Source organism: Lactuca sativa, chromosome 6, assembly GCF_002870075.4.
Source record: "Lactuca sativa cultivar Salinas chromosome 6, Lsat_Salinas_v11, whole genome shotgun sequence".
Taxonomy (NCBI): domain Eukaryota; kingdom Viridiplantae; phylum Streptophyta; class Magnoliopsida; order Asterales; family Asteraceae; genus Lactuca; species Lactuca sativa.
The window spans coordinates 116,285,160-116,357,248 of record NC_056628.2 but is presented as its reverse complement, the minus strand read 5'-3'; the positions used below and the strand labels follow the sequence as shown (position 1 = coordinate 116,357,248).

The window sequence follows — 72,089 nt, the reverse complement described above, 5'->3', positions numbered from 1 at the left end:
ACGTTTCCGCCGTTCCGGTTTGGGGGTGTGACAGATTGGTATCAGAGCAATGTTTATAGTGAACTAAGTATATCGAACCACATAAGATATACAAACTATAAATGCTTAAGGGACTAATATTCTCTGATAAAACATTTTCTTTTGTTTTGTTTTACGCCTAAGCCGCGTTTCGTTTATCTTAAATTATTAGTTCATTCAAGTACAAATACATGCATACAACAAACTTATTTTCATAGTTATAACTATACAAAGAAGTATTTAGACAACTTGGACACTACGATTAAGACTCGATATATGTAATCGGATTTGGGACAAATATAGCTTGATCAACTATATTTGTCCGAGATTGGACCAACATATGTCGAGGATTGCTCGTAGTAAGCAACAAGTCAAAACTTACCAAAAACATCACAAGAATCAAACACTAGAATTTAAATACTATAGGAGTATTTGCTACATAAACTAACTTAACTTACATTTTTAAATCTTACATATTCCAACTTTATTCTTATAACCCTATTCTCGTACAGTCAAATGGCTGGATTTCACCACTCCGGCGACCCCTACTATCCCAACCATGGCAACGGGGGATGGATCGAAGATGATCCCGAGGAGGACGAAGAGCCCATAGAATTGGATGATGACTCCGGTACCGACTCAGAGTCGGAAGTGATCAATCCACCACCCGCACAACCTCCCGTCTTCGTCAGGAACTTTCAAGGACCGACTCCCGTCTGGGGAAGTCACCTCCACCATTGCAGCCAACAACAAAATCTACGCCCTCCCTACGGCATGTGCCGAGACTTCTACGATGTCTGTGGCGGAGGTTCGGCTGATCGGGCACTCCCAGTAATGGTGGGCAAGCTAGTCAATCAGTCCTACCAATCCGGAGTTCAAGCTAGCCGGATTCGGGATGTCAACGTGGAAGTACAGGTTCACACTTCTGACATCTGTAGGCTGGACAGAATTCAGGACAATGCCCAACTCCAAACCGAGGCATTTCAAGCACAAATGATTGCAGCCCTCGCCGAATTGAGGGAACAACAAGCTGCTTTTGATAGGCGTCTAATGGAATCGAAGCAATCGGATGCGGAGTCAAGCTCCAAGGGCAACCTACGTCGCAAGTAGTGCTTGCCAAAATCTCAAATTTTGTTATAAGTTAGGACCTCAGCTAAAAGTTTTTTTTTTAATTTCTTAAGCTTTGTAACCGGAGACCCTTATAGGGGTCAAATTTTCGTGCTCATTGTATCAACTATTATATTAATATAAGCGGCACTATTATTACTACATGGAGCATTTCATTCCATCCTTAAAAAGTTATGGAAAAACAAAATGCTTGTTTCATATTTTCAATCTTGCAAAATAACTTCCATTCTTCTATTTTGGAACTTGTACTATCATCTGTCGTTGTACCATAGAAATCTAGTTCATAAAACACATTCAGTTTCTATACTAAGTAATTCTTATCGTTATCTTTTCAACCTTTAGTTGAAGGATGCCTCGGCGTAGGAACCCAAGGCGAAACAACGGTGGGGAAGCACCTATACCACCACCACCTCCACCTCCTCAATTTGATGCTGTCATGTTCCAAGCAGCAGTCACCGCAGCGGTAGCAGCTGCCATGTCACAGATCAATAACTCGAGTACTACTGGCTCGGGAACTGGCACACACCTATCCAACCATGGCGAGAGTCATGGGCAACCCCGAGAATGCACCTATAAGGACTTTACTAATGCCAAACCCCGGATGTTTTATGGAACTGGTGGTGTGATGGCTCTGAGGCAGTGGATCGAAAGGACAGAAACAGTCTTTGAAATTTGCTCCGTCCCGAACACAGCAAAGTCAATTTTGCAACCTTCACCCTTATTGATAGAGCTTTAGCTTGGTGGAATGGCCACGTTAAGGTACTTACCCTAATAGTGGCAAACTCCATAAGCTGGGAGAGCTTAAAAATCATGCTGATGAGAGAATACTGTCCATGAGGGGAGATTCAAAAACTCGAACACGAGCTCTGGACTCTTGGAATGGTTGGTACCGATATCGCAACTTATACCAACAGATTCTGTGATCTGGCAATCCTCTGTCCAGATATGATTGCTCCTGAGAGCAAGAAAATAGAGAGATACATTTGGGGACTGTCGCCCCAAATTCGGTCAAGCGTGTTAGCTTCGAAACCTGACACTTTTGAAAGTGCCAAGGAACTGGCACAATCTCTTGTTGACTACGGTGGTCATCAGAACTCAACGGTTTCTACACCAGAACCACAAAAGGGAAACAACAATAACAACAATAACAGGAAGAGAGTATGGAATAAAGGGAAGGGTGGGTCTTCCCAAGAATCCACAAAGAAACAACTGGTTTCAGTGAATGTTGACACTGTACCTACTATCGTTCCTACAAATCCCTACCCAACAAAGACTTATGGGGGTAACCTTCCAAAGTGCACCAAATGCACTTACCACCATCATAGACCTTGTCGGGAAATGCAGTGCTCCAACTGCAACAGAAAGGGACACACTGTCCGTTTCTGCAAGGATCCCGCAAAGCCGATCACTCAAGTTCCCAGCGCGGGTGTAGGCCAAACTTGCTACGGTTGTGGCGAGTTGGGCCACTACAGGAGAAACTGCCCAAAGGCAGCAAATACCAGCGGGGTGGGACGAGTTTTGGCTATAGGCCATGATGAAGCCGTAGCTGATCCGACTGTAGTTAGTGGTACGTTCCTTCTAGATAATTCATATGCATGCATATTATTCGATAGTGGAGCAGAGAGAAGCTTCGTGAGTCAAAACTTTATTCACTTACTTAAACCAAAACCTAGCAAGTTAGAAAAATCATTCACTGTAGAGATGGCCAATGGAAAAACGGAAAACACTAACTACATATACATGGACTGTACGTTAACTTTAGACGGTCATTCTTTCCCAATCAACCTCATGCCAGTCCAAATTAAAAGTTTCGACGTCATAGTCGGCATGGATTGGTTAAGTCTTCTTCGCGCTAACATCATGTGCTTTGAGAAAGCAGTTCGTCTTAATCTCCCTAACAACGAAACATCAGTGATTTACGGCGACAAATCAAGTACACACCTTCGCATCATTTCGTGCATCCAAGCTCGAAAGTGTTTACGGAAGGATTGTCGAGCATTCCTAGCACACATCGTCGATACCATTCAGGAACTGAAGGACATCAAAAACATTCCAGAAGTACGCAACTTTCCCGATATCTTTCCAGAAGAACTACCAGCATTACCACCACAACGCCAAGTCGAGTTTAGAATCGACTTAGTTCCAGGGGCTACCCCAGTAGCGAAATTGCCTTATCGCCTAGCACCAGCAGAGATGCAAGAACTTTCCAGTCAAATTAACGAACTCCTTCAAAAAGGATTCATAAGACCAAGTTTCTCACCTTGGGGAGCACCGGTCTTGTTCGTAAAGAAGAAAGACGGATCGTTCCGTATGTGCATTGACTACAGAGAACTAAACAAACTTACTGTCAAAAACCATTATCCTCTACCCCGTATTGACGACCTATTTGATCAACTTCAAGGAGCAAATTACTTCTCAAAGATAGATCTACGATCCGGATATCACCAATTACGAGTACTAGAGGGGGATATTCCCAAGACAGCCTTCCGAACTCGTTATGGACACTACGAATTTGTAGTAATGCCGTTCGGATTAACCAACGCACCAGTAGTATTTATGGACCTAATGAATAGGGTGTGCCATCCTTACTTGGATCAGTTCGTCATCGTCTTTATCGATGATATACTTATCTACTCCCGAAGTAAGGAAGAGCATAGTCAGCACCTACGAAAAGTCTTAGAAACACTGCGATCGGAGAAACTCTATGCGAAGTTCTCTAAATGCGAATTTTGGATTCGAAGAGTTGAATTTTTGGGCCACGTTGTTAGCAAGAAAGGGATACACGTGGACCCCACCAAAATTAAGGCCATTGAGAACTGGTCGGCACCAAAGACACCTACAGAGATTCGTCAATTTCTAGGTCTCGCCGGCTACTATCGCAGATTCATAAAGAACTTCTCTAGCATTGCGAAACCTCTTACTACATTAACCCAGAAAGGCATGGCCTTAGACTGGGAAGTGACACAAGAGAAGGCGTTCCAAACACTGAAACAGGCCTTGTGCACTGCACCAATACTATCCCTCTCCAAGGGGATAGAAGATTTCATAGTGTATTGTGATGCATCAAACCAAGGACTTGGTTGTGTTCTTATGCAGAGAGGGAAGGTTATTGCTTATGTCTCCCGACAGCTTAAGACACACGAAGTGAACTATACGACCCACGATCTTGAGTTAGGAGCAGTGGTATTTGCTCTGAAGATCTGGAGACACTACTTATACGGAACAAAGAGTACTATTTTAACCGATCACAAGAGCCTTCAACACATTTTTGATCAGAAGGAACTCAACATGCGACAACGACGATGGGTCGAGTTACTCAATGATTACGAATGTGAAATTTGTTATCATCCTGGCAAGGACAACGTGGTAGCTGACGCCCTCAGCCAAAAAGAATACACTGGTCGGAGAGTCAAATCTCTGACTATGACTATCCATTCCCACTTATCCACGCAAATTAAGGAGGCTCAACTGGAAGCTTTGCAACCTGAAAATGTGGCGAGTGAATCCCTAAGAGCAATGGAAAAGAATCTAGAAATCAAGGGTGGCGGGGCATATTATCTCATGGACCGAATCTGGACGCCAAAACATGGTGGTTTCAGAGACGTAGTCATGACCGAAGCACACAACACAAGATATTCCGTTCACCCAGGTTCAGATAAAATGTATCTGGATCTTAAGAAACTGTACTGGTGGCCTAACATGAAAGCAGAAATTGCTACCTTCATAAGTAAATGCCTTACTTGCGCTAAAGTTAAGGTCGAGTATCAGAAACCGTCAGGATTACTACAACAACCGGAGATACCAGAATGGAAATGGGAGCGGATTACTATGGACTTCATAACCAAGTTGCCCTAGACAACGGGTGGACTCGATACCATATGGGTCATCGTCGACAGATTGACCAAATCCACGCATTTCCTACCAATCAAGGAGACTGACAAGATGGAAAAGCTTACTAGAACTTACATAAGGGAAATAGTGCGACTGCATGGTGTTCTGAAATCCATTATCTCCGATAGAGATAGTAGATTCACTTCAAGATTCTGGCAGTCACTACAAGTTCCCTGGGGACTAGGCTAGACATGAGTATAGCCTACCACCCACAAACAGACGGGCAAAGTGAGAGAACAATACAAACTTTGGAAGATATGCTGAGAGCCTGTGTGATTGACTTTGGAAAGGCATGGGATATCCATTTACCCCTTGTCGAATTTTCATACAACAATAGTTATCGTACAAGCATAAAGGTTGCTCTGTTTGAAGCCCTCTATGGTCAAAAGTGCAGATCCCCTATGTGCTGGACTGAAGTTGGCGACACCCAGTTAGCTAGAGGACGAGTTCCTGAAAGCACTCTCACCGGTCCGAAAATCATACGGGAAACGATAGAAAAGATCGTTCAAATTCGTGAACGGTTGAAAGCCTCCAGAGACCGACAGAAAAGCTATGCTGACCAAAGGAGGAAACCTTTGGAATTCCAGGTAGGAGACCACGTTTTATTGAAGGTCTCACCGTGGAAGGGTTTAATATGCTTTGGAAAGCATGGGAAACTAAATCCAAGATACATAGGGCCTTTCGAGATTCTTGCTAGAATCGGCCCTGTGGCTTACAAGCTTAATCTACCGTGTGAACTTAGTAACATACATCCAACCTTCCATGTCTTGAACTTGAAAAAGTGTCTGTCCGATGATACTCTTGTTATTCCACTCGACGAGATCGAGATCAATGAGAGCCTCAACTTTGTGGAAGAACCGGTAGAAATCATGGACTGAGAGGTCAAACAAACATAACAAAGTCGCATACCCATCGTGAAGGTTCGCTGGAATGCCAAGCGGGCACCTGAATTCACATGGGAACACGAAGATCAGATGAAACAAAAGTACCCTCATCTTTTTCATATTCACTAGTATCCTTACTACTATTAATTTCGGGACGAAATTCCCTCTAACGGGGGGATGATGTGACAACCCGATATTCCAACTCTATGTAATGACCTAAAAACTCAAGTATTGTAACCACTTTTGTGATAATGAAATTAACTTCGAAAATAAAATGTCCAAAAAGTTTCTATTTAATTACCTACTATGATAGATGTCATTAAACCGTATTCGTACGTAAAAAGAACGCCCAAATCCGACTTCGTATATTGAAGTTATGATTTTTCCAAGTTCGGCTTAGCGACAGACAGCTAAAAACTCGAATCGGAGATCGAACGACTTTTGACCGGAATGACCTAAGAGAGAATCGAAGGTCTCAACAATGGTATTTCAGCGGTAAAAAGTCTGGCAAAAACAGACGTCAGATAAAGAAGTTATGAATTTCTAAAGAAAATTTCTTAAACACGACCTTTTAAAAATAAATAATAAAAATAATTACAAAATTTGCCGACAGAATCTAAACGAAAGTTGTAGACCGTAGTCTCACCTACGCGTGGATATAAAGAACGTCGAAAATGGAGTTCGTATGATGAAGATATGAATTTTAGAAGTTTATTAAATAAATAAAATATAAATTTTATTATTAATCCTTGGTATTATCCGAAGGAAGAGTCAGCAAGCCTATCCGAGTTACGCCCAGCGTACTCAAGGGCTAGGCTTCGGATCGTCCACGTCTCACCCTATGCGAGGCTATGCCCCATCCTATTCGAGTCCAAGGCAGTCGAGGATCTGGTCATGTGTGACGCAACGCCTACGCCCAGCGTACCGAGGCGGTTCCCAGCCCCTATAATAGGGATACGAGGGTTCCGTAGAAAGGGCTCCATTTCTCTTGCGTTCGTGCCTCGTTTTCTGTGCCCGTGCTAACCCGAAGCCCCGGTCACTTTGCTCAAGTCCCAAAGGTCGTTGTGCTCCCGAGATTCCCGAGAATCCCGAGAAAATCCGTTTTCCCAAGAAGAAATTCTGCCCGGTTTTCATCTCGCCTTTCTTCGATCTTTCAAGTGAGTTCATACCCCTTAATTAACCCTTTTAAATATTCTAAATTCTTTTATATGCTTTCAAAGGGGGGAATACAAGTAAAACACACGATTATTATCGTGTGTTATATATAAAGTTTTATTATACACTTTTATTAAATAGAATCATATGTGATTTATAAACTTTATAGGGAACTCTCGTATATAAAATATATTACAATAGCATTCTATCTTTTGAAATGTAAAATGTTGTCATATATTTATAAACTAAACATTTTGCTTAGATTACATGTATACGTGTCTATCTTAGACACTATAAAAATTTATACTTTCATATCTTGTGATTCATTTTCTAGGGATTTCTAAACAAATGAGACACACTTTTAGAAAGCTATAATAGGTATAGTTTTACGAGAATATTGCTAACTTTTACATACTAGAAACATAATTTTCAAGAAGTCACTTTCATATACAAGAACAAACGAACATTTTAACACGTAAATCTGTTTTTATACTAAGATTTGTGAGACATTAACTTCACGTACGTTCGAGTACACATTTCAAGTCTTGTATTATATACCAGAATCCCTTGGAGGGGGAGCATGGTGTTTGTGTATAGATATATACGGGCTTGACAACCCACGCCTTGATTGTTAGCTACAGTCCACCATTTGGGGTGACAAACGTCATAACATTCCAACACCTGAAGAACGTTGTGTATAGGCATTCCGAGTCAATAGTATGGTTATAAAACTCACATGGGGTATTAAAAATGCATTGATTTACAAGGTTTTCAAACATATTGGTTATTTTACACGTACATACATTTTCTAGAAACAAACATTTGTCTTGTTAGAAGGCTACATTTATGTTAGTAGAAAATATGGGATTTTCTAGAAACAAACAAACAAAAACAAAACATTTCATTTTCATACAAACATTGTCATTTAATACTTATGAAACTCACCAGCTTAAATGTTGATCTACTCTTTCAAAACTACTTGTATGTCCCAAGGATTCAGTAATTACAGGTATCAAAACAGCTTTTGAAGAAGGGACGCTGCATCGTCAGTTTAAATTCATATTTTGGCATCATATTGTAATTGGTTTTGAACATGTAATTTTAACAATGTAAACTTTCAATTATATATATGATGGTTGTATTGCTTTCTTTACTATGTATTCATTTGTTATGCTACCACATGAAGTCATCCGCCCCCGAATGTTTCCGTCGTTCCGGTTTGGGGTGTGACATACTGGGGCCGTGAACACTTCTTGTGTGGCCGTGAACTCCTTTCATACAATCACATGTGATTATAACACTTCATTCAAAGTGTTTCCTAGTCCCTAAGGTTGTTTCCGTGCATGCTAGTTTTTTAAAACACTACTTAGATGCCTATATATATGCCATTATATGTCATTTAGGACTCGTTTGTGTCTCAGGAATTCATTCGTGGAACTTCTCATCCTTACGTGAATCTTCAATCTAATCACCCACATAAGGTGAGTTCATACCCCTATAATCAATCTTTTAAATGTTTTAAATGCTTTTAAAGGTGGTGGGGGGATACAAGTTGAACACAATGATAATTGTGTAAATGTTATTTATGATAACCGTCACGTTAAGGGATTTCTTATTCTTTTATAAGTCATCAAAATCATTTCAAAAACTCTTTTTAAGTTGTGTTACTTTATTGTTTATAAAACTCTGTTTTTAAAAGTACGAGCATAACTCAATAGATAATCGAGTCTTTTCTACAAATCAAAGACAGTTCAAAACAAACATACTAGTAAACTATAATAGGTATTGTTTAGGGGTTCAGAACATACTATAACGAGAAACAAAAAGAACATACAATAAAGAGAAACAGAGAGGAACATAAAATAACAAGAACAGAAGGAACACACAATAACAAGAACAAGATAACAATAATGTGAAACCACTACTTCACGGCTTAGCAATATACTTGCTAAGTTGCGTTTTGTAACCAGAGTCTCCAGAAGGGAGAGCATGAGTTTGTTTATAGATCTATAAAGGATTGACACCCCACACGTTGCTGCTAGCTACAATGGGACTTGCAAATCTACGGGTGACAAATGTCACATCAGTTTTGGCGCCAGTAGGTCGTCGTGTTAAACACATGTCATATCAGTATGGTTATAACCACATCACATTTTAACCTTAATTAACAAACTGGTTTTAAGGTAGTAAGTGTTCAGTAGTTACTTTATACAACATTACTGAATACTTTCATTTTTCTCATTACGTTCATATTGTGATCTTCTCACATAAAAGGTAATGCAAACTATTTTCTAGTAAAGATAGTCTTAAACTGGGGAAAACTTACAAAAGGCAAACAGTACTGTCGAGTCTTAGTACATTCAGTAAAAAGGGGCCTATAATGCTAATTTATGATTCCTCGGTAGATACATCAGGGATATATATTAATCGGGTCCGTCAGAAAGTAGGATGTGTACTTTCCGCTTCATTTCCTGTTCCTTGTTTGGTTGTGGGTTTAGAGCAGATTCACCCAGTCTACTATTTAATTGATCTTTTCTATATATATTATGTATACACCAAGTAATCATAAGTAGTACCAGGTATAGGTGAGGTCATAGCATACAAATTCAGTATAATGTTTTCTAGTACAAAAACTGAGCAGAACCAGTGGGGTGAGTCGTTTGAGATGATCGATTGCACTCATGTTTGTATACGCTGGTGGTGAGTAGTGGCGTATCGGGCGGTGGTAGTGAGAGGGTTTTAGGTCTCAACTGTGAAGAACAAAGACGGTGATGTTAATCTACATATGATAGCTCCTTGACTTCTCCTGGACCAATTAAATAAGAAGAACTCCAAAAACAAATCAATGGAACAGTGACGGATGAATGAAAAACACTGAATATTCAAATAGATAGCCCAATATTCGAGAAAGGGGAATTCTCCATGTTCTAGAAGAACATTACAATGATTTTCTGCATACCCTAAATGACTAAAGACAGCATATAAATACCCTTAGCAGAGGACAAAACAAAATGGTCCCCCACTGCAAAAGATAAACGCCTAAAGGTAGTGGCACGATAACAATAACTGACTAATATAAAGTAAAAGACCGAATTACCCTTCTTCCCATCATTTTGAAAACATCACTCAATTGGACTATTCTTCAATTGGGCCTTGCGCCTGTTTCTCTGGTAAACCTTCAGGGGTGGGGAGTTATCATTACCGGCGGCCCAAAGTTTCACCTTGTCCCCAAGGTGAAATTATGGGAATTGCTTGTCCAGCTTCTCAAAATCTTCCCAGGTTGCTTCTTGCTCAGATAAATCTTGCCACTATACCAAGACTTTTGTGCCCTCTAACTTGTCATGGATATTCCCCCTTTTCTCCCGAACTCCTTTGATTAATGCAGGCCGTACCACCAATTCCATTTCAGCATTCAACTGTGGGGGAAGTTGGGTGGGATTGCTTGGGATATCGTAGGCTGAGCGGAGCAGGGAGACATGAAACACTGGGTGTATAGTAGTTGTTGGTGGCAGGACTAGTTTATATGCTACTTTCCCCAATCGTTGAAGGATCTTATAGGGTCCATAAAATCGAGCAGCTAACTTTTCATACCTTCGTCTAGCTAAGCTTTGCTGCCTATAAGGCTTGAGTTTGAGGTAGACCAGGTCCCCTTCCTTAAATTCCACGTTTGCCCTGTTTTTGTTGGCCTGATCCCTCATCTTTTGTTGGTCTCAGATTAAATTCATCCTCAAGTCGTTCAACATTGCATCTTTGTCTTCTAGAAGCTGCTCCAAGGCATCCATAGGGGTATTTTGGCCTTCAAAGCGGATAAGGGGTGGAGGATCCCGACCATAGAGAGCCTTGAAGGGGGTACCCTTCAAGGACGTGTGATAAGTGGTATTATACCAAAATTCTGCCCAAGCTAGCCATTTAGCCCATGTCTTCGGATTACCGGAAGAGAAACATCTTAAGTATGTTTCAAGAAAGTGGTTCACCACCTCTGATTGCCCATTCGTTTGGGGATGGTAGGAGGTGCTCCTTTTTAGCTCCACCCCATGTAGACGAAATAACTCCATCTAGAATTGGCTGAGGAAAATCCTGTCACGATCGCTAATAATTGATAAGGTTAATCCATGAAGTCTCGCCACTTCCTTCATAAATTTATCAGCCACTGTGGCTGCAGTAAACGGGTGTCGGAGGGGAATGAAATGGGCATATTTGCTCAGCCGGTCCACTACGACCCATATGGTGTCCCAACCTTCCGACAAAGGTAGCCCTTCGATGAAATCCATCGTGACTTCATCCCATGTTTGTGCAGGTAGAGTAATGGGTTGTAGCAGCCCTGACGGTAAGGCAGTGCTATACTTCTGTTGCTGAAAAACTGTGCATCGCTTGACATATTCAATGATGTCTGTCACACCCCCGAACCAGACGGCGGAAACGTCCGGGGGCTGTCGTGACTCAATTGAATACCATAACATTGAATATATATGAAACATAACAACATTCGTTACCATTCATCAATACAGTACAACCAGTAGCGTTTACATGTCATACATTGTTTAAACATTACATTCCCAAAAATTAAATTGTTCGGTTCGTACATAAATAAACTGCAAGCGCCACTGAATATGATTTCCTTTGATTCACTGGTTCCCTGAGAATACAAGTATTTTGAAAAACGTCAACATATGAAATGTTGGTGAGTTCATAAGTAGTGTTTGAAATCCAATGTTTGTATTGTTTGAAAAACCACCAGAAAATCCGATATTTTCTGAAAAGAAAAGCTTTGGAAAACGTTTGTGAAGATCCATAGGTATGCTTGTTTGTTTCTATACTTGTAAAAAAAATGTTCATTGAAGTCGTATGCGTTTCAAATCTGTATGTATTGAAAACCCTAGGAAAACCCGATGTTCTCCTAGTTCCTTGAATTACATGAAGTTACATTGAAATCCTTGCATAGCGTATAGTGTCAGTCCCAGGCGACGTTGGAAGGTTCTCGAGCATGATTATTTACTACAAACCCGCATTACACAAACGCCCAGTTTATAGTTATACTAACGATCCCGAAGGCGTCGTCAGTACTAATCACGTTATCCAATCGCCCTGACTAGGTGTAGTCCCACATCCGAAGAGAAAGAGATCACGAAGACCCCGGTAACTCCATTAACCGGTTGGGGATAAAAATGTACGAGGGGTCCCCGACCCGCCTCGCATGAAATGTAGACTTTACTAGCAATACCAAAGGACCCTTGGGGACCAGTAGTATACAAGCCATTGAAAGTCCAGTTACGTTGTGTCGGATCGGTAAAACCCAACACTCCGTAAAAAAAATGTCTTCGGGCCTTAAGATCAGGTCATTGGGCTAGCTAGGCTCAACGAACAAGATTTTACACTTGTGGGGCCCAAAGATGGTGCGTAGATGTCTGTGCACACTCGTATGTATATGTATTACCAAACGTTACTTGTATGAATCGTAGTGTCGTAGTGTTAGTAGTTGTAGATTTCTATTGGCTCGAGACCGAGCCAATTCGTTTAACAACGACTTTTGGTATTGTAATGTATTGTATTTCGTCGATAGTCGTGGTGCCATTATTTGATCAAATTGTATATATTGAATTAGCCTTGAAATATTTCTGTTTTCAGCCCCTCATTGTTTGTAAAATTTACATTTTCAACCCTTTTATTAAATACTTCCCGGTTTGGTCCTTGAACTAATTTTCTTGACATTTTAACACCAAAAATTATTGAAATTAATATTTTTCAGCATATTTTTCATAGAAAATAGTTTAAGTCCCTGAAAATGCAGTTTTCTCGGTTTTAATCCCTTCTTTTCACAACTTTGACAATTTTGGCCCAAATTGGAAAATTTTTGCAACTTTGGTCCTTTTTAAATTTAGAAAGCATTTTAAACCTTTGAAAAGGACTTGGGTCACTTATGGTCCACTGTTTTACAGAAAATCACAGTTTTGGCCCTCCAAAACAGAAAAATTCGCATAATGGGCCTCATTGGGCCGAAAATGTCATTTTTGGCCCATTAAGCTTGAAATTTATGTTTTTAGTCCCCTAAATGAGTATATTTCCAGAAATTGTTTTATGGAAACTGTTTTGGCACACTTCATCCATTAGAATTCGTAATTTGCCATTTTGGACCCTTAATTTTGTATTTTTCACATTTTAGGCCCAAAATTTGTGTTTTTAACCCAAAGAAAATTGTTACTAAACCACTTAGTCATTTTTCTTGAAACACTTTGTATTTAGAAATGTATTTGAAGCTAAAATCATTTAACACAAGATATATCTCGGTTTTGAGGGGTTTTATGGCTAGATCCAACATTATAACACACAAATGCATACATATGAGCATGGAAATCATACAAGGCATACAAACACATATAGATCTACACTTTCACTTGTATTCCCCCCCCCCCCCCCCCACAAAACTCATAAAAACAGAAAATAGGGGGTATGAAGCTCACCTTGGGTGTGGGGGCTCGGTTTTGCAAAGAAAATGGAAGGAAAATGAAGTGTTTTTGGCCTTAGCTCCCTTCCTTGGTAGATCTCGAGTTTGAGATGGTTCTAGGGTGCAAGATCACGATTTTTGCATGGATTAGGAAGAGATTTTTGATAAATAAGGAATACAAGTCATAGATCCAAGCAAAACCTTACCTTAGATGATGATTTTTGTGGAAGAACTTCCTTGAATGCTTCCTAATTTTCGAAATTTTGGATGGAGAAGAGGAAGAAGAGTTCTTGAGTAATCTAGAGAGAATTGAGATATTTTTGTGGTGTGTATGTGTGTATGGCCGAGAGTGAGAGAGAGAAGAGAAGAAGAGGTAATATTTGAGGTGATGTGCATGGAGAAATGAGAATAATGCATGGATATCCTATGGGTAAAGATGAGGTGTCATTTGAAAGTCAACTCTTTCTTGGATTTGGGCCTTGGGCCGAGAATGTGAAGGGAAAAAGGAAAATTTTGGGCTTTTGCCCCTAAGCCCACTATTAGAGTTAATCTTGGGTATGTTTTAAGCTTACAAGAATGTTGTAGGATTTTTATATTTTTATTGGACTAGTTTAGGTTATTCATGGCTCAAAGCTTTCAATTCATTTCATTCTAGGCCCAATATGGCCCAAAATGTTGAAATAAATAAGTGTGGGTCCAATTAGAGCCCAATTAGGGTTCTAAGCCCATGATAGTCTAATTGGAAGCTTATTGGTCCATTTGGATCCAATAGGGGAGTCCTAATCCAAAATGGACTTAACAAGGACTTTTAGGGTCTCCAATTGTTTGATGACTATTTGTAGTACTAGTATAATGCATTTGATTGAAGTTTTTGATTCACATTAACTTGAATGTATAGATTACATGACACAAAATTTCCAGTTGTGACATCATCCCCCCGTTAGAGGGAATTTCGTCCCGAAATTCTGTTTGAAAGCTAGATTTGAGAATGCTAGAATAGGTGAGGGTACTTCTGCTCCATTTGGTCTTCGCGTTCCCACATGAATTCTGGCCCACGCTTCGCGTTCCACCGTACCTTCACGATCGGGATGCGACTTTGCTTAGTACGCTTCACCTCCCTGTTCATGATTTCGATTGGTTCTTCGACGAACAGGAGATTCTCATTGATTTCGATTTCGTCAAGAGGAATGACAAGGGTTTCATCTGATAGGCACTTTTTCAGATTAGAGACGTGAAACACGGGGTGTACACCGTTTAGCTCCGCGGGTAGTTGTAGTCTGTAGGCTACCGGGCCTATTCGGGCGACGATTTCGAAAGGTCCAATGTATCGCGGGTTCAGCTTTCCCCGTTTTCCGAAACGTATAACCCCTTTCCAGGGTGAGACCTTTAACAGTACTCGATCTCCGACCTGGAATTCTAAGGGCTTTCGCCGTTTATCAGCGTAGCTCTTTTGTCGGTCACGCGACGCTTGCAATCGAGCTCTGATCTGTACGATCTTTTCTGTGGTTTCGCGAATAATCTCCGGTCCTGTTATTGCCCTATCCGACGTATGCGTTCTTGCTAGCTGGGTGTCACCTACTTCAGCCCAACATAACGGTGATCTACATTTACGCCCGTACAGTGCTTCAAAAGGGGCCACCTTGATGCTCGAATGGTAACTATTGTTATATGAGAATTCGATCAACGGTAGGTGGGTATCCCAAGACTTTCCAAAGTCTATCACACAAGCACGAAGCATGTCTTCAAGCGTTTGAATGGTTCGCTCACTTTGACCGTCCGTTTGTGGGTGATACGCGGTGCTCATATCGAGATGAGTTCCCATTGCCTTGTGGAGTGATTGCCAAAACCGCGACGTGAACCTACTGTCCCTATCCGAGATGATAGATTTTGGCACTCCATGGAGTCTTACGATTTCTCGTAGGTACAACCGCGTCAGTCTCTCCATCTTGTAGGATTCTTTGATTGGCAGGAAATGGGCAGATTTCGTCAGTCGGCCGATTATTACCCATATGGTGTCCAGTCCGTCCGACGTCTTGGGCAGTTTGGTCACGAAGTCCATAGAAATCCCTTCCCATTTCCACTCAGGGATGACCGGTTGTTGTAGCAATCCGGAAGGTTTCTGGTACTCCACTTTTACTTTGGCGCACGTAAGGCACTTACCAACATAAGTTGCAATTTCCGCCTTCATGTTAGGCCACCAATAGTGTTGTTTAATGTCTAAATACATCTTGTCCGAACCAGGATGAATGGAGTATCGCGTCTTGTGGGCTTCCTTCATAACGGTCTCCCTAAATCCTCCGATTTTTGGGACCCAAATACGGTTCATGAAGTAGTATACCCCATTCTCTTTGACTTCCAGGTTCTTCTCCATTCCGCGTAATGCCTCGCTAGTTCTATTTTCCGCTTTCATAGCCTCTGCCTGGACTGATGCAATTTGAGTGGCCAGATGAGACTGAATGGTTATCGAGTGCGTTTTTGTACGGCGATTAGAGTACTCCTTCCGACTTAAGGCATCGGCTACTACGTTGGCCTTGCCTGGATGGTACTTGATCTCGCATTCGTAGTCGTTTAACAATTCCACCCATCTTCGTTGTCTCATGTTCAGCTCCTTCTGATTCAAGATGTGCTGGAGGCTCTTGTGGTCTGTGAAGATGGTGCACTTTGTACCGTACAAGTAGTGCCTCCAAATTTTTAGAGCAAAAACCACAGCTCCCAGTTCTAGGTCATGGGTCGTGTAATTTACTTCGTGCGTCTTTAGTTGGCGGGACGCATATGCTATCACTCTTCCACGTTGCATGAGAACGCAACCTAAGCCTTGATTCGACGCGTCACAGTAGACTACAAAATCCTCCGTTCCTTCGGGTAGAGATAGCACAGTAGCGCTACAGAGAGCTTGCTTCAAGGTTCGAAACGCGATCTCTTGTCGGTCTGTCCACTTAAATGGCACGCCCTTTTGCGTAAGCAAGGTAAGCGGCTTGGCGATTTTAGAGAAGTTTTGGATGAATCTCCTATAGTAGCCTGCTAGGCCTAAAAACTGACGAATTTCTGTGGGCGTAGTCGGAGTTGCCCATCCTTCCACAGCTTTGACCTTAGAGGGATCCACATGAATTCCGTCTTGGCTAACTACGTGACCTAGAAAATTCACGCTCCGTAGCCAAAACTCACACTTAGAGAGTTTGGCGTAAAGCTTTTCCGATCGCAGCGTCTCTAGGACTTGTCGGAGATGTTGGCCATGCTCCTCTTTGTTTCGAGAATAGACGAGGATATCATCGATAAACACAATGACGAAGTTGTCCAGGAACGGTCGACAGATTCGATTCATTAGGTCCATAAATGCGGCAGGTGCATTTGTTAGACCGAAGGGCATTACAACGAATTCATAATGTCCGTAAAGGGTTCGAAAAGCGGTTTTAGGAATATCCTCTTCTCGGACTTTGAGTTGGTGGTATCCGGACCGTAAATCTATTTTTGAAAAATAGCTAGCTCCTTGGAGCTGGTCGAATAGATCATCGATTCGCGGGAGTGGGTAGCGGTTTTTAACAGTGAGTTTATTTAACTCTCTGTAATCGATGCACATTCTGAAAGATTCGTCCTTCTTTTTTGACAAAGAGCACTGGAGCTCCCCATGGCGAGTAGCTAGGTCGGATAAATCCCTTGTCCAGAAGCTCACTGAGTTGGCTGGACAATTCCTGCATTTCAGCAGGAGCCAATCGATACGGTGATTTAGCGAGAGGAGTTGCTCCTGGAACGAGGTCGATTCGGAACTCAACCTGTCTCTCTGGGGGTACTCCTGGAAGATCTTCGGGAAACACGTCTGGAAATTCACACGCTACTGGAATGTCTTGGATGTTAGTTTCTTCTTTGGTCTTGTCTACTATGTGAGCCAAGAACGCCAAATTGTTCTTTCGCAAGTGTTTTTGTGCTTTGATGCACGAGATGAGACGAAAATTCGTACTGGGTTTATCTCCGTAAATTACTAGGGTTTCGTGATTCGGAAGACGAAGGCGAACGGCCTTCTCGCGGCACAAAATCTCAGCATGGTGGGGGCTTAACCAATCCATGCCGATAATTACATCGAAACTCCTAATTGATACTGGCATCAGATCTATTTGTAAGACGTGTTGGTTGAGGGTTAGGGTACATCCGATGTAGATCTCCCTAGTGGATTCGGTTTTCCCATTGGCCATTTCCACCGTATAGGCTTCATTTAGCTTCTGGGGTTGTTGTTTTAGTAAATGTTTAAACTTCTCACTTACGAAACTTCGCTCCGCTCCGGTATCAAATAAGATGCATGCATAAGTGTGGTTTAGGAGGAACGTACCGGTCACAACCGCTGCGTCCTGAACTGCATCACTCTGACCCATGGTCAGCATTCTTCCTGCTCCTCTGTTTCCTGAGTTGTTGTTGTTAGGGCAATCTCGACGGAAATGCCCCGTCCTTCCACACCCAAAACAGGTGTGGCTAGGCCCTGCGTTGTTGCCGCCGGTATTGGTGTTGATGTTGTTGCGGTGGTTGTTGTTGTTCTGGTTGTTTCCCTGACTCTGGTCCCTAGGAGGGTACGTTCTGCAGAACCTTGCAGTGTGTCCCCTTCGGTTGCAACTGGTGCAATGGAACTCCTTACATTCTCCATGGTGATGGAAACTGCACTTATTGCACTTGGGAGCATTACCGGAATAGGGTCTTGAAGCATTTGAAGTAGCTGAGGCTGGAGCATGTGGTGTGGCTGGAACCGGTGCAGTGACAGCGTTAACTGCCACTGTCTGCTGCTTTTTAGAGGCCTCGGGGCCCTGACGCCCCTTTCTCTTGTTGTTCCATCCTTTCTTACCATCACTCTCCTTTTTCTTCTCAGTCTCCACTAGCTTCTCGCCCTTTTTATGGTTATGATCATGTAGTCTCTTTGCCAATCTCTTTGCACTGTCAAACGTTTCAGGGTTCGCAGCTATCACATTCCCTTGAATGGGGGATGTCAGTCCCCAGATGAATCGTTCAATCTTCTTTCCCTCTGATGTGATCATACTCGGGCACAACAGAGATAGTTCACTGAATCTCGATATGTAAGCATCGATGTTCCCATTCTGCACCGTGAGATTCCATAGTTCCTAATAACCTACTATGATAAGTCTATCCCTAACCGCGATGAGTTGCGTCAGGAGGTGGTGCTGAAGATGTGGATGCTCCCTGAAGACGAGCCACCAAGCGTTCTGCATCCTGAAGTCGAGATTCCCACCTTACCTGCCTCATGTGAAACTCCCGGAGGACGTCACGCGTCTCCTGTTCCGCCCGCTCGACCCTAGTCCACAACTGGCGTACTTGATCAGCAGTGCCCTGAGCAAGGTCGCCGGTGTCACGTAATCGCCTCACCATGACCGGTAGGGCTCGGTCGGCCGGTCCTCCGTCCCTCAAGTCAAAGAACTCACGTGACATGCCAAACGGGGGTCGCTGTCCCTGATGTCTGCTCCATCTCCAAAGATCAATGCCCCAAGGAGGGGTAGGTCCAGTGGGTCCCACACGATAAGCAGGCACCCTGATCGGGTAAGGGGGGTCGATGACCTCGGACTCTGCGTCCGAATCACCCCCTTCGCTGTCATCGAGCTCCTCTCCGAAAGGTTCTTCGTCTTCTTCGGGTTCGGCAGGCTCGCCCTCGACTTCTGCTCCGGTTCCCCGTCAGATTCCTCTTCGGGGTCCTCCTCAGGTTCTTCTTCAGGCTCTTCCTCAGGCTCCTCCTCCTCTAGCCACCTGTTGTTTCCCTGATTAGGGAAGTAGGGGTCTCCAGGGTGATGAAAACCAGCCATGTTGTCTGCGCGAGTACGTAAATATGCTAACATTATCCTAGGATGCTACGACTATTGTACAGACTAAGCAAACATTCTCTTTTTGGGTGATAAAGGGTATAATTTTAGGTTCCCTAGCTATCCCGATCTCATCTAGACGTGTGTTAGTTTTACTTTGGAGGGAATGTAGTTGATCAGGCTACATTCACTCCTTGGTATCACTAAGAACAGTCCCGAATTAACCGAGATACCAGTGTTATTGTGTTTGATTCGGCGTTAGGTTCTTATCTCTAATGCAAGCAAGTGTGTTTTATTTACTTGTTTTGTTCAGAGTTATGTTAGTCCCTCTTTTTGGTTTATAGTTGCATATCAATGTATGGCTCGACATGCTAGTTCACTATAAACAAAGCTCTAATACCAACCTGTCACACCCCCGAACCAGACGGCGGAAACGTCTGGGGGCTGTCGTGACTCAATTGAATACCATAACATTGAATATATATGAAACATAACAACATTCGTTACCATTCATCAATACAGTACAACCAGTAGCGTTTACATGTCATACATTGTTTAAACATTACATTCCCAAAAATTAAATTGTTCGGTTCGTACATAAATAAACTGCAAGCGCCACTGAATATGATTTCCTTTGATTTACTGGTTCCCTGAGAATACAAGTATTTTGAAAAACGTCAACATATGAAATGTTGGTGAGTTCATAAGTAGTGTTTGAAATCCAATGTTTGTATTGTTTGAAAAACCACCAGAAAATCCGATATTTTCTGAAAAGAAAAGCTTTGGAAAACGTTTGTGAAGATCCATAGGTATGCTTGTTTGTTTCTATACTTGTAAAAAAAATGTTCATTAAAGTCGTATGCGTTTCAAATCTGTATGTATTGAAAACCCTAGGAAAACCCGATGTTCTCCTAGTTCCTTGAATTACATGAAGTTACATTGAAATCCTTGCATAGTGTATAGTGTCAGTCCCAGGCGACGTTGGAAGGTTCTCGAGCATGATTATTTACTACAAACCCGCATTACACAAACGCCCAGTTTATAGTTATACTAACGATCCCGAAGGCGTCGTCAGTACTAATCACGTTATCCAATCGCCCTGACTAGGTGTAGTCCCACATCCGAAGAGAAAGAGATCACGAAGACCCCGGTAACTCCATTAACCGGTTGGGGATAAAAATGTACGAGGGGTCCCTGACCCGCCTCGCATGAAATGTAGACTTTACTAGCAATACCAAAGGACCCTTGGGGACCAGTAGTATACAAGCCATTGAAAGTCCAGTTACGTTGTGTCGGATCGGTAAAACCCAACACTTCGTAAAAAAAAATGTCTTCGGGCCTTAAGATCAGGTCATTGGGCTAGCTAGGCTCAACGAACAAGATTTTACACTTATGGGGCCCAAAGATGGTGCGTAGACGTCTGTGCACACTCGTATGTATATGTATTACCAAACGTTACTTGTATGAATCATAGTGTCGTAGTGTTAGTAGTTGTAGATTTCTATTGGCTCGAGACCGAGCCAATTCGTTTAACAACGACTTTTGGTATTGTAATGTATTGTATTTCGTCGATAGTCGTGGTGCCATTATTTGATCAAATTGTATATATTGAATTAGCCTTGAAATATTTCTGTTTTCAGCCCCTCATTGTTTGTAAAATTTACATTTTCAACCCTTTTATTAAATACTTCCCGGTTTGGTCCTTGAACTAATTTTCTTGACATTTTAACACCAAACATTATTGAAATTAGAATTTTTCAGCATATTTTTCATAGAAAACAGTTTAAGTCCCTGAAAATGCAGTTTTCTCGGTTTTAATCCCTTCTTTTCGCAACTTTGACAATTTTGGCCCAAATTGGAAAATTTTTGCAACTTTGGTCCTTTTTAAATTTAGAAAGCATTTTAAACCTTTGAAAAGGACTTGGGTCACTTATGGTCCACTGTTTTACAGAAAATCACAGTTTTGGCCCTCCAAAACAGAAAAATTGGCATAATGGGCCTCATTGGGCCGAAAATGTCATTTTTGGCCCATTAAGCTTGAAATTTATGTTTTTAGTCCCCTAAATGAGTATATTTCCAGAAATTGTTTTATGGAAACTGTTTTGGCACACTTCATCCATCAGAATTCGTAATTTGCCATTTTGGACCCTTAATTTTGTATTTTTCACATTTTAGGCCCAAAATTTGTGTTTTTAACCCAAAGAAAATTGTTACTAAACCACTTAGTCATTTTTCTTGAAACACTTTGTATTTAGAAATGTATTTGAAGCTAAAATCATTTAACACAAGATATATCTCGGTTTTGAGGGGTTTTATGGCTAGATCCAACATTATAACACACAAATGCATACATATAAGCATGGAAATCATACAAGGCATACAAACACATATAGATCTACACTTTCACTTGTATTCCCCCCCCCCCCCCCCACAAAACTCATAAAAACATAAAATAGGGGGTATGAAGCTCACCTTGGGTGTGGGGGCTCGGTTTTGTAAAGAAAATGGAAGGAAAATGAAGTGTTTTTGGCCTTAGCTCCCTTCCTTGGTAGATCTCGAGTTTGAGATGGTTCTAGGGTGCAAGATCACGATTTTTTGCATGGATTAGGAAGATATTTTTGATAAATAAGGAATACAAGTCATAGATCCAAGCAAAACCTTACCTTAGATGATGATTTTTGTGGAAGAACTTCCTTGAATGCTTCCTAATTTTCGAGATTTTGGATGGAGAAGAGGAAGAAGAGTTCTTGAGTAATCTAGAGAGAATTGAGATATTTTTGTGGTGTGTATGTGTGTATGGCCGAGAGTGAGAGAGAGAAGAGAAGAAGAGGTGATATTTGAGGTGATGTGCATGGAGAAATGAGAATAATGCATGGATATCCTATGGGTAAAGATGAGGTGTCATTTGAAAGTCAACTCTTTCTTGGATTTGGGCCTTGGGCCGAGAATGTGAAGGGAAAAAGGAAAATTTTGGGCTTTTGCCCCTAAGCCCACTATTAGAGTTAATCTTGGGTATGTTTTAAGCTTACAAGAATGTTGTAGGATTTTTATATTTTTATTGGACTAGTTTAGGTTATTCATGGCTCAAAGCTTTCAATTCATTTCATTCTAGGCCCAATATGGCCCAAAATGTTGAAATAAATAAGTGTGGGTCCAATTAGAGCCCAATTAGGGTTCTAAGCCCATGATAGTCTAATTGGAAGCTTATTGGTCCATTTTGATCCAATAGGGGAGTCCTAATCCAAAATGGACTTAACAAGGACTTTTAGGGTCTCCAATTGTTTGATGACTATTTGTAGTACTAGTATAATGCATTTGATTGAAGTTTTTGATTCACATTAACTTGAATGTATAGATTACATGACACAAAATTTCCAGTTGTGACAATGTCCTCCTTCATTCCTTGCCAGAAAAGCTCTGCTGCAGCCCTTTGATAAGTTTTCTTTGTGCCTGAGTGACCTCCTACCGGTGAATCATGGAAGGCTTTGATGACTTCTGGAATGAGGGGTGACTTGGAGGGTATAAACAACCTGCCCTTGAAAAAAAGATTCTCATGGTAGAGCCCAAAATTCTTGTGAGAATTCTCATCCTCCAAGAGTTCCTTGTTAATCCTATTGATGAATGCATCTTCTGACAATTCTGCTTTCAGTTTGTCCCAGAACTCCCAACACCCAACGGCTATTTCATTGCACTCAATAGAGGAATGCCTTCTAGACAAGGCATCTACCACCTTATTGCTTGCTCTCGTACGATATTGCACTTCAAATTCGAACCCCATGAGCTTCGATACCCACTTTTGATAGTCACTTCCCACCACTCTTTGTTCCAGAATATACTTTAAGCTTAATTGGTCAGTCTGGACTATGAATCTCCGTCCAATAAGATACGGCCTCCATTTGATGACTGCCTTGACTATCGTCATTAGTTCTTTTTCATAAATTGATTTTAGTCAGGCTTGAGCTCCTAGGGCACAGCTATAGTATGCAATCGGTCTTCCTTCTTGAATTAGCATCGCCCCAAGTTCGTACCCCGAAGCATCAGTCTCGACAATGAAAGTCTTGGTGAAGTCAGGCATTGCTAAAACTGGAACAGTGGTCATAGCTAGCTTCAACTCCTGAAAAGCATTTTCAGCCTCTTCATTCCACCGAAAGCTATCTTTTTTCAGCTGATCCGTTAGTAGGGTGGCGATGCAGGCATAGCATTTCACAAATTTCCTGTAGTATCCAGTAAGCCCCAAAAAACCCCTTAACTCTTTTATGTTGCAGGGAAAGGGCCACTCCACCATTGCTTGAATCTTTGTTGCCTCCGCCAATACACCTTCCTCCGATAATTCATGTCCCAAGTAGGATAGTCGTGCCCTCCCAAATTCGCACTTCTTGTAGTTCACATATAATTGATGTTCCCAGAGTTTCTCTAGAGTTGTCTTCACATGGTCATAATGGTTGAGCTCGTCTCTACTGTAAATCAGTATATCATCAAAAAACACCAAGATGAATTTTCTTAGGAAGGGGCGGAACACTTCGTTCATAAGAGCTTGGAATGTAGTTGGTGCGTTAGTGAGGCCGAAGGGCATCACCCTGAATTCAAAATGGCCATCATGTCTGCGAAAGGCGGTCTTTGGGATATCCTTCGTGCGTGCCCGAATTTGGTGATATCTGGATCGGAGATCCAATTTGCTGAACACCCTTGATCCGTGCAATTCGTCCAATAACTCGTCGATGACAGGAATGGGGTATTTGTCTGGGACTGTTGCTCGGTTTAAAGCCCGGTAATCCACGCAGAATCTCCAAGAACCGTTCTTCTTTTTAACAAAGACGACAGGGCTAGAATAGGGACTATTGCTAGGTTGAATGATCTTTGCTGCCAACATCTCTTGGATCATCCTCTCGATTTCATTTTTTTTGAAAATGTGGGTACCGGTATGGTCGTACACTCACCGGTGGAGTTACTTCCTTTAAAACAATCTGATGCTCCTGCAACCTCTTGGGTGGTAGTCCCTTTGGGTCTTGGAAAACATCTTCAAAGCTGCCTATAAGCTTTCTTAGGAATTCAGGGGGTTCCACCTCCTCGTGCTTCTCCAATTCCGAATTGCTAAGTTCAATTAAGACACCGCCCTTTTCCTTTTTTTAGTTCCCGTGACATAGCTTTGAGAGTGATCAATGATTTTCCCAAGGACAGGTCCCCCTTAAGACATACTGACTCTCCACCAACTTCAAATGCCATTGTTTGGGTCTTCCAGTTCGTTTGAGTAGTTCCCAGTGTCTCCAGGCACTTAACCCCGAGAATAATATCTGAACTGCCCAGCCGAAGAAGAAGGAATTCCTCCACAACATCAATACCTTCCAGTTGCAGTAAAACCCCTTTGCAAATGCCCCTGCCTGTTTCTTTGTCTTCTGTACCCATCTGTACTCCATACGGTTCCGTATCATTTATCGGAAGCTTCAATTGAGACACCAAAGTTGATGATATGAAATTATGAGTAGCCCCTAGGTCTATTAGAGTAACCACAGGTTGGTCCTAGACCACCCCCTTCAACTTCATAGTTTTAGGAGAAGAAAGTCCTGCTACCGAGCTTAACGAGACTTCGATAACAGGTGCCACCTCTACCAAGTCTAAGGTGGTCGGTTTCATACCTGTTGCGTCGCCATTGTCCGGGTCTTCTCCTGACTCCTCGCCATCCTCCACAAGAATCACATTCACTTGGGTTTTGCACACATTCCCTTTATGCATTTAGCGTCACATCTGTAGCATAATCCCCGTGCTCGCTTATCGTTGATCTGAGTTTCCGTTAGGCGACGGTTGTCGAAGGCTAGATTTGGTTGGGGCGACGCGTCTGAACGAAGCCAGGTTCCACTAGTATAGCCCTTCGAATTTCCCCCAATTTGCCGTATCGTCGTTTGTGGTGGGTTATTAGGGATTCGGTTTGCCAGAGACCCGAACCCACTTTGAATAAGGGCCCTATTCTTCTCATCAATTTGTAGGGCTAAATATATGGCACGGCCCATATCACGAGGAGCCCACATACGCAACTCAGTCTTGATGTGGGGTTTCAACCCATCCAAAAAATTTCCCAAGGTAACTCGCTCCGTTACCTCATCTAACGGCGTTGATAGCTCAATGAATCGCTTCACGTACTCCTCGGCGGTGCCCGTCTGTTCCACAGCCGACCATTGTTCATACAGATCGCCGCCCTAAATGGATCGAAAGCGGTGAAGAAACACCTACTTCATCTCCTCCCAGGTGTTGATCGCCTTCTGTTTGTTGGCCCAACGGAACCAAGCTAGCGCATCCCCGCTGAGAGCTAGGATCGCTGCTTCAATCTTCTCTTCATCCAATAGCTGGTAAATTGCAAAGTACCGGTCTGCCTGTAATATCCATCCATCGGGGTCATTACCATCAAATGTCGGCATGTCAATCTTCCAATGCCTGTACTCATATCGACCCCTCATTTTTCCCCCGTCGTTCTGCTGGAGGGACCCAAAAATGATCCCCTCTGCCCCACCGGAGTTTTGGCCGCCATGCCCTGAACCCCCAGAACTTGACCCGCCATGGCCAGATCCTATCACCACAGAGCTTGCAATACCCTTGTTCTTGTTTATTGGGTTCCCTGCCGGAGTTGAGTTACCAGCTTGATGAACGGTCGACGTTCCTCTTCCTGTTCCATCCATAAGATCCAAACGTTCCAGCACCTTCTTCATGGTTGCATTCGACTCCTCTTGTTTCTGCGTTATCTCCTCATGACCCTGCAGGATAATGTCCATCCTTGCCTTCATTTCTTGGATGTCCCCATTATGAGACTGAAGCTGGATCTGTATCACCCCCACTTGATCTTCCAGCTTTTTCACAGCTACTCCTTCCTTCGATGCACCTCCCATTGGATAGAACTACTCTGATACCAACTGATAGCTCCTTGACTTCTCCTGAACTAATTAAATAAGAAGAACTCCAAAAACAAATCAATGGAACAGTGACAGATGAATGAATAACACTGAATATTCAAATAGATAGCCCCATATTCGAGAGAGGGGAATTCTCCATGTTCTAGAAGAACTTTACAATTATTTTCTGCATACCCTAAATGACTAAAGACAGCATATAAATACCCTTAGCAGAGGACAAAACAAAATGGTCCCCCACAGCAAAAGATAAACGCCTAAAGGCAGTGGCACGATAACAATAACTGACTAATATAAAGTACAACACCGAATTACCCTTCTTCCCATAATTCTGAAAACATCACTCAATCGGACTATTCTTCATTTGGGCCTTGCGCCTGTTTCTCTGGTAAACCTTCAGGGGTGGGGAGTTATCAACATAATCTGGGAGAGAGACTATGATGGCGGAAGAAAGGTGATATTTTATTGAAAGTGGATGGTGGTGGGTGACACTCGAATGGACCGGAGAAGCAACAGAGGGCAGAAAGTAAATGGAACAACTACCGTTCCAAAGCATGTTAGGATTTTAATATGTATATTATATATATATATATATATATATATATATATATATATATATATATATATATATATATATATGTCATGTAAATTTCCAAATACCAATTAATAGTATATATGATACCATAATTCCATAGAAGGCCCAGGGGTACCATATAGTTATCCCAAAATCGGTCATAGGATTATTTACAATAACAAATAATTTAATTTGAAATGTTAATATATACCAAGTCAATGATAAAACAACCCTAAAAACTCCAAACCTAGGCTAAAGACGGGCAACATCACGACTAATGGTAAGACATTTCAACTTAAATTACTTGTTAATAACCTAGACTTTTGTATTTCAAATAACTATATGATACCTGAGGTTTCTACAAAATTAATAAAGCCATAATTTCATGAGATTACTTAACAATTAAAAGGGTTTAGCCTATCATTAGGCTAATTCAAACAATAATAAAGTATAAGTAATGAAAACTTACAAGAGTGAAGGGAAACACAATCAACGAAACAAGGATGCACCAGTAATACTTTAAAACTTATTTTATTGCTTCAGAATATTTTACAAGAGAGAGAATAAGAAAAGGTTAGGAGAATAGGAAGAACTCTTCGAAGATGCCTAATATGTAAACATAAGAGCCTATATATAGGCCCGGACTTCAAACAAAGATTAAAAACTATAAAATGTTATAGAATAATAATTGGGTGCACTATCGAGTGCATTGTGACAACTGGTTGATTTGATGCCAAGATGCCTCTATTATTGTTGCTTTATAAAAGCAAATGGCGAACAGGTGTAGAAATTTCCATCATGAACTTATTAAGTTTTTGTCTTTTTCTTTTGTAGCTTTTCCAATATCATATCTTCAATAGTGGCAAAAGCATCTTCGACAGTAAATTCGTCCATAATGTCATTATTATCATCAAGTGGCAGAGATTCTCCTGCAAGACAGATGTCATCATTGCCTGTAGATAACATGGAGCTATCTGACGATTGTTTATTGATGTTCTGAAGCAGGTCTTCTTTCATTTGACGGAAATAGGTCTTGATAATTTCATCTTTTGATGGAGAGGAATTTCCTTTTGCTTTGATGGAGTTCAATACCTTCTCATAAGGATTAAAACTGTTGGATTGTTCCTTATGGGATAAAAATTCTTTTTGTGATTTATATTTCGAAATTGCTTGATTGATATTATCAATCGCTTGTTTAGAATTTATCTCATTTGAGGTCGGATCTTTTTGTAACATCTTTGCCCAAAATTTTGTAAGATATGACCTTTGTAAAGATGGGAACTTATTAGGACTATAATCGACTTCTGGGATCCATTTCCAAATCCAAGGAATTGAGAATTCTATGAAAAAATGTAGAGTAGGTATTACTTCTCTTCCCCCATTGGAATGTTCAAGAGCCTCCTTGTATTTAAGAGCTACACGCAGCCATTCAACATATAAAGATTTGAATGGTTCAGGTAGAATTTGAATACTTGGACCATATGATGTCCACCATTGTGTAAACCAATTTGGCAACTTTTGTTTATAAACTTGGTCACAAATTTTGAAAAACCAGGAATGTTTCCTTTTTGGATTTTCATAAAGAAAAGCTTTATAAAAGCTGCCGATATAATCCCAGAAATTGTATTTTATTGAGATCTTTTGTTCAGGGTGGAGAAATTCTCTTTCCCTGAGGGTGCTTAAACCCCATTCCTCTACAGATATAATCCTTTTGAATATTACTTTGCTGAAGTTATAAACTTTCTTGTCTGCTGAAGAGGAGAAATGTGAGATTTCACATGTACCTGTAGAAATTAGAATATTTTCATAATAATTTCTTGATTTGTAAGAACATCCTGCGTATGACGCAGTATCCAAATATTTGGAAAATAAATTCCATGGATCATCATTATCCTCAAAATATAACATGATATCCTTTTCTTCCAAAAGAATTATTAAATCTTTATGGGGAGTCAAAATGCTAAGGAATCATCATTATCTTCCTCCGAAACTATTTTTGAAAAAGAAGGATTATTATCCTTTTGTTGTTTCAAGAATTGTTGGAAAGCCGAGTATAATGGAGCCAGGTTTGGGTATATTAGATGATGATGGTTGGGAGGCAATATTTTCTGCTATTAGCAATTATTTCGCATGTTGTATAAGAGGATATGATCCTCTTCCTCTGCCACCTCTATTAGGGTAGCCACCTCTTCCCCTATTGGAGATCATCCTGCAAAAATTTAATTCAAAAGTAATATAAGTTTATTCTCTAGAAACCTAAGATGAGCTCTTAGGCCTATTAGTCTGAATCGTAGTAAATGAATTCATCAAGTATGGCGAATTCGGTCTAGGATATTTGTGTCTGTTGTTGGCATATTATCCAATAAGTTGGTTATTTCAACTTTAGTTTCTTTAATCGAGTTTCTTGTATTAAAAATATCATTAGATAATTGTTTCAAATGCTCATTACTCATTTAAGAATTCTCTAGTTAGAAAATCAGGAAGACTATTATCTTCACCTTTTCTATATATTATCGTAAAATCAAATGGTGCTAAATGAGCTTGCCATCTCGCAAACATTTGTTTAGATACATCATGTTTAAAATCTTTATTAAACATAAATTTTGCTGATTGACAATCAGTAATTATAGTAAATTGTTGATTGTAAAGATCATCTTGAAATTTTAAAACACATTTTACTATTGCCAGAATTTCTTTGGCAGTAGTAGCATAATTCTTTTGAGAATCAGACCATTTTCCTAAATGAAATCTAACTAAATATACTTGTTTATTATTTGGATCAATTTGTTTTAAGACCCCTCCATAACCTATATCTGAGGCATCAGTTTCAATAATTTTCCCCCAATTTGGATTTGCCAAAGATAAACAAGGTAACGATTTTGCCTTCTCTTTTATTCTTTGGACCGCTTGAGTATGAAGATCAGTCCATGGAACAGGTTTCTTTTTTAGTCTATCATATAAGATAGTTGTATCTTTAACTAAATCTTTGTAAAAAGAAGATATATTATTTAAACTTCCTAAAAATCTTTGTAATTGAGTTTTGTCAATAATTTTGTCAGGGAATTTAGAAGCAAACTCTATACTTCTATTTATTGGAATTATCTTTCCTTTCTCTATATTATGGCCAAGAAATCTAATTTTGGATTGAAATAAAACCATTTTGGGTTGGGATATAACTAAACCATTTTTTTCTATAATTTGTTGAAAAAGATTTAAATGTATGAAATGATCTTCGATGTTTTTAGAAACAACTAATATATCATCGATGTAAACTATCATGCAATTACTATGAGGATAAAAAATATCATTCATAATATTCTGAAATTCAGAAGGTGCATTTTTTAAACCAAATGGCATAACATTCCATTCATATTGACCAAAAGGAACATTAAAAGCAGTCTTATATCGATCCTTTTCATCAATTTGAATTTGCCAATATCCTGATTTTAAATCGAATTTAGAAAATATGATTGCAGTATTTAATCTATCTATTAAATCTTTTTTATTTGGGATCGGATACCTAATCCACTTTAAAACTTTATTTAAAGGCTTATAATTTATTACTAGTCTGGGAATTCCTCTTTCTTGTTCTGAATGTTTATTGACATAAAAAGCATTGCATGACCAAGTTGATTTAGAAGGTCTAATTAAATTTTTACTTAGTAAAGAGGATATTTCTCTTTTACAAAGGTCTAAATAGTGATGATTCATTTGACAAGGACGGGCCTTGGTTGGAATATTTCTTTCATCAAAATTATCTTCATATGGAAGAGGAATTATATGTTTCTTTCTTTCCCAAAAAGCATTAGGATGATCGGAACATATTTTTAAGATAAACTTATTTCTGAGATTATTAATTTTTTCTTGTAACTTTGGATTTTGTAATTTTTCGTCTATGTTTATTATTAAAATTTCTTCTTTTAAAAAGTTTATTTGTTTCGTTTTCAAGTCTATAAGATCTATCCAACGAGTAAAAGGTTTTGTAATAAATTCAAAAAATACTTCATAATTTTGAAAATTGCCTAAGATTCCCTTTTCATTAACTCCAAATGGCAATATTTTGTGTAAGAATGGAGTGCCTAAAATAATTTCATTGTGGAACATATTCTTAATTATTGTAAAGTTTAGTGGAATACAAAGTCTATTATTACAAATCTTTGCATTAGATAATTTATAATTGATATTCAATTTTTCTCCACTAACGGTGCGAATCACATGGGTGGATTTTTCAAAATATTTGACAGGTATTAAACCTTCTTGTATACAGTTTATATCTGCTGCACTGTCAATAAGAGCAATAAATTCTTTTTTATAATATTCTCCAATTATTAATTTTATTTTGACGTACCATTTTTGGGATGTGACTAATTCCATGGCACTTAAAAATTCATTAGACTCATTATTTGAAGTTGATGTCTTATCATTATTGGATTTTTTTTTTCAAGAGTAATAATTCTATTTTCTAACTTATTATGATTGTTTTTTAGAAAAATAATTTCATTTTTGAAATTATTGATTTCTTGTGTGTAATCCATGATTGTAGTGTTTAATGAAATATTATTTTTCATTTTTAATCTTTGATCTATTTCTTTCATAGAATAAATTGGTTCGTTAACCTGAGTATTTCTTTGATTATTCATTATTTGATCAATGATTTGTGATCTTAATTCAGAATCATCTATATTTTTTAAAATAGATAATATATCTTTATCTAAAACGTTTATTTGTAAATTATCCTGAAATTGTGATTGAATATTATATATTTCATCATCACATGAACAGTTATTTTTATTTATACAAAAACAATTATTTTCTTCTTCACTAGAGCTATTTGAAGATGTATAAATTTCTTCATCTGAATTTATATTATTTATTTCATCATCTGATGAGGATTCTTCCAAATTGTTTAAAAGAATTTCTTTTAATTTCTCTTTCATATTATCGTCTAGATTTAGATTATTATTCTTTTTGTTTATTTTACACTTATTAGCAAAATGACCAATTCGACCGCATTTATAACACACCCTTTGCAGAAAGAGTTAGGAAACAATTACAAGGAAATCACTCTCAAATTCCTTATGAAAATTATTCATATGGAAAACTCATAGAAATATGTACTCAAGTAGGTTTAGCTTTATGCAACGAAATAAAATTGAATCAACAAATTAAAAAATTACGACTCACTGAAAGACAACAATTAGGTCATTTTTGTGAACAATTTGGTATTGATACTTCAAAAAATAGAAAGAAATCTAAAAGGGAATATATCCCTAAAAAATATAAAAAAATATAGTGAAAATCAAAAACAATATAGATTAAAAAGCAAATCTCTTAGAAAAGAAAAACATAATAAACAAAAAAGAGATAATCCACCAACTTGTTATAAATGCGGTCGAATTGGTCATTTTGCTAATAAGTGTAAAATAAAGAAAAAGATTAATAATCTAAATCTAGACAATAATATGAAAGAGAAATTAAAAGAAATTCTTTTAAACAATTTGTAAGAATCCTCATCAGATGATGAAATAAATAATATAAATTCAGATGAAGAAATTTATACATAATGATGATCCATGGAATTTATTTTCCAGATATTTGGATACTGCGTCATACGCAGGATGTTCTTACAAATCAAGAAATTATTATGAAAATATTCTAATTTCTACAGGTACATGTGAAATCTCACATTTCTCCTCTTCAGCAGACAAGAAAGTTTATAACTTCAGCAAAGTAATATTCAAAAGGATTATATCTGCAAAGGAATGGGGTTTAAGCACCCTCAGGGAAAGAGAATTTCTCCACCCTGAACAAAAGATCTCAATAAAATACAATTTCTGAGATTATATCGATAGCTTTTATAAAGATTTTCTTTATGAAAATGCAAAAAGGAAACATTCCTGGTTTTTCAAAATTTGTGACCAAGTTTATAAACAAAAGTTGCCAAATTGGTTTACACAATGGTGGACATCATATCGTCCAAGTATTCAAATTCCACCTGAAATTCATTATAAATTATTGTTCTTGCCGGTGATCCCGAACTAAAGTTTATTATTTCTTCTCTATCCATTAAATTGGAAAGTTCATTTATGAGGCAGTAGGATCCTCTTTATAGACACCTTGGACTATATTTTCTTTTATATTTAATTGATTTATTTTCTTGTCTAATTGAGATGTGGAACACCTAGAAGGGGTTTCTATCTTATATTCTAAAGACGATATATGAGAATATAGTGACCTAGTTGATCTACTTCTTCTTAATAGAGGTATTTCTCCATCATCATTATCGAATTCTATTAGAATTCTTCCTTCCGATGTTTGTATAATTCCTGTGATTTTATTATTTAGTTTTGGTTGAGGAGGAACTGCTCCTTCTAAAACCCAATTTTTTGGAAAATCTATTTCATCCCACTTAATAGCTTTTCTAGTGGTTATCTTAGACATGTCTAAATTACTTTCTATTAAAATAGTTTCATTATTAGGTTTATTAGTTTTTTTACACCTAGGATTCATTGTTTTTAAAGGTCTGTAGTATATTCTATAGCATATACATATTAATTCAGATCCTGGCATATAATTGTATCCATTTGTTTTAACATTTAGAGTTAAAGCATCAAATATATTAACATCAGATAATGATAATTGTAAATTAGGATAAACATTAAAATATATTGGACCATTGGTCAAACTAGACTGTATTATGCCCATAAAAGACTGTTTCTAATTCATATTACGACCATCACGTAACACAGCTAAAAAACTTTTTGGTAAACCTTGTAAAGTTAAAGGTTTAAAAGCAATTTGCACTAATCCTATATGTAAATAATTATGAGTATATTGATATTTATGAATATCTTCATAGGTTAATAATTTAACAATCATATCATCTTGATTCATTGTTAAATTTTCTTCAGTTGTTTTAACTGATTGTATAAAACCTAATTCTTCAAAAGTACCTAGCTCATATAAAACTTTTGGTTGTATTCTAGGAATTGTCTATTTGTTTAGTAAATCTAATTGTTTTGGGATTTCATATTCTTCATTTATTTGATTTTTAACATTATTTCTATTATTCTTTTTGAACATTTGAAAATTCATTTGGAGATTAAGTGTTAAATAATCTTATGAAACACATGGCTCTGATACCATAATTCCATAGAAGGCCCAGGGGTACCATATAGTTATGTCAAAATACGGTCATAGGATTATTTACAATAACAAATAATTTAATTTGAAATGTTAATATATACCAAGTCAATGATAAAACAACCCTAAAAACGCCAAACCCTGGCTAAAGACGGGCAACATCACGACTAATGGTAAGACATTTCAACTTAAATTACCTGTTAATAACCTAGACTTTTGTATTACAAATAACTATATGATACCTAAGGTTTCTACAAAATTAATAAAGCCATAATTTCATGAGATTACTTAACACTTAAAAGGGTTTAGCCTATCATTAGGCTAATTCAAACAATAATAAAGTATAAGTAATGAAAACTATATATAGGCCCGGACTTCAACCAAAGATTAAAAACTATAAAATGTTACAGAATAATAATTGGGTGCACTATCGAGTGCATTGTGACAACTGGTTGATTTGATGCCGAGATGCCTCTATTATTGTTGCTTTATAAAAGCAAATGGCGAACAGGTGTAGAAATTTCCATCATGAACTTATTAAGTTTTTGTCTTTTTCTTTTGTAGCTTTTCCAATATCATATCTTCAATAGTGGCAAAAGCATCTTCGACAGTACATTCGTCCATAATGTCATTATTATCATCAAGTGGCTGAGATTCTCCTGCAAGACAGTTGTCATCATTGCCTGTAGATAACATGGAGCTATCTGACGATTGTTTATTGATGTTCTGAAGCAGGTCTTCTTTCATTTGACGGAAATAGGTCTTGATAATTTCATCTTTTGATGGAGAGGAATTTCCTTGTGCTTTGATGGAGTTCAATACCTTCTCATAAGGATTAAAACTGTTGGATTGTTCCTTATGGGATAAAAATTCTTTTTGTGATTTATATTTCAAAATTGCTTGATTGATATTATCAATCGTTTGTTTAGAATTTATCTCATTTGAAGTCAGATCTTTTTGTAACATCTTTGCCCAAAATTTTGTAAGATATGACTTTTGTAAAGATGGGAACGTATTAGGACTATAATCGACTTCTGGGATCCATTTCCAAATCCAAGGAATTGAGAATTCTATGAAAAAATCTAGAGTATGTATTACTTCTCTTCCCCCATTGGAATGTTCAAGAGCCTCCTTGTATTTCGGAGCTACATGTAGCCATTCAACATATAAAGATTTGAATGGTTCAGGTAGAATTTGAATACTTGGACCATATGATATCCACCATTGTGTAAACCAATTTGGCAACTTTTGTTTATAAACTTGGTCACAAATTTTGAAAAACCAGGAATGTTTCCTTTTTGGATTTTCATAAAGAAAAGCTTTATATAAGTTGTCGATATAATCCCAGAAATTGTATTTTATTGAGATCTTTTGTTCAGGGTGGAGAAATTCTCTTTCCCTGAGGGTGCTTAAACCCCATTCCTCTGCAGATATAATCCGTTTGAATATTACTTTGCTGAAGTTATAAACTTTCTTGTCTGCTGAAGAGGAGAAATGTGAGATTTCACATGTACCTGTAGAACTTAGAATATTTTCATAATAATTTCTTGATTTGTAAGAACATGTTGCGTATGACGCGGTATCCAAATATCTGGAAAATAAATTACATGGATCATCATTATCCTCAAAATATAACATGATATCCTTTTCTTCCAAAAGAATTATTAAATCTTTATGGGGAGTCAAAATGTATTCTGAGGAATCATCAATATCTTCCTCCGAAACTATTTTTGAAAAAGGATTATTATCCTTTTGTTGTTTCGAGAATTGTTGGAAAGCCGAGTATAATGGATCCCCAGGTTTGGGTATATTAGATGATGATGGTTGGGAGGCAATATTTTATGCTATTAGCAAATATTTCCCATGTTGTATAAGAGGATATGATCCTCTTCCTCTGCCACCTCTATTAGGGGAGCCACCTCTTCCCCTATTGGAGATCATCCTGCAAAAATTTAATTCAAAAGTAATATAAGTTTATTCTCTAGAAACCTAAGATGAGCTCTTAGGCCTATTAGTCTGAATCGTAATAAATGAATTCGTCTAGTATGGCGAATTCGGTCAAGGATATTTGTGTCTGTTGTTGGCATATTATCCAATAAGTTGGTTATTTCAACTTTAGTTTCTTTAATCGAGTTTCTTGTATTAAAAATATCATTAGATAAATTGTTTCAAATGCTCATTACTCATCTAAGAATTCTCTAGTTAGAAAATCAGGAAGACTATTATCTTCACCTTTTCTATATATTATCGTAAAATTAAATGGTGCTAAATGAGCTCGCCATCTCGCTAACATTTGTTTAGATAAATCATGTTTAAAATCATTATTAAACATAAATTTTGCTGATTGACAATCAATAATTATAGTAAATTGTTGATTGTAAAGATCATCTTGAAATTTTAAAACACATTTTACTATTGCCAGAATTTCTTTGGCAGTAGTAGCATAATTCTTTTGAGAATCAGACCATTTTCCTGAATGAAATCTAACTAAATATACTTGTTTATTATTTGGATCAATTTGTTTTAAGACCCCTCCATAACCTATATCTGAGGCATCAGTTTCAATAATTTTCCCCCAATTTGGATTTGCCAAAGACAAACAAGGTAACGATTTTACCTTCTCTTTTATTCTTTGGACCGCTTGAGTATGAAGATCGGTCCATGGAACAGGTTTCTTTTTTAGTCTATCATATAAGATAGCTGTATCTTTAACTAAATCTTTGTAAAAAGAAGATATATAATTTAAACTTCCTAAAAATCTTTGTAATTGAGTTTTGTCAATAATTTTGTCACGGAATTTAGAAGCAAACTTTATACTTCTATTTATTGGAATTATCTTTCCTTTCTCTATATTATGGCCAAGAAATTTAATTTTGGATTGAAATAAAACCATTTTGGGTTGGGATATAACTAAACCATTTTTTTCTATAATTTGTTGAAAAAGATTTAAATGTATGAAATGATCTTCGATGTTTTTAGAAAAAACTAATATATCATCGATGTAAACTATCATGCAATTACTATGAGGATAAAAAGTATCATTCATAATATTCTGAAATTCAGAAGGTGCGTTTTTTTAAACCAAATGGCATAACGTTCCATTCATATTGACCAAAAGGAACATTAAAAGCAGTCTTATATCGATCCTTTTCATCAATTTGAATTTGCCAATATCCTGATTTTAAATCGAATTTAGAAAATATGATTGCAGTATTTAATCTATCTATTAAATCTTTTTTATTTGGGATCGGATACCAAATCCACTTTAAAACTTTATTTAAATGCTTATAATTTATTACTAGAACCTTGCTTAACGGTATGAAATGTAAAACTTTAACCTCATTTAGATAGTACAAAGATACTTTCATGAGTAGAGTATTAGAATTAGATGATTGTAATTCAAATTATTTAGATAGTACAAAGATTGTAATTCAAATCATTGATCAAATAATGAATAATCAAAGAAATATTCAGGTTAACAAACCAATTTATTCTATGAAAGAAATAGATCAAAGATTAAAAATGAAAAATAATATTTCATTAAGCACTACAATCATGGATTACACACAAGAAATCAATAATTTCAAAAATGAAATTATTTTTCTAAAAAACAATCATAATAAGTTAGAAAATAGAATTATTACTCTTGAAAAAGAATCCAATAATGATAAAACATCAACTTCAAATAATGAGTCTAATGAATTTTTAAATGCCATGGAATTAGTCACATCCCAAAAATGGTACGTCAAAATAAAATTAATAATTGGAGAATATTATAAAAAAGAATTTATTGCTCTTATTGACAGTGGAGCAGATATAAACTGTATACAAAAAGGTTTAATACCTATCAAATATTTTAAAAAATCCACCCATGTGATTCACACCGTTAGTGGAGAAAAATTGAATATCAATTATAAATTATCTAATGCAAAGATTTGTAATAATAGAGTTTGTATTCCACTAAACTTTACAATAATTAAGAATATGTCCCACAATGAAATTATTTTAGGCACTCCATTCTTACAAAAAATATTGTCATTTGGAGTTAATGAAAAGGGAATCTTAGGCAATTTTCAAAATTATGAAGTATTTTTTGAATTTATTACAAAACCTTTTACTCGTTGGATAGATCTTATAGACTTGAAAACGAAACAAATAAACTTTTTAAAAGAAGAAATTTTAATAATAAACATAGTCGAAAAATTACAAAATCCAAAGTTACAAGAAAAAATTAATAATCTCATAAATAAGTTTATCTTAAAAATATGTTTCGATCATCCTAATGCTTTTTGGGAAAGAAAGAAACATATAATTCCTCTTCCAATGAAGATAATTTTGATGAAAGAAATATTCCAACCAAGGCTCGTCCTTGTCAAATGAATCATCGCTATTTCGACCTTTGTAAAAGAGAAATATCCTCTTTACTAAGTAAAAATTTAATTAGACCTTCTAAATCAGCTTGGTCATGCACTGCTTTTTATGTCAATAAACATTCAGAACAAGAAAGAGGAATTCCAGACTAATAATAAATTATAAGCCTTTAAATAAAGTTTTAAAGTGGATTAGGTATCCGATCCCAAATAAAAAAGATTTAATAGATAGATTAAATACTGCAATCATATTTTCTAAATTCGATTTAAAATCAGGATATTGGCAAATTCAAATTGATGAAAAGGATCAATATAAGACTGCTTTTAATGTTCCTTTTGGTCAATATGAATGGAATGTATTGGGATTAAAACCCTAATTGAGATTTGATGAACAAGATGCGGAAAATAAGAACAAACACAAATATGAAGATTATGTCGAATGATCACTCGATTTATTGAAAACATGAGGAATGAATTACACTTTAAGCATAGACTAAATAATCTAACACTACATAAGAAACCTCACACCGTGGCGGCTACATTTTGCCTCACTCTTGACCCTAATAATAAATAATACATGACTATTTATGGGGAAAATACAAGTCTTGGGCTTTTAACCTACACTTCATCAAGGGGCCCATTGTTATCATCTATGGAGTGCTTTGAAACCCTACAATCTCCCCCTCAAAGTATGGAATGGATGACAATGCTTTAACTTGCAAAACAATCATCTAGCAAATAAAAAGATCTTGCAACGAGGAATAGATGAAGCAATCCACCAATCTTGATTCTTCAATAGTCTTCAAACACGGGCTCTACGATATATAAATCAAGCACTGAAGTAATGTTTTTAAACTTCATTTTCGAATGTAATCCCAAAAAATCTTCATGAAAACCAAACCCACCAAAAAAACCCATTTCAAAACAAAGAAACCGAATCACTTCTTATCTTTGAAGAGCTCCCCCTCCAAGTCACAATGATCTTCAAATAAGCTAATGATATAAGCCATCAAAAAAATATCATGTAACAACCCAAACTTTAAGATTCGTAATGCCGCTTGATCGAGAAAATACTAGAAGTCAGAGATATAACAAGTCCTTAGCAAAGCTCGATAAAGAACTTCCGCTGTAAAGGATACTTCTCTGTAAAAGTTTTAGCAGAGCTCGATGAAGAACTTCCACTGTAAAAGCTACCTTCATAATTCTACCACAAGCTTTATAAAAAAATCTTCAAATCTGAAAAATTACAAATCCAATTTCGAATGGTCATACCAAATTCTCTCCCGATTTATAATCGAAAACATGATTATAAAGCCTTCTTATGGTCATGAGAATGATCTTGAATGGATAAAAATTATTGTGCTCCCCCGCGACAAAATGATATATACAATGAAGTATAAAATCCGAAAAAGTCATGAAAATTTGTCATTATCACGAAAAACGACTTTCCAAACCGCCAAGACTTGATGGAATCCTTAATTTTCTATTCACGAAAAAAAATATGTGTGTTAAAAAATCCAAAAGTGTTCACCAGCCCTCAAATTTGCAAACTTTTCGTAAGATGGGCTGAAACTGTCACATTGCTGAACGAATAAAACTGCATCACATTTCCCTTCATTTATAACAGTTTCTGAATATGATCCAAAACTGCCAAGTCATGAAATATACAGGGACCATAACTATTAAATCACTGAAGTTTCAGGGACCAAAATTGTAACTTGAGTCATCTTCCCCGTTAAATCAGTGTATTGAAAGAATACAGCGACAACATTCACGCGATTAAATTCCGAATCCAAGAAATCGACATCCACGAATTACACTTTAGTTCCGAGCACAAAAATGCGAATCAAAGCCAATCCCCAAATCCAAAGGTTCCAGACTCCGAATCAATCGGTTCCGAGCATCGCAATTCCGAACGGTGCGTGATTCCGAACACAATCCAATTCTTCCGATTCCGAGTCCATTCGCTCCTATTTTGACTATAATCTTTGACAGCCAATTGCGAACGGGTACACAACCATATTCTGAATTCTGAATTCATTTGTTCCGATTCCGATTGTGAATTCAATTTCATTCGTTCCAATGTCATAAGCCCCGATTGCAAGACTTGTGAATTCCAAACAACAATTTTTTTTTTTGACATTTAAGCATTGACCACCAAGAACAACTTCTTCCAATCGATTCCAGATCAAGAAAAGTCAATATTGATTCCCGAAACAAAACTTATCACAACCATGTCAAACGATCGACCAAAATCGATGTTGAACAAATCAAACAATTTGGATTCGATTATCAAACTTGAACAAGACTTGATTTCGATTATTGAAAATAACAATTTTGTGATTTAAGGAATGGATTCAATAAACAGAAGATGCGATAAGAACGTGAGAGCGGAAAACAGAAACAATCCCCAAAACTTTTGCCATTTAGGTCAACGAAAAAATGTGCTCGAGACGTATCACAACAAGAAAAAAAAACATTTAAGATCACGACCCAATTTGAACTAGATGTACAGCAATGAACTGGATTTATGGGCCAAAAGGAACGAAATTTATCCACGAAGCTAACAATTGAATTTGAATGACAATACAGTGAAGGAACGAATTAATGGCAATGAAACAGATCCATCGACAATACTTTGAATTTGGATAAAACTAGTGATTAGATCCAATCAAAAAACACAGAAAAACAAATTGGATAGAAACTATACCAGATGAACAGTAATAGAATACATGAGTCTCCATGAACACTGCATGAACAGTTGCTTGAACAAGAATCTTGATTCCAAAACGTCAAAACACCAATAATCTTCAATCACTTGTGCAGAAAATCATCAAACCAAGAACCGATACTTCAAAAATCAATAGATCTTCAAAGACCCGCTCTGATACCACTTGTTGGGATTAAAACCCTAATTGAGATTTGATGAACAAGATGCGGAAAATAAGAACAAACACAAATATGAAGATTATGTCGAATGATCACTCGATTTATTGAAAACATGAGGAATGAATTACACTTTAAGCATAGACTAAAGAATCTAACACTACATAAGAAACCTCACACCGTGGCGGCTACATTTTGCCTCACTCTTAACCCTAATAATAAATAATACATGACTATTTATAGGGAAAAGACAAGTCTTGAGCTTTTAACCTACACTTCATCAAGGGGCTCATTGTCATCATCCATGGAGTGCTTTGAAACCCTACAGAATGTTATGTCATTTGGTTTAAAAAATGCACCTTCTGAATTTCAGAATATTATGAATGATATTTTTTATCCTCATAGTAATTGCATGATAGTTTACATCGATGATATATTAGTTTTTTCTAAAAACATCGAAGATCATTTCATACATTTAAATCTTTTTCAACAAATTATAGAAAAAAATGGTTTAGTTATATCCCAACCCAAAATGGTTTTATTTCAATCCAAAATTAGATTTCTTGGCCATAATATAGAGAAAGGAAAGATAATTCCAATAAATAGAAGTATAAAGTTTGCTTCTAAATTCCCTGACAAAATTATTGACAAAACTCAATTACAAAGATTTTTAGGAAGTTTAAACAAAGATTTAGTTAAAGATACAGCTATCTTATATGATAGACTAAAAAAGAAACCTGTTCCATGGACCGATCTTCATACTCAAGCGGTTCAAAGAATAAAAGAGAAGGTAAAATCGTTACCTTGTTTATCTTTGGCAAATGTAAATTGGGGGAAAATTATTGAAACTGATGCCTCAGATATAGGTTATGGAGGGGTCTTAAAACAAATTGATCCAAATAATAAACAAGTATATTTAGTTAGATTTCATTCAGGAAAATGGTCTGATTCTCAAAAGAATTATGTTACTACTGCTAAAGAAATTCTGGCAATAGTAAAATGTGTTTTAAAATTTCAAGATGATCTTTACAATCAACAATTTACTATAATTACTGATTGTCAATCAGCAAAATTTATGTTTAATAAAGATTTTAAACATGATGTATCTAAACAAATGTTTGCGAGATGGCAAGCTCATTTAGCACCATTTGATTTTACGATAATATATAGAAAATGTGAAGATAATAGTCTTCCTGATTTTCTAACTAGAGAATTCTTAAATGAGTAATGAGCATTTGAAACAATTATCTAATGATATTTTTAATACAAGAAACTCGATTAAAGAAACTAAAGTTGAAATAACCAACTTATTGCATAATATGCCAACAATAGACACAAATATCCTTGACCGAATTCGCCATACTAGACGAATTCATTTATTACGATTCAGACTAATAGGCCTAAGAGCTCATCTTAGGTTTCTAGAGAATAAACTTATATTACTTTTGAATTAAATTTTTGCAGGATGATCTCCAATAGGGGAAGAGGTGGCTACCCTAATAGAGGTGGCAGAGGAAGAGGATCATATCCTCTTATACAACATGCGAAATAATTGCTAATAGCAGAAAATATTGCCTCCCAACCATCATCATCTAATATACCCAAACCTGGGGATCCATTATACTCGGCTTTCCAACAATTTTTGAAACAACAAAAGGATAACAATCCTTCTTTTTCAAAAATAGTTTCGGAGGAAGATAATGATAATTCCTCAGAATACATTTTGACTCCCCATAAAGATTTAATAATTCTTTTGGAAGAAAAGGATATCATGTTATATTTTGAGGATAATGATGATCCATGGAATTTATTTTCCAGACATTTGGAGACTGCGTCATATGCAGGATATTCTTACAAATCAAGAAATTATTATGAAAATATTCTAATTTCTATAGGTACATGTGAAATCTCACATTTCTCCTCTTCAGCAGACAAGAAAGTTTATAACTTCAGCAAAGTAATATTCAAACGGATTATATCTGCAGAGGAATAGGGTTTAAGCACCCTCGGGGAAAGAGAATTTCTCCACCCTGAACAAAAGATCTCAATAAAATACAATTTCTGGGATTATATCGACAGCTTTTATAAAGTTTTTCTTTATGAAAATCCAAAAGGGAAACATTTCTGGTTTTTCAAAATTTGTGACCAAGTTTATAAACAAAAGTTGTCAAATTGGTTTACACAATGGTGGACATCATATGGTCCAAGTATTCAAATTCTACCTGAACCATTCAAATCTTTATATACTGAATGGCTACATGTAGCTCTTAAATACAAGGAGCCTCTTGAACATTCCAATGGAGGAAAAGAAGTAATGCCTACTCTACATTTTTTCATAGAATTCTCAATTCCTTGGATTTGGAAATGGATCCCAGAAGTCGATTATAGTCCTAATAAGTTCCCATCTTTACAAAGGTCATATCTTACAAAATTTTGGGCAAAGATGTTACAAAAAGATCCGACCTCAAATGAGATAAATTCTAAACAAACGATTGATAATATCAATCAAGCAATTTCGAAATATAAGTCACAAAAAGAATTTTATCCCATAAGGAACAATCCAACAATTTTAATCCTTATGAGAAGGTATTGAACTCCATCAAAGCAAAAGGAAATTCCTCTCCATCAAAAGATGAAATTATCAAGACCTATTTCCGTCAAATGAAAGAAGACCTGCTTCAGAACACCAATAAACAATCGTCAGATAGCTCCATATTATCTACAGGCAATGATGACAACTGTCTTGCAAGAGAATCTCAGCCACTTGATGATAATAATGCCATTATGGACGAATTTACTGTCGAAGATGCTTTTGCCACTATTGAAAATATGATATTGGAAAAGCTACAAAAGAAAAAGACAAAAACTTAATAAGTTCATGATGGAAATTTCTACACCTGTTTGCCATTTGCTTTTATAAAGCAATAATAATAAAGGCATCTCGGCATCAAATCAACCAGTTGTCACAATGCAATCGATAGTGCACCCAATTATTATTCTATAACATTTTATAGTTTTTAATCTTTGTTTGAAGTCCGGGCCTATATATAGGCTCTTATGTTTACATATTAGGGATCTTCGAAGAGTTCTTCCTATTCTCCCTAACCTTTTCTTATTCTCTCTCTTGTAAAATATTCTGAAGCAATAAAATAAGTTTTAAAGTATTATTGGTGCATCCTTGTTTCGTTGATTGTGTTTCCCTTCACTCTTGTAAGTTTTCATTACTTATATTTTATTATTGTTTGAATTAGCCTAATGATAGGCTAAACCCTTTTAAGTGTTAATTAATCTCATGAAATTATGGCTTTATTAATTTTGTAGAAACCTTAGGTATCATATAGTTATTTGAATACAAAAGTCTAGGTTATTAACAGGTAATTTAAGTTGAAATGTCTTACCATTAGTCGTGATGTTGCCCGTCTTTAGCCAGGGTTTGGCGTTTTTAGGGTTGTTTTATCATTGACTTGGTATATATTAACATTTCAAATTAAATTATTTGTTATTGTAAATAATCCTATGACCGTATTTTGGCATAACTATATGGTACCCCTGGGCCTTCTATGGAATTATGGTATATATGTCATGTAAATTTCCAAATATCAATTAATAGTATATATGACAAATTTGGACACTTATTATGTATATATCCCCAATTCTTTATATATATATATATATATATATATATATATATATATATATATATATATATATATATATATATATATATATATATATATATATATATATATATGAGTGAATTGGTTGAGAACTCATATTTTCTCGAGACCCGAGAACTAAAAGTGGAACGTTGGATCAAAAAGAATTCATTAAGGATATGATCGTCATCTTACCAAATCTCATTTAATATTTAATTTTTTTTGTGTTATTTAATATATTAATATAAATGTCTAAAAATTTAAATCATAAATCAAATTTTCAGATTTTTTTAAATATAGTAATTTTGGTTTTTTTTAAATGGAGATATTTTTAATTTTTTTTATAGAAAACATGAATTTTTGAAAAAAAATATTTTTATAAAAAAACTATAATTTTTGAAAAAACTGCATTTTTTTTGTTTTTCTAAAGAAAACTTCATTTTTTCCAAAAAAAAATATTGCATTTAAAAAAAAAGTAAATTTTTAGGTGTATATATGCATATTTTTTTTTCAAATGCATATATGTATATTTCTTATACTAAAATATTAGTAAGTAAATCAAAAAAAAAAAACTCATTTTTATTAATTAATCTATAAACATAATAGTACAAGTATTTTATTCGATACAAAATAAAATATAAAAAATAAAAAATGCTACAAATTTAAAAACGTTTTCATGTCTTCATGTCAATATTTCCTTATTTTATTCAATTTATCATTTTTCACCTCTTCAATATTCACCACAATTTCTTCCAAATCTACAAAAAATTAAACAAAAAAATGATTGTTGCAAAAACACTCACAAAAATACATATGTGATTTTCATGTGATTAACATATTAATCACATGTGATTCACATATAAATCACATGTGTGACAACCCAAAGTTATTCCGTTACATTACCCCGTTACCGTTAACGGAATATTCCATTTTATAAAAGTTTCGTTAATTAGAGGTCGCAAAATAAATAAATGTTTTATTTATTTATATTTTTGTGTCGTTATAGTCGTAATAAAGTAAATAAAAACACTTAAGTTGCATTTCCATTTAATTGGAAAAAGTTAGTTTTTATTATTACGACCACTAAACCGGGTGCGACCAAAAACCCCGTATAACGACAACATTGGGTAGATTCCCACCGAGCTCCAACTCCAACCCATATATAAGGGGGAATGGACTTCATTCCACCCCTTTACTCTCTCTCTCTCTCTCTCTCTCTCTCTCTCTCTAAACTCTCTCATACAAGCCCGATTTCACCTCAAATCCGCAACCAAACGCCTCCCAATCGTAAGTCCCCTTACCCTAGTTTGTTCTAAACATTATGGATTGTGGTTTAACCCCAAAAATCGACCTTAGAAGTTGTTGAGTTTACGGCCTAAGAGCCTCCTTAGGCCGTAAACCCCTTAAATGAGGCCAAAATGACCCAAATTTGTCCCTTTGAGCCTAGGAACCAATTAAGGATTTAGCCTATGAGTGTTTGAAGCATAAAACAATCAGTTTTATGGCATAAAAGAGAGTTTACGGCCCAAGCACATGCTTAGGCCGTAAACACCTCAAACCCTTGCAAAAATGCCCCAAAAACATTCCCAAACCACCCTTAGGCTTAATACATAAATTAGAGGCTTGCTATTTCGGGTTTAGAACATTTGAACACAAAGAATTGAGGGGTAAATTGGAGTTTACGACCCAAGCACATGCTTAGGCCGTAAACACCCCCAAACCTCACCAAATGATGATCTTAATCCCCCCAAGTGGCCTCATACTTCATTATAAATCACTAGAATTGAACCAAGGGCCTTAAACTTCAATAAAACCAAAGGGATAGGAGTTCACGGCCGTGAACTCCCATAGTGGTGGTTCATGGGCCGTAAACTCCCATTTAATGCCCAAATGGTGCCCAAACTCCTTCATTCAACTTGGAAAAATACATAAGATTTATTCTCTACCACTTAAGCCCTTAAAACACCAAAGGAATGAGAGTATAGGAGCTTACGGCTGTAAGCTCCCTTGCTTAGGGCTGTAAACTCCTCAAAGGGTCCATTTGATGCCATAAACCCATTCACACCTTTTATAATTGGGCCTAGCAAAATTTCACGATTGATATGAGACCTTTTAGCACCCTAGAACACCCTCACCATGAGTTTACAGCCGTAAACTCATGGGGAGTGTCCCAGGGTCGTGAACTCTATGTATAGAGTTTACTCTTGAAGAGTAAACTTCATTCCTAAGTCATTCAAGCCCTTAATTGTTACCCGGGACACCCCTAACGCTTTATTAAAAGTGTTTTCGCACTTAGGAAACGTATACTTGTTTAATTGGTATTAAATGTACTAATTGTATGTGAACATATGCTATCATATGTTAAATAGGTCACTAAGTGTGTCCAAATCTTCACTTGACACCGAGCACCCAACCGGCACCTTCGTCAGATCCACTTACATCAGGTGAGTTCATACCCCTGAATGAACCTTTTAAATGTTTTTACATGTTTTATGGGGGGATGGGGGGGGGGGGGGGGGGGGAATACAAGTTATACATGTCAGTTATCATATCAATCACATGTTATTGATAACCCGCATGCACAAGGATTTACCACACTGTAAACTGTTTTACCAAGTAGGATACTATAAAAGGTTTTTCCAAAAGGTTTTCACTTGTTCAAAACTCTTACTTATATTGTTTTATCAAAGTTCATTTTAAACTGGTTTATGAAAAATTTCCAAAGGATTTCTAAAGGTTTTCAAACTTATTTTACAAAAGTATACCCTGTTGTGATTTTCTCAAGAATAAAGGTTTTTCTTCCATGTTTTGATACTCCCTCTTAGTTTAAACTCCTACTTGTTAACGCTTTCACTTCGTGATGCGTTTATACCTGTTATCGCCTCTATTTCGCTTATACTTGTAGTCGCTTATGCCTGTTAAACGCTCTTACTTCACGTGTTGTCACTTTTACTTCGTTATTCCACACTGTACGTTTATACATCACGATTCGGTTATTACGCACTGTACGCTTATACTTCACGATTCGGTTATTCCACACGATTCGGTTATACATCACGATTTGGTTATACTTCACGATATGATTCCACTTGTTACACACTCAAGCGTAGTTAGATGTATGTATGTGCTTGTTTAGATGCATATAAGTAATGATTGAAAGACTTAGGAAGGCTTGTTCGCCCTATTTCCTTTTCTTCGTTGAGATGTGGTCTGGTGGGATCGAATGTCCATCCGAAGGTCGTTTGATTCATTAGTTATATATTATGTACACAAGCATAGACATATAGGGTTACTTTAGTCAGTTCAGTTATGAGTCTCTACCTCTAGTTCAACACTGTATTAGAAACACACTACCCACTATTTGGGATGCATCTTCGGGACACGGCCTTCTCCGTCGTCTAGTTGGTAACCAGAGTCTCCTGTAGGGAGAGCGAACATTGTGTGTATAGATCTATACGGGATTGACACCCCCGCACCCTAATTGCTAGCTACAGTCCACGGCCTACCAAGCCAAGGGGTGACAAATGTCATATTCTCTAGACGCTTATAGGGCGTCAGGTACTCTAGTGTTGGTTAGTATGGTTACGAGTATCCCAGGTTACCTTATAATTCATGGCCTTAAGGTAATGGTTTGTCACCAGCAATTTACACCGTATGCTGGAACCCACTCTCGGAGTCACACTGTTTTTAGACCTTGCTAGCTGTATTTTTCATTTGATATTGTTTGGGGTCTGTATTCACTATTTGTAGACCTTACTAGCTGTATCTTTCATTTGGTACTATCTGGGGTCTATGTCTCTCTTAGTTAGACTGAGTCAGGCGTGTCGTTTGTTCAATACTCTCCTGGAGTCTATGATTCCTTTTGCCTTAGTCAGCAGTCCTCACTGCTGAGACATATGTTATTTTCCCTAATTCCTCTTGCTTTTTTTAATAATCAAATTCTGTATTTTGATAATGATAGCGATTAAGGGAAAAACTACTTTTTACCACATAACACCGTCCAGTCTTGATAGAAGACTGTTTTTATTAAAAAAAATATAGGATTTTATGGAAAAGACACTAATGTAATAGATACACTGAAACTACCATTTTTATTAAAGTTATTTGGATAAAATGTCACTAAATGCTTATGAACTCACCAGCATTTGTAAAAATGCTGATACTCGCTTTTCAAATAACTTGTATTCTTAAGTCAGCATTAGACAGGTACATCCCCGGAGCTGTTGATCAAGATAGCTTAGTACCATGATGTACTTATATTATTGCTTGTATTACTATGATGTATTGAAATGTAAACCATATAAAACTATTACTATTAAGGCAATGGTTATTGTACTTTGCTTACTATAATGCATGTGTTGTGATACTTGACATGACGTCATCCACCCCAGAACGTTTCCACCGTTCCGGTTTTGGGGTGTGACAACATGCGATTCACATGTGAATCACATATGATTTACATATGGATCGCATGTGATTTACATGTGATTCATATGTGATTTACGTGTGAATCACATGTGAATTACCTGTGATTTACATGTGATTCACGTGTAAATGTGATTTACATGTGAATCATATGTGACCAACTTGTGATTTACATATGAATCATAGGTTATTCATATGTGAATTACATGTGAATCACGTGTAATTGTAATTTACATGTGATTCATATGTGCTTTACATGTGAATCACGTGTACTTATGATTTAGGTGTGAATCATATGTGAATTACATGTGATTTATGTATGAATCACATATGATTCATATGTGAATTACATGTGATTTACATGTGAATCACATGTAATTCATATGTGATTTATTTTATTCGCTATGATAACTCCATTAAGTCAAAAAGAAAGAGAATGGAATCAATCCAAATCATAATTTATACCTGGATCTTTTCAGCCACATCTAAAATTGAAAGACAATGGCTACCCTCGAGTGAAAGAACATGAAAAACTGCGTATTTAATAGTGCCAAGTGTCAACCTATGCCTAGACCTTCTATTAGAGAAACCCTTCTCTTATGGCCAACGCTTTTTCAGCTGCCACACCACTTCGTAAATTTGAAATTATATTTCCACCATCAACACCCTGCACTTGCAAATACCCATTTATCAAGTTATGATTTTGATTTTGATTTCATTATAGAAATGTTTCTTGATAAAACTAGATTTCAAAAAGATAACAATTTAGGAATTAGGGCATAAAAAAGATAGTTCCAAGCTAAAAATAGTGTTATAATTTATCAAAATCCCACCTGTGCTGAAAGGCGTGTTCTTACAAGATCCAAAGGGTATGTGACAGAAGCAGCTAAGCTAAACCACCACCTGCAAGGCATATACACAAGTCTGCACTTATATTTGTCCCAGTGCTCTTTACATAGACAAACATGGTATACAATCGCCACAAACATATAAACTTCTGAAATGGTAATTAGTAATGTGTGTATTTGGCTATTTAAAAATGAAAAAGAGAAACTCAATACACAAAACAAAAGTCACCAAAAATTGAGCAATCAATGCATGAGAATGATCCCATAGACATTCTCAAAATCTGAATTCATTCAAATTGTTAATAAAAGTTTCCTTTATAACAGATGCTCTATTTCTTTGTTTTCTTTTTACATAAATTGCAAAGTTTGATAGGGTCCCCCAAATAGCTAATGAAGCCTTATATTTTGAACATCTCTTGCTATCAAATTTCAATTGAAAGGCTTTGAATATAATCATCTAAAAACAAACTAATTGCACCAACTTACCATTTATCCAAAAGATTCAGGATGCCAGACTCTCCAACTCTGCAGGCTGCAGCAGATAATAATCTGTTAAAAAGTTTGGACTCGCTCTATTGAAAGATTCCACAATAAAAACCTTTTTCTATGTAAAAAGCTCTTTAAATTTGACCATGCCTTTGCTTCATTGACTATACATGTTGCTTCAAGCCATATATTGGCTTTTCTTAATGTAGAAGCATCAGAATGCATACCTTGCACCTGTAGAATCAAGAAATTACTGCTTGAGATACATGAGCTCTGATTAATTTTTGATTTCCAATATATTTCCCAAATCAATCAACAGCAAGTCTTAGGTCACTGATTAAAGTGTATGAAATATACAAATTAAGAAGGATATAAAAGAAAACCTGAAAAAGTATAGTGAGGCGAGCTAGAGGTGCAGTGCAGGTCTTGCTAACGGCTCCAACAACACCACCGGCTATGAGCTGAGACACCGTCCCTACATGAGATTGCTGCTATTACACCGGCCTCTGGTGATGCGTTACCAATTTACGAGCGGGTCCACCGCCTTCCACCACCCCCACCGTCGCTTCCATTTTCATATTTAATTTGAGAGTTCATCCCAAAAGTATACATAAAATCTCTAGTGTACGAATCGAAGAAAAACCGAAAAAGTTCAAGCTAATTTCGGATAAAACATGCGCTTACTTGAGATTTGTCTGTAAAATTACAAAACCCTAGCAGATGACGATCTTGCTTCTCCGATGAATCACTAAGCTTGGGTTTGAAAAGCTTGGAGATAACAAGATACAAATCGCAAGGTCTGGAATTATGGAAGGATTGATTTAGGGCTTCGCGTATCGCAATCAAAAGTAAACACGAACGACGACGATTGAGGGAGAAGGGGGACAATCAATGAGAGATTAAGGATTCGACTTCACTGTAAAAGTAATGTTCGGGTAATCTCTGTCGATTTTGGGCATCTAACTCACTGGAAACACATATTTTGTTAAACCAGATGTAGTCAACGACATGGAGATAATCGAATATGAATGGCCGGAGGTGAGACGGCCGGAGGCGGAATGAAAGAGTGTGTGTATGTGAGAGAGATACAGGGAAAGAGTATAAGCATATTGTTTAACCATCATTCAATCTGATTCAATGAAGTAAATTGTTTTATCCCAAAAATGTTCTCTGGTCCATTTTATTAAGGGTAGTTACCCTGCCTTATTTATTTCTAAGGGATAATGACTTAAAAGGTTAACCATCGATTTTTTTCCATATTTAGTCACTAAATTTTTTTTTGTTATCTATTTGCCATTGAACTATTGAAACTGTTCATATTTTACCGTTATGACCGACTGTTACCGGTCATAAGGGTAAAATGTGAACAGTTTCAATAGTTTAGTGGCAAATAGATAACGAAAAAAAGTTTAGTGACTAAATATGAACAAAATCAAAAGTTCGTTTCCCTCTAAAAAGTTCAATGACTAAATGTGAACAAACTTCCTCTTGTATTATGTTTTAGCAAAATTATTTATTTTTGTTAAATTGTAGCAACATTTGTTAATGAAGAAATCTATGAAATAAAAAAAAAACAAAATCCTGAAAATATATTTAAAAAAAAAAACAAAAAACCGAAACCGAAATAAAAAATCAATGGTTTGAAATTTTTCAAAATGAAAAATCAAAATTTCCAATCTGATTTTGGTTTTACAAAAAAAATAAACCATTCTCACTGATGTGAATTGTGACCATTGGTTTGGCATGTGGAATTTGTGACATCCCATGAATACGTAGTTACAACATCGTTTGAACTCGTAATTCATAGTAAGGGGTTAGAGTATCATCGCATGAATACGTAGTTACAATATCGCCTGAACTCGTAATTCATCACCTACAGGTGATGGGCCTGCTGGTGTTTCCACTGGGTTGTCTAGAATAGTCCGTGGTCGCCATCTATACTCTGGTAGATGACTACATCGCCACATTGTCGGTTAAGGTTATGGTATCTCCTTTCATCCTACATCACCTATTCATCATCATCTATTTACCTAATTATCATCACCTTTCTATCATTACCTATCTCTCATCATTTTATTTCATCACACACCAACTATTTCATCTACACATGTTTCATCAGTAACATACTTGTAGATATAAAATAAATATACCGTTTAAATCTTTTAAAACATGTATAAAATCGTTCATCCATCATAGGCAACAAGTATTCAAATAATATGCACACATAGCACGTAATTTATATAAAATACTTCATATCTATGTGTAAGATGAAAGTAACTATATATACCATAAAAATCCCATAAATGCTTCCTAACTTCAAACCCCAAGGTTTACTCTACTAAAGCTTCATATTCTCGGCTCTCTGGACCTAGAAGGGTCCAGATTCCTAACTTCAAACCCCAAGGTTTACTCTACTAAAACTTCATATTCTCGGCTCTTTGGACCTAGAAGGGTCCATATCTATAACACAAACTTGCAAGAGTGGTTTGAGGCATTCAAAACCCAAAAGATGAAGTGATTCAAGCCCTAACCCCAAAATGGAATCTACACAATAGGGAAGGAAAGGGGTTCATTTTTGTACCTCAGAATGAAGCTCCTTGCTTGAATAACTCATAACAATAACCTTCCTTGGTCCCTCTTGTTGGAACTCTTCTCCTTTCTTGCAAAATCACACCAAAAAGCTCAAGATAGCTCTTCCTCTCACTCTACACACTCAAGCTCGCTAGAGTTCTCACTTATGGGAAAGGTAGTCGCAATTGAAGGCCATAAGTGCCTTTAAATATGGCTCGGGCCCAAAGATTTAGGGTTTCTGCCAATAGCGCGGACTTGACGAGTCGCCTCACCGACTCGTCGAGTCCATTCATTAATCCGAGTCATCAGTCGCGAACTTTCTCGACGAGTTGAGGCGTCAACTCGTCAAGTCTCTCTTCTTAACATAAAAAAGAAAAATACTTAAATTATGATACCTGGAAATCCGGATGTTACATTTTGTTTTTTTATTTCATAGATTTCTTCATCAACAAATGTTGCTACAATTAAACAAAAATAAATAATTTGCTAAAACATAATACAATAGGAAGTTTGTTCACATTTAGCCATTGAACTTTTTAGAGGGAAACGAACTTTTGATTTTGTTCACATTTAGTCACTAAAATTTTTTTTTGTTATCTATTTGCCACTAAACTATTAAAATTGTTCACATTTTACCCTTATGACCGGTAACAGCCGGTCATAAGGGTAAAATGTGAATTGTTTCAATAGGTTAATGGCAAATAGATAACGAAAAAAAAGTTTAGTGACTAAATGTGAAAAAAATCGAAAGTTTGTTACCCTTTCAAGTCATTATCCCTTATTTCTAATTATTTACAATAATGCCACAATTATCTTGACCTTCTATTATTTTGATCTAACGATTCTTGTTTGGTTCTTGAGTTTTCGTGAATATATGAGTTCTCAAATGATCCTTCCTATATATATATATATATATATATATATATATATATATATATATATATATATATATATATATATATATATATAGGTGTGAGCCCCATGTATTACATGAGTTTATTTAAAAAAATATTAAACATTAAAGTGTAAACAAAAAATATTTTTTAGTATAAAATTTTAAAATAAAAAAGAAAGAAACGTATTTATTGCAATTTAATATTATATATATATATATATATATATATATATATATATATATGTGTGATATTTAATAGTTTACGTATATAAGTATATGATTTTAATTTTAAAAATTGAAACAAACAAAAAATTGACAAACGGATAATATTTATTTCAAAAATACCACAAAATGACAAGTGTCAAAAGTCATGAGAAATTGACATGTGCCAAAATAACCTTCATTTATTAAGAATTATATATATATATATATATATATATATATATATATATATATATATATATATATATATATAAAGCATTTTAGACATTTCTTGAAATTTAAGGGGTATCATACCTACTACATCATGTATAATCAATTTATGTTTACCCTTTAATACACATATTACATTCGCGTTTCATAAATTAATCACATTAAACATTAATACTTCATAAATTAAATCAAACCATACTCTTTATCACACCCCAAAACAGGAACGGCGGAAACGTTCGGGGGTGGAGGGCGTCATGTTTAGTATCACAAGACATGTATCATAGTAAGCAAGTAATGAACAACCATTTCATTAGAAAAAAGTGTTTACAAAGTATGTGTTCACAAAACATAGAGTACATAAGCAAATAACAAAACAAGACTTGAAGCTAAACTGCTCCATCTTCTGAATTCCCAGAGCGAGTACCTATCTACTAGTTTCCTGAGAATACAAGTTATTTGAAAGAGTTTATCAGCAATTAAGCTGGCGAGTTCATAAGATTTTAGTGATGTAAGTAAGTTGTTGAAAATGTAGTTGAAATGTAGTAAGTTATAAGTTCTGTTTTTAGAAAAGTTCGCATGTTCCTCTAGAAAATCCTATATTTCCTAATTTGATGAAAGATACATGAAAATGATTCTACAATCCTTTCTTTGAGTACTAAATGGATACAAGTTATATAAAACTCAGAGTAAACAAACAATTGATTGTGCGCATCTGCCCTAAGTCCATAACCAAACAAGGAACATGAGGTAAGGCGGATAGCACACATCCCATTGTTTGTTAGGTCCTTGTTGTATATAACCCTGGTGCATTCACTTGTTACTCATGAAGTTAATTGTAATAGTTCCTTTATATTTAATGAAAAGATCCTTTAAGAAAACCCTTATTTCTTATAATAAAATCGTGACCACAGTGAATACTTCTATAATCGCTTAGTTTATACTTGCTATATATAATCTAATATCGAATAGATAGTTGATTGGATGAATCTGCCCTAAGCCCACAACCAAACAAGGAACAGGAAATAAGGCGGAAAGCACACATCCAACTATCTATTGGGTATTAATGATATATAACCATGATGTATAAACTAAGGTATCATAGAGTCAATCACATAAAGTCCTTTAAGTCTACACTAGTTTAATAAAATGGATTAAACCCTTTACTGATGAGTTTCTAGCTTTGAGTACTAAGAGTTCTGTTTGGAAAATATGCTTTGTACTAGAAAACTGTGCATTGAATTAGTGTCCTATGACTTGACCCATACCAGGTACCCCTTATGATGACTTAATGTATACGAAACATATATATAACTAAAATCAAATAGATAATAGGTTGGGTGAATCTGCTCTAAGCCCACAACCAAACAAGGAACAGGAAATGAAGCGGAAAGCACACATCTTATTACCTGTCGGATCCTTTATATATATATATATATATATATATATATACACATATATATATCTTGATGTATACATTAAGGAATCATAAGGTTAGAATTATGGTCCCTTTTTACTGAATGTACTAGACCCGACTGTTCTGTTGTTGTTTGTAAAATGTAAGTACTGTAGTATTGTATATAGTAACTACTATTGTACTAAATGCCTTAAATTGATTATTAAGATATAATGTGATGGCTAGATCCCATACTAAACGCTCTCCCTGTCAAAAGATTTTGGGAACCACACGCGACCTCTGCAATCAATTGCAAGTCGTGAACATCTACATTAAAATTATATGATCATGTATACCCAATATAACCATCACCATTTGTTTAGAACAATGTGTTAGTGATTCATTGGTATAGTTAGATCCTGTATTAGTGTCATGCTATAGCATCTTAGTATGTTCGTTCTGTTGTAGTATCTTAGTATATTCTCTTGTTATAGTATCTTAGTATGTTCTTTCTATTATCGTGTATTGTATCTAGTATGAACTGAACCTCTAAACTATACTTATTATAGTTTACTATTATTTTACTTGAACTGTTATTGAAAATACTCATTTTACTACTAAGTTATGCTTGTACTTTAAAAACGGAGTTTTGTTAAATTATAAAGCAACATAAATGTAAAATAGTTTTTGAAATGTTTTAACCACATATAGAAGACATAAGTAACATTTTGAAAGATGTTTATAACAAACAATTACACAATTATCATTGTGTTCAACTTGTATTCCCCCCCCCCCCCTTTAAAAGCATTTAAAACAGTTAAAAGAATCATTACGGGCATGAACTCACCTGATATGGGTGATTCAAACGAGTATGCGTGTAAGGATGAGAAGTTCCACGAATGAAGTCCCGAGACACAATAAGTCCTAAATGACATATAAGGACACATATTGACATGAATATAGTGTTTATAAACAACTATATGAAAGGAAACACCTTCCGGGACTAGGAAACACCTTAACCAAGTGTTGGAATCACATGTGATTCAACAAAGGAAGGTAGAATGGCACTCACATGAGTTTACTACCATGGGTTTACGGCCCAAGGGAGTTTACGGCTGTAAACTGTCACTCATGTATAATTGCAAGTTTGAATGCTAGGGAAACTTTAGGGACTTTTGCTCTACACTAGGATGAGAAAGACACCTTCATTGAGGCTTTTGATGAGTTTACGGCCCAAAGGAGTTTACAGCCATAAACTCATGACCATTTGTGTTTATAAGAGTAGTTTAAGGTCCTACAATCATCAAGGAAGGGTTATGGGTCACTAGCTTTGCATCTTATAGGGTTTAGGGCTCAAACATGCCCTAACATTGAGTTTATGGCCAAGGATGATCTTGGGCCGTAAACTCATGATGTTCTTGGGAAAATGTGTGTTTCCAAGTCTCTAAGCATGAGTCCTAACTGAATATGAAGTATAGGGAAGAGTACTTACTATCTAGAAGCTTGAAGTGGTTGATATTGGCCAAGAACACTAGTGTGTGTTCTTGGTGATCTTGGTGAAACTTGAAGATCTAAGAAAATAGTGATTTCCATGGATGAAATCATGTAAGGATACTAGATTAAGAGGTGTATCATCAAATCTAGGAAGAATACTTGCATCTTTTGAAGATATAGGAAGAAAGTTGGATGATACTTGAGAGGATTTAAAGAAAAATCGGCCAAGGAATGAAGAAATGAGAAGAAATGGCCAAATGCCTTATATATGCACTTGAGTTTATGGCCACATGAGTTTACGGCCGTAAACTCATGGTCTTGTGGCCGTGAACTCAATTAGATGAGGTTAATATTCGATTTGCTACACTGTGGCTCTAGCATGTATTTTCTAACACTTATTCCTTAAGTGTATTAGGCTCAAAACTCCTTAGAATGACCTTTTACTAGGCTAGAACTCAGTACTAATGAGTCTGATACTCAGTTGAGCTGATTGACTAGGCTTTAAGAGTAAAATAATTTCGGGTTGTCACACTCTTCCATCAATTAAATGATTTTCCTTGTTTATTCCCCCAATCACGCATTGGTATCTTCGACCTTCCTCCATTAAAACATAAATTAAATCACACCATATTCTTCCATCAATTAAATTATCTCCATTTTATTATAAACAATTTTTTTTTGAAGAAAACAAAGCATTTTAAAATCAATAATTAGGTATCAAACATATAATCATTGTATCATGGTGTTTGTATATTTAGTAGGTTAGAAATCTTAAATGCGGGTGAGATACGTTTTTAGTGGTTGTCATCACAACATATGATTTTCCAGAGAGGTAATCATAAAAAAATTGAAAAAAACATTGATAAAAAAATATAAAAGTAAAATATTATAATAAATAAATAAATGGATAAATATTTATGTTAAGTGTATAAATTAAAATTGTTTCAAGACTACAAAAACAATTTAAACTATATTGAAAATAAAAAATCGGATTAAATTATTACAACCCTACAACCCACCAAACCGGTCAAACTTCTTAAACAAATTAAGATATTACGGTTATTAGAAGTTAACATTATGAATGAGTGATTAATTGCAATTTGCAAGAAAGTAATGCATAAATAGATTAATCAACGTTGGAGGATTGTAAAAATGAAAGAATTATCAATATTGTAATTTGGTTATATTTTAAAGTTTTTATTGTTTGATCTAATAGCCGCAAGGAAACTATTCACCGAAATAAATTAATTAGCATTCGAAAACTATTTGTCGCCACTACTTTGCACGGGCACACCACTGGTATATAATATATATATATATATATATATATATATATATATATATATATATATATATATATATATATATATATACACACACACACACACACACACATAGAGAGAGAGTTAGGTTCAAATGTTTTTATGATTGATGCTAGACCAATCATTTTAGTTATTTTAAGAAAGTAATTAATGCATATTAAACGCTGAAGATGTAATTAATATTCATTATATCTTCAACATATAATATGCATTAATTACTTTCTTAAAATAACTAAAATAATTGGTTCAGAATCAATCATTCATGCACACAATAGAGAGTGAAAACAAAATAACCTAACCCTATATATATATATATATATATATATATATATATATATATATATATATATATATATATATATATATATATATATATATATATATATATATATATATATATATATATATATATATCAAGGTTGTAGAATTCGCTCGGCGGTAGCTCGACGGTGGACTGGGTCAAACAATTAATCGGTTAGACAGGGATTAATCGGGGACCATTAATTATTAAAATATTAATATATATATAACATTATACCTAAGAATATAACATTATATCAATAAAAAATTTATTAAAAACCTAATAAAGATCACATTATAACAACAAACCATGATTACAAAAAACCCTTTTGATCCTTAATACATCACATTTAAATAACCAACTACTGCATTTGGATCTAAGTTATCAAATGAAAACAGGAAGTACCCATTCTTGGGAGACATGATTTTACCTTATCAACATGTTGTTGCACCTTATCAACATTAACACTTTCATTGTGAGTTCATATCCAATCCATTCTTATGTCCTGCAATGCACAATCTATTATTGTGAGGCATGATTTCACCAATCAATTCATATTATCTTTTTGTCTATCATAGTTTGTATGCATAACCAATCCATTATTATATGTAGCATATATTCCAGCAACAACAATTAAACCCAATACATATTGCTAAAGTTTTAATTAAGAACCCATGAATACCAATACCTCACTTTGATAATCAAGACTACAAGATTCACTCAGGCAATTGATCAAACACTTGGTGGACGGATGGTTTCATACACTAAGTAAGCGATTTCCTAATCATATAAACCACCATTCACACATAAAACCAACGTGTGTCAAGATTGAAGAAGTAAGAAACATGAAACTAAGATTGAACGACCATAGTGAAGTGTGAATCAGATTTGCTAACAGGCTATGTGTAGAAGTAAGAAACATGAAACCAATTTGTAAGAAATGGCTTACCTACGAAGCAGATTTGCTTATGAAGCAATACATCTCCAATAGGGTGGAAGGGGCAGAGAGTCATTGAACGGCCATAGTTAGGAATCATGTCGACAGTGTTGGGGCCGACGATCATCGTCTTCAAGGTGATTGTTCGACAGATCCTAAGGAAGTTTCATCTCGACCTGAACCCAGATTCTAAATTGACGAATTTCATCTCGACCTAATAATGGGGAAGTTTCGTGTTTCCAGTGAAGAAGGATGGTGGTGTAGAGAGTGTTCGATGGAGTTGTGAAGAAGGAAGTTTTGGGTTTGCATCCCACATCGCTCATGTTTCCAGTGAAGAAGGAAATTTCGTGTTTGTATCCCTCATCGTTGGTGGGACAATAGACGAAGGCGCACATATCTTATAAAAGGAGAGTTAGTTCCTTCAAAAATTCAAACCCAACTAGGTGGGCTAAAAAAACCCGACCCAACTATATTTTGGGTGGGTTTGCTCCTTTGAGCTAGTGGGTTGAAGTCATTTTGGTCCGATTTGGGACGAATTAGTCCAATTTGGACCGTCTTTTACCGATATTGACCAAGACCGACTAGCTTACCCAATAACAGCTATTCGTAAGCAGTTAGAGTCCGCCAAGCGCCGATTAATCAGCCGCCTAGACCGATTTTTACAACCATGATATATATCAAGAATAAAAGCAATAAAATTTCTCAACAATACATACACAAATACAAATAAATAAATAGATAAAGACAGCCAAATAATACCTTCTTCCAAGTTTCATTTTATACAAAGAAAAACTCAAAAAAAACTTGCACTCCATTATTTTTACTTCCTTCCTACGTTTTTCTTTCACCTGTATTACAACTCACACACAGTTAAGGGAAAACCCATGGCATTGCTTCTACTCATCAAGTACTGATTCACAAACAATTAAACAAAAATTAAACCCTTACAGTAAAGTTGATCGATCCTTTATATCTGCTTGCATCTTCATTTCCAGCAACAACAAATGGATTCTTCCTTCCCATCAAATTCACAGCAGCAATCGGTGGTTGCTAAAACCCCAACACCACCTTGCACTGTCACCACCCTACCACCATTTTACCTTCTTTCCTGTCAAACAATCAAACCCAAACATCCTTTTCCCTATACCGATTCCTGTCAACAACACAAGAACTGTTCTTGTTCTCGGGTATACCTGCAAACAAAAAGAGTAACCTCACGTTTGTATTTCTTTTACTTCCCTGTAAAATGATCCAACCAAACATCCACCTAAATCTATCCCTATCAAACAACAGACAATCCCAAAAATCAACCATTTTACCTTTTATGGATCGGAACTGCCACTGTTGTCCCTTCGTGTTCTTGCTGCCAGAGATGAGGAAGAAACCTAAGAAGGTTCGATGGAAATAAGCCGCCCCACTGATAACCACCGTCGAACCAAATCACTTTCATGTTTCTTTTTCTCGAACCAGTCAAGCACATCGTCTTTCTATTTTCGTTTTCTGCTCTTGGTCAAACAAGGATCCAACCCTCCACTTCTTCTGTTTCCGTTCCTTTACAATCGATCAGATGAGGATCGAACAGCCCCCAATCGAAGGTGCCTTCCTCCTCGCGATTTTCGCCCATCGAACACCCATTGTCACTGCCCACCGTTCCCCTCTCTTCATTCCCGCCGGCGGTGAAGCAAACAGAAGCAGCGGGGGTCGATATCTCCTCTCGCGATTCCTCAACCACCGATCGACAATCTGGGACTCCCCATCGGACCCCTCACCTGATTTCGTACACCCTTCACCGATCAGACGAGGATCGAACCTTCTCCAACTGATTTGCTTCCGATTCCTCATTAACTAGGTGCCTTCCATCTCATCTGCCTGTGTTCGAGTTTGTACCTCTCTATTTTTGCGCGACCATAAAACGAACATGGGCACAAAAAGCCCTAAGTCAGTTTTGATTTACGAAATAACCAAAATGCCCTTACTCTTAAGTTCTTTATTCAAAATATGTCCCAATCCCCAAAAGATGATTCCATTTATCCACAAACAGCCCCTCATTTGTTTATTTTTAACATAATAGATCCCAATCTACAAACTATGAATAAAAATAACCATTTTAGCCCATCTTTTGAAATTATTTTTACCAAACCAGTCCCACTTCGGTTAATTAAATTACTAAACAGCCCCCAATAATTTAAATTTCTCACAACAAGTTTCTCAAAAGAAAACGAATTCGAACAAATGGAATTCACGCTTCAAGGGTGAGTGCTTACGACTCTTTTTTAATATTTTAATTATTTCGGTAGAGGGGGGGAATACATGTGACAACCCGAAGTTCGTTCCGTCGTCGTAACCCGATACGTCATTAAAAATTCGTCGTCTTAAATTGTTTCCGTTCGTTTCTAAATTAAGTCATTTATTTTAAGTTTGTTATTATGACTTAATAATTGTCCAAATACGTTAAAAATCCATGGAAACGCTTCAATTTATTAATTTGAAAAATAATTGTTTTATTCCGTCAAGTTATAAAAATAACTTAATCGGGTGCGACCAAAAGCCCCGTTTAACGTCGGTATTGGGTAGAATCCCACCGTGTCCCGAACTTAGGACCTATTTAAAGCTCAAAAGACTTCATTTGAAGCCTTTCCCCTCTCTCACTACTCTCTCTCTAACCTCTCTCCTCAAACTCAAGATTAAGGTCTAAAAACATCAAATTTAAGCTCCAAATCACCAAGGTAACTACCCTAACTCCTAGTATAGCATCTTAGACCTTCAAATTCGAGTTCAAATCATGGAATAGGACCTTATTCATGAGTTTACGGCCCTAGAACAGTCCTAGGCCGTGAACTCACATAAAATGGGTTTTGGAGCCCAAAAACCCTTCCAATCGACCTTTGGAGCTTAGATATGACTTAGGGGCTTACCAAAATGGACTTAGAACACCTTGAACTTAATTTTTGGAGAGTAAACATGAGTTTACTACCCAAGAACATGCTTGGGCCGTAAAATCCATATCATGGGGAGTAAACTCATTTTGAAGTGTTAAAATGCAATTTAAACACACTAATAGCCTTGGAATAAATTCTAGAATCAACCATAAACGAATTAGAAGCCTTAAACTCAATGAAAACCCCTCCCTTAGGAGTTCACGGCCGTAAACCCCCCAAGGATGGGTTCCTGGGCCGTAAACTCCTATAACATAAGCAAATGATGCCCAAAATTCCATCCAAGGCTTGTAAAATGAGTTTAAATCAGATGTGATTGTCCTAACACCACCAAAGCACATAAGGAATGGGTATGGGGGAGTTTATGGCCTTAAACTCCTGGTTTACTACCGTAAACTCCATTAAATGGTCCATGTGTAAGTTTAAACCACTCCTATGCCCTAGAATTGATCCTAGCCAATTTTCCCAAGTCATATAAGGCCATTTAGTACCATAAAACCCTCACCCATGAGTTCACGGCCGTGAACTCATATGGAGTTGGTCTTAGGGCCGAAAGCTCCATAAGGAGTTTACTCTCGAAGAGTAAACACATTATCCCGGCCATATACGACCTTATATGTCACCCGGGTCACTCCAAACACTTGATTTGAAGTGTTTTCGCGTCTTGGAGTGTATAATCGTATCTAATTAGTGATTTAAGGTCTAATTAGATACACTTGTATATCATTTCATATTACATAGGAACCTCGCGCGTTATCAAGCCCAGAACCGACACTTAGCATCCAATCCAACACGTTTTTCGATCGGTGAGTTCATACCCCTACCCATTTTCAAATGTTTTCAGGGGGGAGTACAAGAAAAAGTACAAGGAAATCTTGTACTCAAACTTAACATTTTCAGTTTAAATGTCTATATTTTGTATGTTTTTAATATCGAAAACTGTGTTAAATCAAATAGTTCGAATTACGAAGTTAGCTTTCAGACTAATCATAGATTTCTTGATAAAGTGTTACAATTTAAATTATATTTCATAATCTATGAATAATTCATACTAAAAAAATACAATTAGGAACAGAACGAATACGAATGCGAATACGAATACGAATACGAATACGAATACGAATACGAATACGAATAAGAATACGAATACGAATACGAATATGAATAGGATTAGGAATAGGACTTTAGGAACAGAACGAATACGAAAATACAATTAGGAACAGAACGAATATGAAAGTACAACTAGGAACAGAACGAATACGAAAGTACAACTAGGAACAGAACGAATACGAATACGAATAGGATTAGGAATAGGACTAGGAATACGAATACGAATGCGAATGCGAATGCGAATATGAATACGAATATGATTAGGATTAGGAATAGGAATACGAATACGAATGCTAATGCGAATACGAATGCGAATACGAATACGAATACGATTAGGATTAGGAATAGGAATAGGAATAGGAATACGAATGCGAATACGAATAGGATTAGGGATAGGACTAGGAATACGAATACTAATGCAAATACGAATACGAATACGAATATGAATAGGAATACAAATATAAATAAGAATACGAATACAAATATAAAATACGAAAATGAATATGATTAAGAATAGGAATACGAATACGAAGGCATACATCTAGGTACATTCAAGTGTAACACAATTAGGATATCAGAATACCTAGCTAATATGACAAGTATAATAGATAATCAAATATTACATTGGTGTCCAATAACTAAACTTACTTTTAGGAAAATATAGGATTTTCCTGGGATAACATAACAACTCGTAATCGAATTAAGAAACGAATGGATAACTAAACTATTAGGAAAATATGGGATTTTCCTGGGGTAACATACAACACGTAATCAAATTGGTAAAAAAAATGATAACTAAACTGTTTTACATAAGAAAATATGAGATTTTTTTGGATAACAAAATTTTCAGAAAATAAAGGAACTCATTCTTTTCAAAACAAAACCGCTTATGAACTCACCAGCTTTATGCTGATTTTCAAACTGCTTGTATTCTCATGTCCATTTTAGACAGGTACCCAACGATCCTTTTTGGAGAAGATGGAGCGTACAGAAGACTCATCTCTACTTTTGTCTATATATTTATATACATATGTATCATCACTTGTAACACTTTACTTTTGAACAAATGTAAATTCTAATATGCAATGTAATGGTTGTTTACTTGCTTACTATGTACATTGGATTTGATACTCAACGTTGAGTCCGTCCCGGAAATGTTTCCGCCTTCGGTTTTCGGGGTGTGACAATACATGTGCCAAATATTACGTTTATACAAATCAATTTCTTTTTTATACAAAAATACAATAAATCTAGTTTATAAAAATATTATTATTTAAAAGTTTACTATATTGTTACTCATAAACCAGTATAAATTTTTCGTATACGTATTAGGGTTATTTTATCGTGAAATAATCATTTCATACAACAAATACTACAAAATACAAAATTATATGATTTTCATGTGACATTATATATTATAACAAGCAAGTTATGAAACAATGTAGTATTTCGCAGATTCAAGCTATTAATATGCATGTTTATTTATATGTTTAAGTACACAACATTTATACATGTACCTATGTTCATTAATTTGAAACATTCATTTTTTTTATAAAAGCGAACATATTATAATTTTACATGTATGTCAAACATACTTGGCTTTTATAAATCTGATACAAACAATATTCATTATGCCTAGTGACTTAATCCCAATTAAGTTAGGGTCGAGAGTGTTGGATTAGTGTCTAAGCCTGTAACCATATTTGGTAAGTACTTGACCCGATTGTGCATGGTCCTTTTGGGTTGCCTTCACCAGAGTAACTTGACTGGGGAAATAATAGAGAAAGAGGTTATTATGATTTATTAATATGCTATAAGAATAATATATTAAAGGAAAAATCATATTTTTTTAATTAATATTGGTCAATAATTAATTAAGAATTAATTTAGTGATCAAGTGTAATTAATTAAACTAAAGGGGCTGAATTGTAATTATGTGATAGTTACAAAGTAGGGTAAGGATTATCCTTGATATGGGTTGGACGAATTCAAGGGATAAGATATCCTTGAAATCGTCCAAAGGATAAAGGATAAGGGTTTTCAAGGCTTATCTTATGATTGCTTGGTGGGCAAGCAACTAGATAAGGATAAAGACTGAAACCCTAATCTCTACACCTATATAAAGACCCCTAAGGCCATAAGAATTCATCCATGCCTTGTATAGGGTTCCTAGGGACGAATTTCATACCTTTTCTCTCTCTCTCTCTCTCTCTCTGTTGCCTCTCCATTTGCTCTTGGTGTTTGTGAGCCATTATAGGTATTACACTTGTGGTACTTGCTTTCAAAGACAAGAAGATTCAAGATTTAAGTTGTTATTACAATATAAAAACAAGAGGTATGTATTTCATCTTTCCTTGTGGATTTCGAAATTCCTAGAAGCCTTTTAGGGTTCTTCAAGTGTTTGTAATGTTGTATAACTAATAGTGATAACATAGATCCAACTCTAGGGTTGCATGCCCACATAGGATTGTTTTGTATAAAACCCATCAGTGGTGTCAGAGCCTTTGGTTAACTTGTTTTCTATTAGTATTATGCAATTGTATGAACTTGACATACTAGGGTTTATAGCCAATAAACCCTAGGAGGCTAGAAATTTCGAGATTAGGGTTTCTATACCCTAATTTGCGAAAATTTGAAAGGGTTTTCAAATCCTTTCCTTAAGCCTCAAGATTTCGAAATCTAGGGTTTGAAAAACCTTATGATTTTAGAAATTAGCCTCCTCCCCAAGATAAGATCCTAAATTTTAGGGATTTGGATTATCATATATCTTGTAATTATCCTTTAATGGTTATATATGGTAATTAAAGATTTTGAATTATCCTATCCCATGATTTTCGAAATTTAGAGGGATTAAAAGGATTAGGATAAATTAATTGTTTAATTGGTAATTATACTTTATGATTTAGATAATCCCTTATGATTTAATAATTTAAATTAATAGTTTAATTCAAGATAATTATTAAATCAAGAGTTTTAATATTTAAAATTTTAATTTAAATAGTCTTAAATTCGAAAATTTTAAAGTGAGATTAAAACCTAATTATTTTGAAAAGTTTCAAAACATGCCCTCAAGTTTTGGAATTTATTTTGTTTGATTAAAAGTTTAATTTTGAAAGTCTAAATTCTAAAACCCTAATTTTGAAAAGTTCAAATTACACCCTTATGGTTTATTAAATCAATTACGTGTATAATTAAAAGAGAGTTAATAAATCCATAATGATATGGTTTATATTTTAAAAGTGTAATCTATAAAATTTAAACCACCCAATATTTTAAAAGTGTAAAATACACCCTTATACTATGTATAACATTAAAAGTCTAATATTATATATGTATAACTAAAAGGCTAGTCTTACCGTTAGTAGGTCTCATTCACGAAGCCGATCTATAAGGGGGTAAAAGGTTATGGCATATAAAATGACCGTTTAATGGGTATCCACTCTTACCCACCGCTTCCTTGATTGGTGGAGGGTCGTTAGCCGAACGGGTAGGATAGGGCAATCCTCTCTTCATTAATAAGTATAATGAATCTATGTAAAGTAACTAAACGCTTTTGCAAATTCCCAATCCTAGTTACTTTAGGCAAAAGTGAAATTGATGCAATCCCATGAAATTACACTTTGCACCCTTGCTAAGAAGTTAGTGGAGCGTGTGTGGTTAACCGGCACACTAATTGGTTATAAGCAAAGGTGGCAAAGGGTGACTCAATGTTTGTCATAGTTCGATGGAGTGTGTGTGGTTTACTGGCACATCGAATAGGTGACTGTAACAATGAGGGCACCATGTAGATTTGCATGGTTATTCACACCCACTTTATGATCCTCGGCATCCCAGTCACAAACGATAGGGGCATATCGAGATTTAAACATGCCATTGAAAAGTTCAATGAATCTCAAAGGAAATCTAGGAATTCTTAATACATTTAAAACTTAAGCCTTTATGTTTTTCATGGTGAAGAATTAGTGAATCGTCATTCACTTACCTCCAAATTATTTGCATGTTGGATTACGGCATCCCTCTTCTAATGTGTAAATAATGTTGTTGGATTCTAGCCTTAATGTCTCATTTGGGCGTTTCATTAAGGATTCAATCAACTAACTTGAAATTTCTCCCGTTTTGTAGATGTCTGATTCTAACCGTGGTTTTCCTGAATCCCCAGGAAAAAGTGTTCCTGTTGAAAGTGAAAGCTTGTTCCAAAGTGAAGGATCAATGTGGACTAGCTTGATTTCACTTCTTCCTCCTCCTCCCGTTGTTCTCCCTGACCCACAAGAACGAAGATTTGAAAGGTTCAAGATCACCGAAGCCCTATTGGCAATGGAACATGAAGATGGTAAACCCGTGTGTGCTCACGTCCTAGGGATGAAATCACACATTAATAAGTTGATTATGTTGGGTGCGTCTTTCCCCAATAAGTTGGCTGTGGACTGGGTTCTTCAGTCACTCCCTAATTCATATGATAAGTTCATAAGAGAATATTATATGATAGATCTTGACACGACCCTCATTGACTTAACTTACATGCTTATTGCTGCTGAATCAGAAATGATTTGGCGAAGTAATGGAGCATATTTGTCTGATAATTCAACCAACCATGCTTCCGTGGACACTCTAGAAGAACCCACCTATTTCTGCTGCCAAGAGAAGGGGAAATGGATACGAAGCTGCCGAAAGGACCTGAAGAGTCTAAGAGATGGGATAGTCAAGAAGTATGGCTCTACTTCAGGTATAAAATCTACTATCTAACTCCATTAAATTCCTATTCTTTATACAATGTGATAAGATTACATTTGAATGTTTTGTAGAATTAGAGAAAAGAGAGGAAGTTTGATGGAAGAGCAAGATGAGTCTGATCATGAAGAAATGGATTATGATCGCATGGATTCGAAGATCAGATTTTAAGCTTAGGAAGTTATGATAGATTTGTTAGGAGTATTTGATTACATAGTTTTTCAGTTGAATTTTCCATTGTAAGGACATGTTTTCCGCTGCTTTTATGAATAAAATAAAATTTTGTTTTTATCTTATTTGTTTATCTTTACAATGGCATATATGAAAAATTGATGTTTGTGTACTTTTATTAGCAAAATGGATTTGATTCTTAATTAGGTTATTTGTAGAAGTGTCAAGAGTTTACCAAATAGGGAGAGTTTCTCGTCGCCCAAGTTTCAAGTGGATAGGAACTTGGAATCGTGCAACAAGTATTGTATGAAGAATGAGAACTTTCGCATTTGGGAAATTTAGACTAATTTTTGACAAAGTGTCAAATTAAGGACTAAGAGATCGAGTACACTAGGTCGTACGTTGATCAAGTCTACCACAAAAGTGACAAAGACATTCATCATGATTTACTAAAGTTTAGTGAATATGGTTATACCTATAAGATTGAGTATAATTCTAAGTTGATTGAAAGAATTTCAATCAATAGCAAAACGAATAAGAAGAATCAAATAGGCAGAAAGATAAAAGTTTCTCTCTTCTAAGAAGAAGGGAGAGTACCTTTTATTATGTTTTATGATAGGACTTAATGATTAAGAACCATATCTCAATTGATCCTCTAAGTGAGTCTTAGTAAAATTTGCATGTCTAAAAAGAGGAACCAGGAATTATAGAAATGGTTAAATCAAGAAGTCAATCATACTTCGTTCCAATATCAAGTCTTAGAGTTATACTCCAAGATTGTGAATTGAGTGACAAGTCTTAAGAAGGTTTATAACATTCATCAAATGTGGAATTTTGGAAAAGGTTTTCTTATTCTTGCACATTTGAAATTGGTAAGTGGTGATGTCTTGGATAAGACAAAGACCAACTAGGACCAATCATGTGAAATATTTTGTATTGATAAAACTACACTAACTCTTGAATATTTGTTTGTCAAGAAATGTTTCTTGACAAGAAAACCATATATGCCAAGGAGTCAGTGGGAGTCTTAATGATCTTGAAAGGTTTCAAGAACAAATCAAGAATAAACCTTATCAATCATCACTAGCACACTACTTGAGGTTTACAACCTATCGTGTTGACACTATTTTGTTTTCTGTGCTATTCCAATTGAGTTTTCTCTATATGTGAGTTCTACGAGTTCTCATTGGATCGTATAGGGGCAAGACACCTTGTTCAATGGAAAGTACATTGAAATGAAGGGGTGGGCTGCTCAATAACTTGGAAGCAATGGTGGGACCCTTGATGGCAAGAAATTGAGTTGAACAAGTTTTATCCATAAGAGTTTGAATTTGTCGCTAACATTATCTTGTGATTATGGTTATGAAGAATTCACATGGATGGGAATGTATACACCAAAAAATCTAAGTGTCATAAGTTTTCTCTCATTCATGAAAATGATTGTGAGGAAACGCTTTCACTAAGAGAGATTTTGAAGATAGCATTATGTGATTTGGGTTTCTCAAATTAACTATGATTACGACATACCTCTTCATAGTTCGAATTGTGGGAAATGGCAAATGGGTCTGAACATTTTAGACTTATTGATATGAGTCCTAGAATCGTTTAGACATATACATATGAGCTGTCCAAGGAAAAGTGTATGAGGTTGAGAAGCTTAGATAAAGTCTTATCGAATCATCTAGTATTAGAAATATGAACTTAACAAATTGTTTTCTAGAAGTTCAACTGATTTCTGAATACATGTCGAAGCTAGTGGGAGCATAAGTGTTATGCTGGTAAAGAAATAATCATCATGTAAGTGGGAGCATGATTATTATGGTAAGTATTGCAAGTTAGCAATATTAATTATAGAAAACAAGAGTTATACTTTGCAAAGTTGTATGAGTTGAAAAGTTGTTTTTCTATAATTAAGGGAGAGAATATTGTACTTCGTTCAAAATCTAAAGCTTAGATTGAAAAATTTTAATAAATTTAGTCAAAGGATACATGGCGTGTGCTTAAATTTCGATTATGATTACGGTATCCCTCTTCATAGTTCGAATTGTAAGAACGTCACAAATAAAATATTATGGCAGAAGATTGATAGAGTATCGTACCTTTATGTAAGACATTATGCATCGTGTCCCATACGCTTCGGGTAAAGGATCGATTGCAAGTGCTATAATATTTGACCATTCTAAAATTTTTCCAAATGTCTAGCACATTAAGAGGGAAAAAGGACAATAATCAGTTTTGACTAAGATAATTAAACAACTATCAAAGGACGATCCAAAGTTCGCTGAGGATTGGTCGCTTGTGAGTAGTTGGAAGTATGGTATTGAATGGACCATATCGACATTATTATAAATAGATAAGATTCTATTAAGAATGAGTTGTCATATGGTAAATATGGAAATGTTTCCATAATTGGGAGTTGGAAATTAATAATTTATGTCTAGATTAGAAAATTTTATGCAAAAGGATGTTCAAAGGAATGTACTTTGAGTGAGAGACATCACATCTATAGAATTGTTCTGTAACAATTTTGATAGAGTACCTTGTGATTTCGTTGGTCGAGTCTTTGTGACTTTTGTGTCGTGACTTCAAAAATGATCATTGCATAAAATATTAGAATTTGACATATTCTAAAAGGTGGCAAGAATTTGGTATTCTTACGCTAATTATAAAGATTGGGGATTGTGAAATGAGTTGCATTTGAAAAGTTTCAATTGATATATTTCACAAAGTATGGACAATAGGAAACCAAAGTGTGCATGCTTGGAGCATGGGACAATTGTGGTTATGATTCGAGTTATAAAGTTGATTATCTGAAACATTAAACAATGGATAATGAGTAATCAATATGGTGATAAATAAAAAGTGTTTTATTTATACTCAAAAGTTTGGGACCATATAGGATTAGTATTATTCTTGTGTTTCACTTTGCATGTTTTGACTTCCTGAATAATTAATTATTTCAAAATTATAAAATTATTCGAATGGTCCACAGTCGTTCATATGTTGGAAGTAGGTATGAATGAAGACTGTCATGAATTGGTTTGTAGATTGTCTAAAGTGTATTATACATAGAAAAGGTTTGCTGCAACGTTCATGAGTGCTTATGAATATGATTTTGAGCATTGGATTAAAACCACACTCACTTGGATCGCTTCATGGATTTTATCACGAGCGATTGGTGAAACGATAATATCTTGTATTCTTGAAA

General features: G+C 35.9%; 1 protein-coding gene, 1 long non-coding RNA gene and 1 other non-coding gene across 10 annotated transcripts; all 3 read right to left on the bottom strand.

Annotated features, from left to right (window-relative positions):
* Positions 1-33,757: 33,757 nt before the first annotated feature.
* LOC128126717 (uncharacterized) lies at positions 33,758-50,166 on the bottom strand. Its single transcript, XM_052764706.1, has 3 exons — positions 50,091-50,166; positions 49,723-49,924; positions 33,758-35,862 (listed from the first exon to the last, which is right to left on the bottom strand). The coding sequence occupies exon 3, from the start codon at positions 35,556-35,558 to the stop codon at positions 34,458-34,460; it is 1,101 nt and encodes a 366-aa protein (XP_052620666.1). The 5' UTR covers positions 35,559-35,862; positions 49,723-49,924; positions 50,091-50,166; the 3' UTR covers positions 33,758-34,457.
* LOC111898153 (calcium-dependent mitochondrial ATP-magnesium/phosphate carrier protein 3) lies at positions 49,838-51,712 on the bottom strand. Its single transcript, XR_008224923.1, has 6 exons — positions 51,560-51,712; positions 50,975-51,079; positions 50,704-50,825; positions 50,597-50,637; positions 50,091-50,160; positions 49,838-49,924 (listed from the first exon to the last, which is right to left on the bottom strand). It is a non-coding gene; the product is annotated as a calcium-dependent mitochondrial ATP-magnesium/phosphate carrier protein 3 (transcript).
* Positions 51,713-59,250: 7,538 nt separating this feature from the next.
* Positions 59,251-61,873, bottom strand: LOC111898154 (uncharacterized). Of its 8 annotated transcripts, XR_006184366.2 has the most exons (5): positions 61,256-61,860; positions 60,696-61,129; positions 59,949-60,583; positions 59,688-59,779; positions 59,251-59,504 (listed from the first exon to the last, which is right to left on the bottom strand). It is a non-coding gene; the product is annotated as an uncharacterized LOC111898154 (long non-coding RNA). The 8 variants fall into 8 exon arrangements; XR_006184365.2 differs by having other exon boundaries at positions 59,688-60,583; positions 61,256-61,862; XR_002852523.3 differs by lacking the exon at positions 59,688-59,779 and having other exon boundaries at positions 61,256-61,859.
* Positions 61,874-72,089: the final 10,216 nt, after the last annotated feature.

What these genes read in the sequence shown, in the direction of transcription:
- LOC128126717 (XM_052764706.1), bottom strand. Translation starts at nt 35,558, where the DNA reads ATGTTATATTTTGAGGATAATGATGATCCATGTAATTTATTTTCCAGA.